The sequence below is a fragment of the Phaseolus vulgaris genome, chromosome 11 (genome assembly GCF_000499845.2).
Source record: "Phaseolus vulgaris cultivar G19833 chromosome 11, P. vulgaris v2.0, whole genome shotgun sequence".
Taxonomy (NCBI): domain Eukaryota; kingdom Viridiplantae; phylum Streptophyta; class Magnoliopsida; order Fabales; family Fabaceae; genus Phaseolus; species Phaseolus vulgaris.
Genome location: NC_023749.2, coordinates 44943810 through 45005202, shown reverse-complemented (window position 1 = coordinate 45005202; position 61393 = coordinate 44943810). Strand labels below are relative to the sequence as shown.

Genomic DNA, 61393 nt, shown 5'->3' with positions numbered 1-61393 from the left:
AACAATGTTTGCTCCTGGTGGTAAAGGAGTTAAAGTCCAGGTTCTATTTTCAATCAGAGAACGATATTCATCTTGCATGGCTTGATTCCATTAAGGAGATTGGAGTGCAGCTTTGAAATTGACAGGTTCATAAGGCATAGAAACATGAGATGCAGTATATAATTTGGGCTTGGAAATACCAGACTTACCTGAGTAGTCATAGGATGAACATTTTGATTAAATAAAGGAACCAAACAATCAGTAGTGGTGACAACAGGTGAGGATGTGTGATTGTGTAAAGGTGATGTGGGCAAGGTAATGGAATCAGAAATAGGAATGGAAGAAGGAGAGGAAGGGATCACAATTAAAACAGGAGGTGTAATTTTAGACACAAGGGCAACATCAGTGTTAGGTAAAAAACCATACTTTGGAATAGAATATGGAAAAATATCTTCATTAAAAACTACATGCCTAGAGATATATATTCTACCATCAGGTGAACGACAGATGTAGCCTTTATTACATTGACTATAGCCAAGAAATAAACAACAAGTAGACCTAAAATTTAATTTGTTAAGATTGTAGGAACGAAGGAGAGGATAACATGCACAACCAAAACTTTTAAAAGTAGTATAATCAGGTTTCTTGTGAAAAAGAAGTTCATGAGGAGTCTTACCTTGTATGACAGAAGATGGAAGAACATTGATATTCTGACTAGTAGTGAGAAAAGCTTCACCCTAAAAATTCATAGGAAGAGAAGCCGCATAGAGCATAAACAGGCCCATGTCAACTATATGACGATGCTTCCTTTCAATGGCACCATTTTGCTCGTGTGTATGTGGACAAGTGAAGCGGTGTCGTATACCAGATTCATTAATAAAAGATTTGAAACAGTGAAATTCTTTTGCATTATCAGTCTGAATAGTTTTGATTGTAAGACCAGTTTGATTTTCAGCCAATAATTTGAAGGTTTTGAAGGCAGCAAGCGCTTGTGATTTAGAGTGTAACAAATACAATCAAGTGAATTTGGAATAAGCATCTAAAAACGAAATATAATATTTTTCACCATTCGTAGCATGCATAGAAGCAGGACCACATAAATGTATATCAATTGTAAAGGAAAAGTATAAACAATTGCAGAAGAGGAAAAAGGAAGTTTATGAGCTTTCCCTTAAACACACGCATCACAGAAACCAGATTTAGAAGTACAAGCAATATTTCATTGATTTAAAATGTTCTTAACTACATTAAAACTACAATGACCAAGTCTGTTGTGCCACAACTGCAGAGCAGGTTTTTTAGATTTAAAGGATGTGTAATTAGCAGAGTAAGGAGTGGATCTTAGAGCAGGAAAAACATATAGACCATCTTTAGTGATGCCTTGAAACAAAAATTGTTTGGTTACCTGATGTTTAACATAACAAGAATCAGAGTAGAACTCAAAGAAAACATTATTATCTTTGGCAAATTTGGAAACGCTTAACAAGTTTTTATTGAGAGTAGGAACATGTAAAATGTTTTGTAAAGAAAGAATAGTGTTAGTAACAAGAGAAACACAAAATGCAGAACCAATATAAGAGATAGACATACATGTTCCATTACCAAGTTTAACATTTGCAGAGCCTTGATATTCTTGATTATCAGTAAATAGAGTTGAGTCATGTGTGATGTGGTGAAAGGCCCCACTGTCCGGATACCATAGCGGGTCTTCAATAGTGGAAGGTGTGCCGAGAATCGATGGTTCACCATCATCAAGAGATAGAGTAGAAAACTGGGATGTGTTGGCAGTGACCTTGGAAGAAGATGGCTTACTAGTCCAATGTCAACATTGAAGCGCATGATGACCAAATTTTGAACACAATTGATAGCGAACCCGATTAGGTTTCCAGGATCCAGAAGGAGAGGTAGTCCAAGAATCACGGTGAAAAGGCGCGAGGTCCATTAGATCGAGAATACCTGCTTGAGGGTTTATGCGAAAAATGACCACCACGGGAGTATTGATTGAACGATGGAGGAAAGGATGGGATTTGATGATACTGAGAATGAACAAAAGTAGCATTAGCTTGAAAAGAGGAGTGAGTAAGCTTATACCTCTGAAACCGTTCTTCTTGAGCAAGTAAGAGGGATTCAATCTCATTGATTGAGTAAGGATTTGTGCGTGACGTAACAACAACAATGAATGCATTGTATTCTTCTGGTAACCCTTCAAGAATACTTTCAATGTGATCTTCTGTAGTAATTGGGGAGCCGATTGCAGCAAGCATGTTGACAACCTTTTTAGTGTCATGAAGGTAAACAAAAATCGTTTTGTCATTCTTGGGAGTCTTGAGCAACAACTTCATCTTATGAATTTGAGCACACATATGAGAGGCAAATTGTTCTTGAAGACATTTCCAGATTTGCGTCGAAGAATCCAAACCATGACTTTTGTAAGAATCGATGTAGTCATTGAAGCAAGAAACCAGGCGATGATAAGTTGATCTTGCTGTTGATATTGAAGAACTTCCTCTGATGGTTGAGAAGGAGAAGATGAAGGGGACGAAGAAGGAACTTGATCTCCTTCAAGAAACTTCAAGAGTTTGAGACCACGTATAATGGCAAGAACTTGATGACGCCAGAGAACAAAGTTGTCTTCATCAAGTTTGAGGTTTATGGGAGTGGTGAATTTCTGAACAGAGGCCATCGGAGAAGAAGATGAAAGGAAAACAGAAGAGAAAGAAAATGAGATTGGGGATAAAGACACGTGTCAAAAAAATAGGCTCATGATACCTTGTTAACAGGAGAGAGAATGAGTGGAGGCATAGAGAGATAAAAGAGTAAAATATTCATATATTCACTTATGTATAAATTGATACAAAGGTATGAAGTATATAGGCAAAGAAACACTTGGAAACTAACTGAAACTAACTTAATTAATTTGCTTAACACAACACCAACACTTTGCAACTTTTCTTTTTCACTCTTCCTAAGATTATTAATTATTATTACAATTTTATAAGAACAAATTAACTGCACTGATCATTAATTATCACTTATATAAGTTTTCAAATACTTCACTTATAATTAAATATTAATATAAATTTGTTTTATATTCCCGCTAGTAAACCTATTTATTCAAGAAAAAGAGATATTCGTCCATCAAACTTTTATTTGGAACCAATTTTTATTTCAATTAAGACCTGTTAGGTTACTTACCATGCACGTATCAATGAAACAATGTACAAGAAAAATTCTCTAAAATATTATTTATTAAGATGGATTAAAACGTGTTACATAACAAAAATATGTGTTTCAAGATAAAAGGAGAGGGGAATGTAATTTTAAAACCTCTTAAGAAATATCGATGTAATTTATTATTTCTCCTTTTTACCTTGATTTTATTTTTAAAATTTAAATTAAATCCTTTTCACATCAATAAATTTACTAAAACCGCGAACAAACAGGATTTAGAAGATGAGATGAATGAACATGAATTATTTTTTGTGTGGAAGAACTTCCCTCCTTAAAAACGAAATGTTGACTTTTTTCTATTTATGAAAATACTTTTATTATATTCTCAAGAAAATAAAATATTATTTGCATATATTTATTATAATGTCACTTATATATGCTATCTCTTTAATATAATACTTTATTTTATTTTTTATGAATAAGATGATCATAACTATGTGCAACTCTCTCATATCATTTTCACTTATGTCGTTCACATGAATGTACGAAATTGAAAACTTAAAAAAAAAATCTAGAACATAATTGATTTAAAAAAAATCACTTGATCAAATTCACTATTAATCCTGAATGTGGACCAAAATATTAAACTTTCACTAGATATTTATTTAGTTGAAAGAAGTATTACGAAAGAGTGGACTTTAAGCCTAACTCACTCCCATAAAACCGTGCGTGAGACTATATATTATGGGTGGTCCGATAGCGGCCCGATAGCGGGTGGCACGATAGGCCCAACACAAACCCTCGCTAGGATAGACTCGAAATGACTCTGATACCATATTACGAAGTGGACTTTAAGCCTAACTCAACCTCATAAAACCGGCTCATAGGGTTGAGGTTTGCACCCACTTATATACAATGAAAGGCTCTAATCTCTAGTCGATCTCCAACAAGAAGAAAAATACAATAAACTTAAAAATAAAACATAACAAAACATGTTATAAATAAAGTAAAGAAATAAAAGTACTTATTAAAAAAAATAGAAACTGAAAAAAAAAATACTTTCATTATAAAATGAAAAATAAATAAAAAAGAATGAAATATTTTCATTATAAAAGTTGGTGTAGCCTCTCATGTTTTTTTATTCTTTCTTTTTTATTTTAATAAATTTTTCATATTTAGATATACGATTAGTAAATGTTAAAGTATCAGCCTAGTTAGATTCCAATATTTATAGTTTTTTTTGTCGGCATTCCAATATTTATAGTAATGTCTATCATAAAATTATATATATATATAAAAAAAAACTAGACAAGATTTTTCGGTCCAAAAAAAAAAAAAACTAATCATCTTAAAAAAGTAGTAATATTTTAGATTACTTTCATCATAATTGACGCGAAATATATATTTTAATTGTTTGGTCAAAATTTTATTTTTCATTAAAAAAAATAGCAGCAGTTGTATTTTATTCTTAAATAATGACTTTATTAAAGAACAAAAATGTTAATAAGTCAAGTTCAGAAAAAAAAATCACAGTGAGTCGATTTTGATTGGAAATGATCTAAGTTTAAGGAATGAACTTGAATTTTAAAATTAAGGAGTTGTGATCTAATAATATAATCTTAAGAGAGATAAATATATATTTTCCCTACAAATTAAATAATTTTGATCGATTATAAATATGTTATTAATTTTTATTCTTTTATGTAAATATTAATAACAATGTTTTTTATTTAATATTAATAAGATGTTAATAATAAAATTTAACATGAACTTTAGCTTAAAGCACGTTAATGTATTTATATAATTGAAAAATAAATCGGGTTATTAAATTTGTTTATAGAGAATAAAGTAAAATAAAATAAAAACGAATTTAAGTATTGAGTAGTGAAATTGCAAAAGTGAAAGTGTTGCAAATGCGAGAACATGATTTTTAACGGTAAGACAAGACATATAGATGTATCGTTAGATCTGAAGTTGAGTGCCCAAAATTAAGCAAAGTCACTCACTTTCTAAATTCTTCTCTTTGTTTGGGTCATGGCACCATGCTCATCGTCTTCTTCTTCTTCTTCTACGGCGTCGTTTGGTTCTTCGACCACCGCAAAGACGTGGATTGTCCATGGAATTGTGGCGGGAGTGGCCATTGCAGCGGCGGTGGGTGCACGCGCTTACATGACCCGATTCAGCAAGTTTCGGAGCCGGGTCGTTGGTATTATACCCGCCCGGTATGCCTCTTCGAGGTTTCAGGGAAAGCCTCTCGTTCAAATCCTGGGCAAGCCCATGATCCAGGTCCACCCCTCTACTCTCTCTCCTTGATTTTCTTTTAACTTTTTTACTTAAAAAATATTTTAAATTGACAATGCATGCATCGTTTACTCTTGTATCAATGAATAAAATCTGAAAATGTTTAAGGGTCAATTTTGTTTAATATTAACGTAGTGTGTACTCTGGATCTTCGAAGAAAGCACGTAATCCGATAATTTGAGTCTCATAAGGATTAAGGTAAACTACTTGGCTAGCTAATTAAGTCTCAAGTTTCTAGTGTTTTTAGTTGGACTCTGCTCTTGTAAATGGTGAGTAAAGCTGTAAAAGAGAAAAGGGTTACTACTACTGGGTCAATGTGGATAGAGTGAAAGTCACTATGAACATCGGCTCTTAAAAAGATGCGAAAATATTAGGAATAGTGAGAAACTCGTTGAGAAACTCGTGGAGAAACAGGCTTATAGTTTATTAAAAAATTTCAGTTGGCTTCTTGGCGTTATAGTAAACTATTTCCAGCTCCTATTTCTCTTCATTGGTCAAATTATGATGTATTTTACCTAATTTGGTTTTTTCAGAGAACATGGGAAAGGGCAAAGCTGGCGGTTACATTGGATCATCTTGGTAGGTCTATCTATACCCATGATCTTTATCGACTGTGGCATTAATAGCTTAATATATAACTTCGACTCAAGTTAATCTTTAAAATTGGTATGTTAAAGTATATGCCTCTATGTGAAGCTTAAGTGATAGGGACTTGGGTATTATGTGTGTTTAAGTCTCACATCAAGTAGTACAAAGAGGTGAAGTAATTAAGCTTTTTGCTCTCCTTTTCTGCTCAGTGGAGGGTTCTGAATAGTGAAGAAGCTGTGCGAAGTTTAAATTTCTTTTTCATGTGTGTCCAATATGTGTTGCTTTTGAGAGGGCGTTTCACAGACACAACAACTTATGTTCAAACACATCCTAGGAATGGACATGTAAATGATATTATATTTCTTTTCAGTTTTTACTGTTTCTGCATTTGTTCATGCATTTAAAATCTCTTATTGGTCTTTTGAAGGTAACAAATTTTAAATGTCTCCAACATCTACCTGTGTTCCATTGCTTTACTTTATGAATATCTAGGAAAAATGACCAAAGAATACCATGATTTAGTCTGGATTGTAATTTAGGCAGATTTTTGTGCACTACTTGCGCACTTTGTCTGGTGCTTCATATTCAAAAAAGTCTAGTTGAGAGTTTTACAATTTGGTAGATGTATGCATGTGCACATCTTGCTAGCTTCTTGATAACTTTCTCTTGTTCTAGTTGTGGCAACTGATGATGAAAAGATTGCTGACTGCTGTCGACAATTTGGAGCTGATGTTATTATGACTTCAGAATCTTGCAAAAATGGTAAGCAAATCAGTTTCTTTTGTATTGTAGCCATTCAAACCTTTTTCCTCACAATGTTTCATACTCTTTATTGTGCATGATAGGTACTGAGCGCTGCAATGAAGCTCTACAGAAGCTTGGGAAAAATTATGATATTGTTGTCAACATTCAGGGTGATGAACCACTTATTGAACCTGAGATAATAGACGGTGTTGTGAAAACTTTGCAGGTAAGATTTTTTTTATCTTAAATTTGTTATTTTTCATACCATTTAAAATGTAAATAATGTTCCATTGCTAAAAAAATAGATGACAGCCTGCTTTAGCTGTGATCCTTTTGTGTTTTTTATTCTGAATAAAAATGGTAAATCAATTGGTCCAAAACACTGTTTTAGCATCATGTTATCTTGAAAATCTTCCCATTTAAGTATTGTAACTCTATGGCTAAAAGGAAATATTTTTATATATCTGTGATTGTTTATAATTTTATATTATTCCTTTGTACTATCTATGCTGAATCCTGACCCTTAAAGGCAGCTCCAGATGCAGTGTTCAGCACTGCAGTCACATCTTTAAAGCCTGAAGATGCTCATGATCCAAATAGAGTAAAATGTGTTGTAGATAATAGTGGTTATGCCATCTATTTTTCACGAGGATTAATCCCATTCAACAAGTAAGTTACTAATAATTTAAGTTCAGATTTCCCATCTTAATTGTTAATTCATTCATAAAACATGTGAAATTGTTATACATATTTTTGTAAAACTGGATAAATGCTTGCATATGTACTGTAGGTCAGGGAAGGTCAATCCAAAGTTCCCGTATTTGCTTCATCTTGGGATTCAGGTACTACTATCATTAAATTCTTTCTAATTTTCTGTAATAACAATCATTGTTCGTTGTCTATTTGTCTTTAGACTGTTACCATTATTTGCTTCATTGTGAGTTAATAGTTTTTTCTGTCTATGAATCTACTAGAGCTATGATGCAAAGTTTCTAAGGATATACCCTGATCTTCAACCAACTCCTTTGCAACTAGAGGAGGATTTGGAGCAGCTTAAAGTGCTTGAGAATGGCTACAAGATGAAGGTACCTAAGCTATTTATATAGGCCCTTGTTTTAACTTTATTCTCCCACTAAGGTGCAAGTATTTTACTTGATTATTCTATTTCTCTATTGATCGTGTGTAATATACTAATGATATTCAAAGAGCCTTTCAAATCCATGTATAACTGTCTGGTTGTCAATTTGCCATCAGATGTGATGTGAGTTGTCCAACCATCGTATTTCGGGTTCTCCAATGAAGTTGTCTGACTATTGAACTCTGAACACTCGGTGAAAGCCATAGTAAGAGGGTCCATGAGTCTATGATATGAGGGATAAGGGAATATGTGATCAAGCACCTGAGTTGTATTGTAGTAGTATATAACAAAAAGTATGTTTTAGAATCAACAATTATAAATTGAAAGGGGGTAGAGTAGGGTGTTGATATTGGGAGGCCTTAGGTCTCTCAAAATACCTGCAGAAAAGAACAAAATGAATCCTCTAAATAATTCGAGAAACCTGATTCCTTCTACTAACAACTTGACCAATCTGATACCTTTCTCTTGCCCCCTATCTATTTATATTTGTTTACTTTACACTAACATAAATAGGCTTTATATTATAATGTTATAATGCCCCAGGGTCTTGATCCCTCCTGTTCCCCATTTTCTCTTCAACATAAACTATCTTGTTCTGGGGTTTTCCAACAGATTTTTTTATTATTAGTCATTTTCCTCTGCACTGCAGTAATCTTGAAATCCTTCTCAAGTGAAAAAGTTTTCTGATTATACCATCCAAAACTTGCATTTGAGGTGTACTTCGATGTTCTATACCACTGCTGGAACTAGTTGAGTCGAACACAACTCAATTTGAGTCCATAAGAATTCATATAATTTGAAGTTTGAACTCAAGTTGAACTTTATATGAACTATTTTTTTTCTAAAGATTAACTACAGGTTCACAAATTACAATTATAAATTGAAAGAGGGGCGAGGAGGGTTCATATTGAAAAGGCTTAGCTCTCTCCAATTACCTCCAGAAAAGGACAATTTCGAGAAACCTGGCCCTTCCCACTAATAACTTTGTTTTCTAGGTCTGCAACTCCCACTAACAACTTGACCTATCTGATACCTTTCTCTTGTTCTTCTTTCTGTTCATATTTGTTTACACTAGCTACCATAATAGTCTTTCTCTTATACGGGGCACAGGGCCCTGTTCTCCCCAATTTCTCCTTAACATAAATCCTCTTGACAAGGGGTTTCCTAACAGATGTTTTGGTTTATGGCTGTCATGTTCCTCTGCACTGCAGTAATTTATGGATATTAAAGATTATTTTAGTTAATTCTAATTTTGACCACCCATTTTAATTGAATGTACAAGATTTGTTCTTCCTACGTTCCATCTCACCATGCTTCAAGATAGTTCACGAGCAAAATAAATTGATTAGTTATGGGCTCATGCTCACCTTTTATATTTAACGAACTTATTTTTTTAAATCAAATTAACCTCATTCAGAATCAGAAATCAAGTGTTTATGAGGCTAATTAACTAGCTGAGTGTTTAATCAATCAAGTTCATCTGGTTCATTCTCTGCCCTTATACTCTTCAACAGTAATGGAGTTAAAGGCTAAGTGATCAGAATTCACATAAAAATTTGAAATAAAAGCCTCACAGCTTCAATTAAATTCATTATTATAAATTCCATGCAATAAAATAGCTACTTGTTAGTGTTTACAAAATGTTATTGTAAATTTAAGTGAATTTTATGTCAAGATAGTTAGTCTTTCTATTGATAGGTGATGTCACATAGACCCGAATTGGACATCTAATTGGTTCGATTTGAGTTATCCTTTCTTATCTATCTAGCAACCATGCTACTGAAATGTTTGTACACTCATACTCGTCAAGATTATATCATTGTTGTTCACATTATTAAAATGTTTGTTTTCATTTTCCTCTATAGGTGATAAAGGTTAATCATGAGGCTCATGGTGTTGACACTCCAGAAGATGTTGGAAAGCTAGAATCTCTAATGCGTGAGAGGAACTTGTCTTGAACTCAGATACCATATAGAAACTAAATACAAATTAATCATCAGCACACATAAGAGGTAGAAAATGACTTTTTTTTCCCCTTTTAGTATAAATCTTCTTGTTGCATTCAACAGAGTATACGTGTTATTATTTATGTTGTATGTTATTTTTTTTATCTATAGATAATAGACTTCTGTGATACACGGAATACATATTTATTACAATATTAGAGTGAAAAGATAAATGTAAAAGATTTTTTAATAATAGTATAAAATAATATAATTTCTGTGATGACAAATGATTGTTGGATTTTTTTGGGATGTCAACTCTAGTTGGGATGTGAGGATTCATAATGATGTATAACATAAGTCTTTTATTAAAAAAGAAAATTGAATATACTTTAACTACTTTAAATTCTAGTCTTTTTATAATCTCTGAATTAACACACTAATTTGTAAAACATAATAATATATAACTGTTCATGTGAAAAAAGTAAAATAAAATTTAATTGAAATTGTTGTAATTTGTTTACCATTAGGATTTTCAAATTTTCTCATTCTTGCATGATAGAATTAATTTAAAGAAATGGGGATATCCAGTGTTGAGTCCTGAGGTGTTAACTATTTTATGATGTACTTTGAATGTTTTGATAATAATAAATATAGTTAAGCAAATAAATTATACCGTATATTTACATTGTTTACCATAGAAATTGTTATACCGTATAGTTAATGATGCAAACTAATGTGCTTATACAATTGAATTAATAGGTAAAAAAAAACACAGTTGTAAATAAAGTGAAATTTTAGATCCTTCTAAAAATGAGCAATACACTAAACCGTATAACGTTTACCTATTAAAAGATAAATGATTTTTAACAAATGTGATCAACGTGTTTCCTATATTAAAACCAATCATTCAAGTAAAAACACATAACAAAAATTATATCAATCAATATCTTATAGGTGTTCAAGGCGCTATAAGAAAATAACTGACAGATAAATCATAACACTTACAACGCTATACTTTCACAAGATGTAAGCAAAGTTTACCGAGTCAATTAAAGTAATTTTGCAGAACAAAATATAAGGGATGCATTATTAGAATTTTGAAGACATCATCAATAAGAAGATTGTTAAACAATAATAATATTCGAGCAACTTTTTTATACAAAAGTGAAGACACCAACAAAATTAAATACACAACTTCAATTATATTACTTTTGCCAAAAGAATCATTTAATTATATTACTTTTGCGAAAAGAATCATTTGTGTTAGGAAGCTTTGTTGATTCAATCTTTGATTTTGTAGTCAAAATTGAAAGTTACAAAAATGTGGAGTTCTTTATCTTACAGGAAGAATCATGAGGGATTGTTAGGATTGACTTGCGTACTCATGTTAGTTAGGAGTGACTTCTGTACTTGTTCTATAATCATTATTTGATTAAAGAAACCTCTTAAGAGAGTTACTTAAGTGTGAACTAATATAAAAACACTTTGTAATTTTTGGATTCTGCAATCTACATTATTAGACAGTCATATATTTTCATGAAAAATTCTTGTACTCTAGTTAATCGTCTTTTAGAACTACCTATACCTTTAGTTAGTTCAGAGCTAATCTCTTAGTTCTTGGAAAAACTAAATGTTGTAGGTGTAGTTGGTTCTAGAAGGGGGAGGGAGTTGTGTAGAACGTGGAAGCTTTGATGATCCAAGTATGTGTTGAAAGCTTGATACTTTGATGCTCTGATTGGAGCTTAGCTTAATCCTATGCACAAGCTGAACCAATTTGCTTTAAAAGAGAAAAATGTTTTTCTAAGCAAAGAGAAAAACAACCAGTTGAAACCATGATATAATCGATTGTTTTACACTTAGCTTATGTGAAGGTTTTCAAAACTGTTTTTGACTTGGTTGACTAACTGTCAAAGCCAATTCAACCAGTTAAAATGACATTTCAACCGATTGATTGTCACATTTCCGAACAACTTTTCAAAAACTTGTTAAATTTGTTTTCAGTTGAATTAAAACTGATTTGGCTCGTGATTAACTGCCTAGAATGGCTAGTTATAAGAGCTATAAATATGGTTTCTCTTTGTATTCTAAAACATACAAAAAGTGAGATTGAAATTGTTTTTGAGAAGAGATTTGATTCAAAAGTTTTGCAAGATTGCTAAGTAGTTGTACATTGGTTCAAGATCTGATCTTAAGAGCTATGTGATTCCTGAAATACCAGGTGTAATGTGTTCCTTTCTGATTATTGTAATTGCCCTTTTCTATACTTGTAAAAGGTATGTAAACCTGTAAGGTCAGAGGGTGACTGTTCTTGTGGTATCAAGATCACCTCTTTGTGGTGCTGTATTTTGTAATATGTGATTGATTGCTAGTGGAATACCTAGTGGTTGTTCTGAGGACTGGATGTAGCTCAGGGTTGAGTGAAACAGTATAAATTGGTTATGTAATCTCTCTCTCTCACACACTCATTATAATCTGTTTGATTTGATTTTTGTACCTGCTGCTATAAACAACCAGTTAAAACGAAGTTTCAACCGATTCATTTTCTGCAAACAATTTTAATTGCTTTGATTGTTTGGCTTCCTTGATTGCTTCTTCTTCGATTGTTGATAAAAATTCATTCCTATCCAATCTTTGTGAAAATCTTTTGTCAAACAATTCACCCCCCTCTTGTTTAGGCCATTAATTCTAACAATTGGCATCAAGAGCTATGTTCTTGAAAAATATTCAAGTTTTGTTTTTTTCACTGTTTTAATGGCTAGCAAGTTTTCTTTTGGGGAAAGTGCTTCTTTAAATAGACCACCTCTGTTTTGTGGTGAAAACTATCAACCATGGTGTATAAGAATGAAAGACTCATTAGATAAAATAATCTAGGATGTCATTACAAACAATGTTTTCATACATTTGCTTGAAAATAATGTTGCCTTACCTGAAAATGAAAGTGATCATCTTGATTGTGTAGCTAAGAACATCATTGTTTCTGCCCTTGATTCTGATGAACTTCTCAAAGTTTCACAGTGTATCTCAGCTAAAGAAATGTGAGATACTATTGAGAAAATTCACAAAGGTTCAAGATCAAGAAGTACTTGGCTGGACAGTGATAAGTCCCCTGCTAGATTATCCTTTGTAGATTCCAAGATGGATGTTTGTCTGATGGCAAGAGAAGAGTCTGCATCAAACCATGTAAGTACATCTTCCTCTACCAAATGTGATAGTTATTATCAATTTCTTAAGGTTTTTAAAGAGACTCATGAATAAGCTAATAGATTAACCCTTTCAAACAATCGGTTGAAAAGTAAAAACAACTGGTTGAAAGAAAGAGTCAAAGTTCTGGAAGAAGATTTGAAAAATTCAAAAACTGATTTTGAAAACCTTGAAATGATTTATCAAAACTCTTCTTGCAAGTGTGAATCCAGTTCTTGCAAAAACTATGAATCTCTTCAAAATAAAATTTTGTATCTTGTGAAAATAGTTGACACAATTTCAAAAGGTAAATCCAATCTTGAGAATGTTTTAGCATCTCAAAGGTGTGTCTTTGGAAAATCTGGTTTGGGTTTTAATCCACAAAGCAAGAACAACGGTTGTTTAAAACCTTTTTCAACCATTACAAAAACTCAACTGATTGAAAAGTCAAAACAACTGGTTGTTTGTTATTTCTACTGCATGAGAAAGGGTCACTCTATCAGATTTTGTAAGATTCGCAAATCTCTTGTTCCTAAAGGTATCTTTAAATGGATTTCAAGAAATTTTGATGGTTTTAAAGATAAATCTAACATGAAAGGTCCCAAGTTCTTTAAGGGATCAAATCTTGTGATTTGACAAGCTTTCTTTTGCAGAATTTTGCCTCCACATAAAGGATCTGTAGGATCAGGATCTCATGGATGCAAATAATCAAGACAATGCCTTGTTATGAAATTGTGTACTGCTTCATATATGTACTACAAAACTTGAAGAATAACTCTTTGTTATTCCTATACTTGAACATTCCATTTTGAATCCAATTATGTATTTCTTCTCTTAAGGTTCTGGATTATTTTGTTTTGTATTCCTTTTGTTTCTATACAAAACTATGTGCCTTAAACCTGAATCCTTGTATGTTCAATTTCTGTTAAAAGTATTTGGTTTTTCAATTTTTTCACCTGTTGCAGAAATTCAAACGATTGTTTCTTCGAAACAACCGATTGTTTCAACTCTGTCAGCATTGGTCAAATCTATTTTTAATTCACTGTGCTTTGATTTGATTTGATTTCCTGTTCAAACCCAGTGATGTTTGTGGTCAACAACACTTTAATTACAACACTTTAACTGCTCTTCATGAAATAGATTCCTCTAAGCGTTGGAAATTAAAACTGCTTTTAAGTTTGGTCAAATCAACATGTGTTTTCTGTTAGGTCTGGCAGAACTGCTTTATTGTTCTGATTTGATTCCTTTTTCAGTTTGGATTCAACCCACTAAATGCCAACTTTGACTGACTTTCTGGTTATATATGTGAGGCTATTAGTTGCAATTGTTCACAAGAAACAATCTGTTTTTCTTCTCTCTACACTAAATATGTTTCAACAGTTTGCGCCCATCCTCTCTCCCTAACCAAACCATGGCATCAACACCTCCTTCATCTAAGAGGATGAAAACAAGGGTAGTAAGGAGTGCAGGAAAGCTGGAAAGCTGGTTTTCAGGAGAATCTGAACTTATTGAGAAGTTCCTTCATGAAACAAGGAGCAAAGGTTGAAGAAATTCCTTGAGATGTCTGGAAACATCTATCCAGATTTGGTGAAGGTATTTTACACAAACCTTCAATTCAATGGTGACATTCTCATCTCTCATGTGAAGGGAGTAGACATTCAAATCACCAATGATGTTTGGACTGCCATCACTGGGCTGAAATTCTCTAGATTAAGAATCAACAAAAGTAACATTGGAGTGATAAAAGAGTTCAACAAAATTCAATTCTACAAGAATTGTCTAAAGAATCCCCTCTCAAAGGTAAGAAACTTTCCTGTTGGAGGGTTGAAGCTTGATGAAAGACTCATTGCCTTCATTATGTCCTGGATTGTCACACCAAGGGGGAGCAATCATTCTACCCTTTCTGAAGAGGATTTTCTTTTAATCTACTGCATCATGAACAAGGTGAATCTCAACTGGATTCACATCTTCAAAGACCATATGCAAAAGGCGACAAGGTTAAGTGACTTCCACTATCCCTATGCAATTTTGATTTCTAAAATTCTACATTATTTTGAAGTAGATATTGAAGACGAATTGGATGATATTGTAAAGCCTTCAAGTGAGATCAATAGTGGTTCCCTAAGCAAAATGGGGTTTATCAAGATTGGTGGAAGGTGGGTAAGCAAGGATGGAGACCAAGCTGGCCCAAGTGGAACTCATGCTGAAGAAGAGGCTGAAGCTGTAGCAAATACAAAAGAACAAGTTGCTGGAGCTCATGGAGCTGATCCAAGTACTGATCACATGGGAGGTAGGATGACTTCAATGTCTCCTTTTGAAAGGCTAATGGTAAGTAAAATGGATAGCTTTGCGGAGAACCAGAGAAATCTTCATGAGCTGTGTGAATAAAGGTTTCAGCATATGGATTCAATGTTCCAGACCTTGGATGAACAAATTGAGGAGGTTCAGAACCAACTACTTGATCTGCAATATGGAAGGAATGACTAAAGCAAAGTTTAAGGCTTTCATTTCAAATTTCTGGTTAACTTTTTTGAACAATTTATTTTCTTTTATGTTTATTTTTAATCCTTCTATTTTTCGATTTGTGGATACAAATAGATGGAGAAGTGAGCTTTGGGTTGTAATGTTTTAATATTTGCATCTGTTTTTGTTTTGCACATTTGATTGAACATTGCTATAACTGGTTTTTTATTTGATATAAAAATGTGATACATATTTTAACCGGTTATTCCTGCGAAATAACCGATATTTTTGCTAATATTGCACACCTATGCATGTTTAACTGATTTCTCACATTGATTTGACTGATGTTCCTCTTTGGAAATCATCTAGTGGAAACTAGTTTGTGATTCCTGAAATACCAGGTGTAATCTGTTCCTTTCTGATTCTTGTAATTGTCCTTTTCTATACTTGTAAAAGGTATGTAAACCTATAAGGTCAAAGGGTGTTCTGACTAAGGTTGTGTGATAGGCAAGGAGGTGAGTGTTCTTGTGGTATCAAGATCACCTCTTTGTAGTGTTGTATTTTGTAATCTGTGATTGATTGCTAGTGGAATACCCAGTGGTTGTTCTGGGGACTAGATGTAGCTCAGGGTTGAGTGAACCAATATAAATTGGCTGTGTAATCTCTCTCTCTCTCTCTCTCTCACTCATTATAAACTGTTTGATTTGATTTTTGTACCAGCTGCTATAAACAGCCGGTTAAAATGAAGTTTCAACGATTGATTTTTTGCAAACAATTTTAATTGCTTTGATTGTTTGGCTTCCTTGATTTCTTCTTCTGTGATTGTTGATAAAACTTCATTCTTATCCAATCTTTGCGAAAATCTTTTGTCAAACAATTCACCCCCCCCCCTCTTGTTTAGGCCATTAATTCTAACAAGTTGAATGAAGCCTGAACTCAAATTGTGAATTTAAAGATAGTATAAAAGCATCTAACAAGCAAATAGAAGAAAGAAGTAGACACAATTTTGTACTGGTTCACCCGACCACTTGGGCTACGTCTAGATGATGTGCTTTAAACATCATATCATGTATGACGCAAGTGCTTCATCTAATAGATGATAAAACACATTACAGTCTCCGCTTCATCTGATAAGTGAAGCATTCATCCAACAATAAGCATATAAATTCTTTAAGCTTACATTGTACCTAACAAAAATATTCTTGAAGCTTAGTTTTGTGTTGTAGGGAATATCTTCGTATTTTGTTTGCCTAGATGATCCAACCAAGCACAAGTCTATATCAAGATCTCTTGGGATACTAGCGAAAGTTGTTTTCTTTCAACAAACTCCCTGACACAAGCTTATGTTAACTTCGGTCCAACTATCTACCTTGTACGGTCTTTCCTTTACTTTGTTTTTTAGTGAAAAAATCTCTAACCTAGTGTTGATGAGTACTACTAGCTATCAAGATGTTGTTTGAAGAATAAATTGGCAATGAATGTTGCATGGAACACATTTAATGCATGTCCACGTTCGCGCTTATCACACCTAGAAGATGTAGCTATCTGAGTTCAAATGCTCTCAAGGGTTAGAAAAGGACATGCCATGAGTATTTTTTTCAAGGTTTATATAAAGATATCCTTTGGGAATGAGTAGAAGACAACGGTTAAGTGTTGAAATGTTGTTAAAATCTTTTTGTGCCCATAAAAGCTTTGTAAAGAACATTGTTGTGTTCTTTTAGCAAGCAAAAAGATAGTTTATATCTTTGTATAGGTTGTAAATAATGCCCTGTGAGCAAATTCGTGTGATATTTTTTTATCCCATCTTCACACAAACCTTGTTTGTTTACCCATGGATGAATTCCAAACAATATTCTATCTTAGTCATGAGTAATTGTTTTCCAAACAATGCTCTGTCTTAGTTAGGAGTGACTACATTCCTAACGATACAAGTTATTTAGTTATGAGTGTCTGAGTTCCAAAAAATATTCAGGTTTTTACCCAAGAGTGGTTGTGTGTCCAAATAATATTTAAGTTTTAGTCATGAGTGGTTGTGTTCCAAATAATATTCAATTTATAACTTGTAGTAATAGTTTGCGTAATGAAACTCGATGAGTTGATTAAGAACTGAACATAACCTCCGCTATCAGAATGACCAATATAAAATAACAATGTAGATATTCATTTCCCTTTCTTCTATTTATTACATATTATCATTCTGCACTATCGAAAATGAGGAAAACTTTGTGAACCAAACTTTAGAAAAGATTTTGTTTAATCATCTAACTAGTAAAATTATAGTCTAAAAGTATATAATCAAATCCTATGTTTTGAAATTAAAAAAAAAAAATTAAAACACAATTCAGTTCTTCCTTATTATCCTTATTATGTTTTGACATGTTTTTACAAATTCTTTGATATTTTTTTAATAAAATTTATATATTGTCTAAATCTTAAATAATAATCTTAAAATTTAAATATTCTTCTTGTTCAAATACACTTTTAACTAATTTAATAAAACAAATAAATTTTATTGATATTATTAGTAGCATTAAATTATTAATAATTTGTATTATTTTTTAAACTTATCCTTAAATTATTGAAACTCATAATCTTACTTTATTCATTAATTATTTTGAATTAATTAATGTTTGCTATTAATTATTTTGAATTAATTAATGTTTGTATTACTTTTATTCATTAATTATTTTGAATTAATTAATGTTTGTTAGTTATCTTCTTCAATCTTTATAAGAGATAAATGAATCTATTTAATTTATCTAATTAATTTATAGCATTTATTTAAAGTGCTTTAGCAGATTTTGAAGTCTTATAAGAAATTGTTCTTATCAGTTGACTTCCTTGTCGGTTGACCTTGGCAACAAGCTCTAACCCCGCTCTGCCTCTTTTGGAAGTTGCTCTACGTCTTGTTATACTGGAACGCGGCTCCATTGAAACAGAGGGGGTCCTATCTGTTGATTACAATCTATCGATCAAGTCAGTAAGGGCTTACTAGAATTTAAGAAGTATTCAGTTTCAGTCTCAGAAATAACGTACCTTTACCTGAGGTGTCAAGCCCCTTTTATAACTATTCATTGTAACAACTTTCTCTCATGAAAATATAATCTCAACTGAAAGCATACCCAAAAGGAAAACATTTTGTTTATGGGCGCCTTCTCTTAAGGGGCTACAACAGAAAGGAATCTTATCTCTAAGGAAAGCATGAAATAATAACAGAACAACCACCTGCCAGCAGGGCACCATCTTAGGTGCCAACAATAGGGAGATATTCTGCTTACGTGGGCACCCTACTTATGGTGCAACGTTATCCTTTACCATACATGCAACTTAATCACTATGTGCCCTAGAACACACATACTTATGTTAAAAGAAACATTGACTTGACCTAGGCACCATATGTACTATACATACCCCTAGGTTCAAAAAATACCCTTTACTAGTAGCCTTATACTAATGTACAAAAGGGTTATTTAATTATGCCCCAATGGGCTTACCAATAAAACGAGGCCAAACTCATGACCCACACCCTGAACCCAATAGCCGAGCTGACCTACTCATCCCGTGCACCAAGCTCCAATTACTGAGCACCGAACACTCTGTCCAATACAAAAATAAATATAGAAAAAGTGTTTTATGTAAAATAAAAGGGTATATAATTACATTAAATATTCATTAAAAGGAATTTAATGATTATCTATATCTTTTTAATGATTACACTACGAAATTTTTACACTTCTACTAAAAAATAATTATTAGTATTATTTGTAAAATAATTAGTAGTATAATTTTAAAATATTTATCATAAGAGCAAAAACTTAGACATGATATTATAATGATTATTTTTAATCTCGTTTATAGTGTAATTTCCACAATATACAACATAAATTATACTTATTCCACAATATAATTTTAATCTGGTTAATGCATATTTTAAAATAAATATAGTATGAGTTACTGGCCTTTTGGGAAAATTCTCATGAATTTTGAATCATCTCTTAAAACAAATTTGTTTGACATGCAAAATAGTTGTAATAGCCTTTTGCAACATATCCTATTTTCGCACATTTTATTGGCGTTATGGTTAAGAAAGTAATTGATATTTTTTTGTTAAAAAAAAGCAAACAATTGAAAGAAAAAAAAACAGAAACAACAACTGATAAAAAATAAATAACAAAAAGAAACAAAGTCATTTTATTTTTATCAATTAATAGTTAGTAAAAAAATATTAAATATATACACGGCACCACCACATTTCCCAACACAATCTTCTTCTTCTTCCTCATTTAACTCCCCTCCATTGTTTCTGTCACATTCCAATTCTCTCTTACTACCCATAACGCTTTTTTTCTATTTCACTTTCTTTCCCTGCTACCCTTTTTTCTCCTCTTGTTTTTTTGATCCATTGGGTTCTTTATTGGCACTTTTTTCTTTTGTTGTAAAGGTACTTCTTTTCTTATCCATTGGTTTTTTGCTGCCCTTGTTGTTATATGTGATAATGTGAATTTCAGTTTTTCTTGGGGATTTTGGGCTCAAAATTGGATTCTTTCGGATAGGTATTGGCTTTTGTGTCTTTGATGTTTGCATGCTTTGGATTTTCATCTGGGGTAGTGCTTTTAAGGTTCCTTTCAATGTGCTCTGAAATTGAGGATTGAATCTGCATTATTTTTCTTTCTTTTCAATTTAGTGTAATGGGATGGGAAACCTGGAATTGATAATGGATAATCGTGGAATAAACCAAATTTACGTTGGGGTTTTTCTTTCTTAAATATATATTTTTTTTCATTTTCTTGAGGGAGATCAAGAGATTATTGTTGACTACAAAATGAGGGACTCTCTTTCAAGTTGTTGGCAAAGGATCTATGAGCACATGAATTTGATTTGTAGTTTACCATGATGAAATGTTGTTATTTAATTTGTAATGGATGAGGATATATGGAACTTTAGCATAGTTTTCAATCATGAAATGATAATTTCTTGAGCAATTTTATTTGATTTTGGGGAACCTTTGGTTTTTGGGTGTGAATAGATACATGGCATGTGATTTGTGATCCTCAGTTATTACTTCAAATTCATAATTTATAGGTTAAAAGAAAATATTTAAGGTGCCTGCTAATGATAAATAGCTTTTGTGGCATGTTCATTGGGGTAAATTATCATGTTTGTTTTAGTTTTAGTTGTCATTTGGATCTCTGATCTGACTTGATATACTTCTGGATATGGTTTCTTTAACAAAATTACTGCTTTCTAACGCTTTTCAAATATTTTAATAGATTGTATATTCTGGAAGAAATTCCATGGAATCTAAATACTTCGACACCATTGGGGAAGTCTCCCTAAAGCAAAAATCAAAATCGATTTCAGCAGAGCCAACAATCTCTACTAGTGAAAATGATTGCTTTGATTGCAATATTTGTTTGGAATCAGCACATGACCCTGTGGTTACACTCTGTGGTCACCTTTACTGTTGGCCATGCATATACAAGTGGCTTGATGTTCAAAACTCCTCTGTTGAACCAGACCATCAGAAGACATGCCCAGTTTGCAAATCTCAGATCTCTCACACCTCTGTAGTCCCCCTCTATGGCCGTGGAACATCAAATCCAGAATCAAAAGCCAAAAAACTCCAGATGAGTCTAGGAATACCTCACAGGCCACCTCCTTACAGCCTGAATGACATGTTAACTTCTGCTCGTGCACCAGCACAATCTGGCCAGCAACTTCGTTCAAGTTATTTCCAGTCACAGGCAAGACCAATTCATTATCAGCAGTACTTCCCTGACCTCTATGGAAGCTATGGCACCAATGGGTTGCCTTATCTTGGAGGTGCTGCTATGACTAGCTTCTTTAATCCTATGATTGGTATGTTTGGGGAGATGGTCTTGACAAGAATTTTTGGGGTCTCAGATGCAAACTTGTTTTCATACCCTCATAATGGAAATGGAAGTCCTAGAATGAGAAGGCAAGAAATGCAGATTGACAGGTCTCTGAACAGACTATCCATCTTTCTCCTATGTTGTATCATTTTGTGTCTTCTCTTATTTTGAAGACATTTTACTGCACAGACTGTACTATAGGTTGTTCCATCATGTGGATAGTAGATTTTAGAATATATTGTGATTATGATATCGATCTTGTTATTTTATGATCAAGTATGACATGCATATGTAACTAGATGGAAGTTTATGTTCCTGCTCTGAAGCCAAATGACCTACAAGCCAGATGGAGCAGTTAGTAAGAGGTATGGTGAAGAAGAATTCTTTGAGTCAAGAGGCTTCAAACGTGACCATGAAAATATGTTCTCTCCCCTCCCTCCTTTATGTTGAATCAATTTGTATTGGAACTTGTTTATTCTTAACTACTAATGTGGTTTTGATTTTGATGTGTTAAATCAAAGTATTGATGTAACTCCGAAATATTCATTTGCTATAAAAAAGGCTATGAGGTTTGTCAACCTGTTATTGCCATTGGGATGTTGGTCATAAACTACTTTAACCACTCTTCTTCATTGCAATAAGACTACTGTTATTGTGTAAAAATAATATATTTGAAAGTTTGCCACTAAATTTCTTGAAATAGGTTTAAAATTACAGTTTTGATAACATTTTAATTAAAAATTTGCAGGAACAAATGAATTCTAGAGAGGTTGAATACAAGACTTCTTTTTTAGAATTTTAGACTGTCTAGTGGAGATTGTCTAAGGAATAAGAATAACATGCAGTGAGGTCGTCTAACAAATAAGAATAACATGCAGGATTATATTGGTGCATCCTAAAACACTTTAGTTACTAAAGAGTTCAAAAAATTAAAAAATAATACACAAATAACTTCTGACTATCCTAATAACTCAAAGTATTTTTAACCACTACTTAATTACAAATAACAATGAATAAGGTAAACCAAAGAAATAACTAGAAGATATGCAATAAAAGCTTCCTTAAAAGGTTGTCACTTTTCAAAGTGAAGAATATTACAAGGTTTCTTTCCTTGACTATTCAAAATGTGTGTGAAAAAATAGGGTTGAGTTGTGTTTTAGGAAATTATAAAAACTTGTTGCAAAGCTTGGTCTGATGAACACAAATATATGAATATTACTCTTGACATATGCATTGTTAAATAGTTTCCTTAAGAGATTGTGTATGATGAGGAATGTCAAACAAAACTTCAAGTGTGACATACGAAAAGTTTAAATGCGCTTTTCAAAAAACTTGTTTTTCATGAAACACTCTTTCTTATATTAGTTCCAGATAAATAACATGCAATATAAAAGGATAAAAAATAAAAAAGATTTATAAAGTATTTTTATATTGATTCTTCTGATAACTCAAACTATGTCAGTTCTTGATCAACACGAACAAGGTTCTACTGTGGCAAACTAATGTTGGAAGATACAAAGCAAGTATTATTTGGACCACATTTATGGCTAAATACAAGTATTATTTGGAATGCAGTCCTTCCTAGCTAAGACAAAGTATTGTTTGGAATGCAACCACTCTTGGTTAAATTTGAGTATTGTTTGGAACATAACCACTCTTGACTGAACCCAAATATTGTTTGGAATGCAACCACTCCTAACTAATCCTAAGTATTCTCTGGACAATAATTACTTCTGACTAAAACCAAAATATTTACAAAGAAAGTGATTTAATAGATCATAGGACTACTCACTAAAAGAAGGTAACATTTCAAAATGGATACAAGGGTTATGAATTCTTCTAAATAGATACGAATATGAAGAATGTTATTTCTTACAACAACAAGACTAAGGATTGCTTAGAATTACAAGAGTTTTCTCTCGTTCTTGTTGCAAGACTTTCGTCAACCTTCATTCTTCATAGGGATATTCTTTATATAGATCTTGAGAAGAAAATAGTCGTTGCAAATCTTTTGGAGTCGATGTGAGGGTCTACTTCTACTACTACTACTTCTTGCATCTGACAATGCTTAAATCTTTAAGAAACATTAAATGCTCTTGACTAAGCATTACATGTGTGGCTACTTTGGCAACACCTTTGGAACACGATAGAGCTTCACAGGCCTAGCAAATAGCTTCCTTCCACTTTTTGAGCAAAGCACGGGGCCTGATACAGTTGGTTGACTTTGCATAATTGACATCTGGCCTTCTCTAGAAAAGTTTTTTGCATGGAGTAACTTTCAACATGTTCTTCAAGAGATGTTTTATGTTGACAAAACGTTGTGAGATCCTCTTGAGAGAATGAAGAAACGATTATTATTTACAAGCATAAAATAAACATTTATTAATTTGACATGTACATGAAATGCTTAAAGCTTGCAACTATAAGATGAAGTATACTTATAGTTTATCTAAACAAAAGCTTAAAGTATATGTGTTTGTTTTTGTTCAAACAAAAATTTATATGACAAAAAGAATGAATAAAGCGCTTATGTTTGTTAGAAACAAATAACGTTTGCATCTTTTTAGCCACATGACTTGCATCCATTTGGGTAAACCGAACACTTGTACTTGACATGATCTTATGTTTAAAAGAATTATGTTTTAACACTTTGTTTAAGCTCAAAATTAAAAATAATTAAAGGGTCTCTTGAACTTTAATCTAACAATGTCTCCCTTTTTATGGTGCTTAAAACAATAAAGTTTAAACATATATTTTCCAAAACAATTTCATCATATCAATTTTACAAGAAAAGTGGTAATGAATAATAAAGTAGAAGAAATAAAGGGATTTAAAGATTTCTTCTTAGAAGCTCCACCTCCAAACATTGATTGCTAATCTCTATGGAATCTTTCGGTAAACTCCCCCTTAACTTAAGCTTATCTTCCTTCTCTATTTTCTTATATCTACTCTCCCTTTCTCATCAATAAAGGGTTGCAACCTTTTCTATCTCTTCGCTCCCCCTTAAAACTTTATCTTTCCAATATCCTTAAATTTTAGGTATAATTACCTTTTTGATCCTTACATTAACTGTCAATAGTCAATTTGTTTTAGTGGTTTTTTAAAAATCATTTTTGTCCTAAGTCTTTTTTAAAAGTATGCAATTTGGTCCATTCTGTTAAATTGACATGAACGACATTAACCTGTGATTATGTGGCACATAGAATGGTAGTTTTATTTATACATGTCTCCACGTGTCTAACACCCTTCTCTTTCCTCACTCCATTCTCCCCCATTAGAACCTTAGTCCTTCTCAATCTTGTTCCTTTGAGTCTTTCCTATTGTTCAATGACTACCTCCCTGAGCTCTTCGAACTTGAAGTAATAATGCCTCAATGATGATATCGAAGGTTTGGAGTCAAATTCAAAAAAGGGAAATTGAATTTCATTGGGATCCTCGTTGGAGGAAGGTGTTGCAATCGTTGCACTTAAAGTTGAATTCCACACCAAAACCAAAACACACTCACTTTGAAACTAAACTATTTTAACCTAAACTTCTCAATTTCTTCGTCTAATCCCCAAATCCTCATTATCAATTTTGTAACATTTTTATTTTAATCTTTCTCTTTACAAAACTTTATTCACTTTAATTTACATATTTTAAAAAAATAAAATAAATAATTTTTTCATAAATTTACGACCTCGACCTAATCTCCGGTTGACTAAGCTCGACCTAGGCCCAGGTCGATTCAGCTTGACCTAGGCCCAGGTCGATTCAGCTTGACCTAGGCCCAGGCTGACTCAACTCAACCTTGGCTCAGGACAACTCAGCTTGACCTAGGCCCAAACCGCCTCGACACGACTTGGGCCCGATTCCACATGAATCGATCTTTGCCAAGGTCTATGTGGCTCGACCTAGACCATAACAGACTTGGCTCGATAGGGGCCTGAGCCGACTCAGCTCGACCTCGACCTGAGAAAACTTGGTTTGACTTTGACTCAATACAACTTGGACCCAGACCGAGTCGGCTTGACCTGGACCTAGCATGACTAAGTTGGACTTGGGCCATATTCGACTAGGCTCGAACTTGGCCTGGACGAACTTAGCTCGATATGGGCCCGAGCAAACTCAACTCGATTTGGCCCGGGCGAATCGGGGCCCGGGTTGACTCGAATCCACCTAATCTGGACCTGGGTCGACTTGGTTGGACATGGAGCTGGGGCGACTGGGCTAGGCCCGGGTCGATTTGGGTTGACCTGGGCTTAAGCCAAGTAGGCTTGACCTCAGCACGCGTTGACTCGACTACACTTGAGTCGGCTCAACTCAGCTCGACTTAGGCATGGGTCGACTCATCTCTACTTGTGTTCGACCGACTTTGCTCGACCTAAGTCTCGACCTAGGTCCAGGCCGACTCTGCTCGACTTAGGTTCAGGCCGACTCACTCGACCTAGGTCCAGGCCGACTCGGATCGACCTGGGCTCGGGTCGACTCGACTCAATCTGGGCTCAGGATTACTCAGCTTGACCTTAACATGTGTATGAAAATGTTGTTTACTTTGTACCTTTCGTAAGGAACTCACCACTCTTCCTTACCGTTTTAATTGAGTCCATATTAAAAAAATTCGTTTTAATGATTTCCTAAATATGTTTTATTTTGTTGTAAGTACTCTACCATTTTGATTTGGTCATCAATGGAATGAAAAATGACGTGGACATTACTTTTCTTTTCTCATTTTAAACTTGTCAATCAACTTGTTCCTTTCTTCTCCAATTTTATAACTTATTGATCAACTCGCTTTAAGAGAGGCTAAAAACGAGCCAACGAATGAGTTAAAAGAGACTGATTGTTAAAATCATGATCTTGAACCATGGGATAACTTTCTCCTTTCCCCCCTTCAAATTCGAGCTAACTTTCTTCTTTAGGGTTTGATGATATTTTGATAGACTTTAACTGCACAGACTCAATACAACAATTAGTACTACACAAACAATTATATCTTCTGGTCAGATAGCATAAACAAAATACATCGTATCTAAACCAATTACTAAAATTAATAAAACAATAAAATTTAACCTACTTTACTGTGCACTTGTTCCTTTGTGTTTGACCCTTTTTTAACAATTGATGACTTTTTTTATGTTTGTTTATATATAGGCATGCAAAAAAGAAAAATTTATAGATCTAATAGTTTCCTACCAATTTGTTCTTCTCAAGGTTATCTTGCTTTCGTCAAGTTGCTTTAGATCTTGGAATATATACTTATTTGTATATATTTCGTCAACTTGCTTTCATCCATGATTTTGGCAAGCATCCACGGATGATGATCAATCTTATTTGTAACGTTTTCTTGTTTAACACACTTACAATAAGAATTATGAACTCTTTTGTTATTCACATTTTCATAGATCCTTTCTTGTTAGTTAGGGATGATTTTCCTTTTGTCTTTACACCTAACACTAGGGTTTCTAGACTTACTACAATGATGACAAACAACTTTAACATGCATATGAAAATGCTTTTTACTTTGTATCTTTGGTAAGGAACTTACCACTCTTCCTTACCATTTTTCCATTTTCATTTTCCATTTGCACCTTCATATATTGTCTTTTTCCATTCCATTTCTTGTATTTTTTTTTTTTTGTGTAATCTTGCTAAGCCTCCACCATAATAACCTCACCACCTCCTATAGCTATCAAGATACATCCTAAAACATAAATACGTATTCGACAATCATCTTCACTTAACCATCCTTACCAAAAGCACCAAAGAAACTATCCAAGAATACCTTTAATCGCCACTGCCCTACCATTCAACCAAACCTCCTTTCTACCTTCAAATCACCTTCATTTTTCACCCAACCTAGATACGTTTCCTCCCCAACCAAAAAGAAAGCCAAAAAGACCTAAAGTACCAACCAAAACTCACATTCTTGAAAGCTTGGTCTCCTTTCTTGTATGTTGTGATCTTTTAGAGATTTTAGAATGCACTTTCAATGGCATCTTGGGACTCATTTGAGACCCTCATCAGCTAATGAAATCAAATTTCCATCAGCATTTAGCATAAAAAAGCCACAATTTCAAATTCTAAAAAAAAAAAGACTTAATTAACTTTTAAATACCTTATAAATTTTTATATTTTTAATTGAGTCCATATTAAAAATTTCAGTTTAATGAGTTCCTATATACTTTTTTACTTTGTTCTAAGAACTCAACCATTTTGATTTGGTCATCAATGGGATGACAAATGACGTGGGCATTACTTTTCTTTTTTCGTTTTCAACTTGTCGATCAACTTGTTCTTTTCTTTTCTAATTTTATAACTTATTGATCAACTCGCTTTTAGAGAGATTAAAAACAAGTTAACCAATGAGTTATAAGAGACTGAAGAGAGAATGAGTGAATTAATAAAAAATTGGAGATATGTAGATGAAAATAATAATTATGTCATCCGTTCACAACAAAATTCAAATCGAAAGTTCTTAAAAAAATAAAAAATATTTTAAATATTTTCAATAGAATAAAATTTTTGATAAAAAATAAGTAAAAAATACCTAAATTTAAAAATTTGTAATTTACTTGAAAATTGAATAAAGAAAACAAAATATAAAGATAGTATTTATTTGTTGTGCTGCTTGGTACTCTTTTGTCTGTATTGAAAAATAAAACTCAATCATTTGGACACTAGTCTACGAGCTATCCTCATCCATACAACACAGCCCTACACTTCACTCCTCTTCTCTCAACCCATATCTCAGCTTCCCTTCCACCATGGCCACACTCTTCGACTCTCTCGCCGTCGTTCGCCTCCCTTCCGCCGCCATCTCCCCCGTCGCCGCTCGCCCCACCTCCGCCAAGCTCCCGCAGTGCATCGGCCTCAGACTCAGACCAACCGCCGCGCGATTCGTGGCAGCCTCGGCTCCCAGAATCGCTACGCACGCCGTGCGCGTTGTGTGCAAGGCTCAGGATACCGCCGTCGATGGTCAGTTTTTCTTCTTCTTTCGTTTGCTTCAGTAAATATTTTTTAATTTTGAAATCGTAATTTAAAAACATATACGTTCCTTTCTAACAGCGAATAGATGCATGCTATTTTCTTAAAAAAATAAGAATAAAATGAAATTGATCTATTTTCAGACATTGAAACTGAAAGAACTTTAACGGTTTTTTCGCAGTGGCTCATGTGTTCGCTGTAATATATAAAATAACATAAAAAAAATGTGGGATTTTGTTGCTTAATCGTTGGAATTTTGATGTCGAAATTAAAATCCAAGAATAATTTTTCTAGAGTTAAAATTGTTTTCTTATTCAGAATTTAAAATCGGTTGTGGAATTGAAAAATAATCTTGTAAAGAAGTCAGAAAATTTTACGAATGAACTCATGCATAAGATAATTTTAGACTTTGAGATGATTTTAGACTTGGGGTTTGAACTAACACCATCCGAGAACTTGACGTAGAAAGTAGTTTTGAAAGTTTACTAATGGTTGAAATATAATAACTATTTTTCGTTTAATTTTCATTGGAGTAATCGATCTGAACTTTCAGTCTTTTTGGGAATTTTCATTGCAGTAATCGATCTGAACTTTCAGTCTTTTTGGAAATTTTCCTTTGCATTGATTGAAGAAACCTAATATTTGCTTTTGTTTATGTATGTTTTTTTAATTATTAATCAAATAAGTATCAAATACAAGTACAGAAAAAAAAATAAAAATTTATAAAATCGATTTATAAGAGGAACTTTTAAATTTATATTATTATATTATTATAAATAATCGATAAGATATAATAACAGAATTAAACTCTGTCCTATGATTTCATAACTAGTTTCAAGCCCAGTCAACGAGAGAGTTGTATTATGCCCTCGTTAACCAACCTAAAACTTGTCAATTCCCGAGCATGGATCACATGGCTGGTTAATCAACAAATATAAGCTTAGATAGTTTTGTTTCGACTTGTGTTTTCTATTGGTCTGTCTGTGGATTTTTTTTATCTGGTTTTCATGTTCTCCATTTCAGCACAGTATCACTACAATGCAATCAAATTCTTATGGATACAATACAACCTGTTTCTGTCCACTCCAAGAGAAATTTTTGCATATTTGAGAAAATAGCAATTGAAAGTTTTGCCTGGTTGATAGAAATACTAATTGGAATGAAATAATTTCTGTTATTGTAAATTACAGTGGCTCCTATAACTGATGCAAATTGGCAATCCCTTGTCCTTGAATCTGATTCTGCTGTTCTGGTTGAATTCTGGGCTCCATGGTGTGGTCCCTGCCGAATGATTCACCCTATAATTGATGAGCTTGCAAAGCAATATGCTGGAAAGCTCAAATGTTACAAACTCAACACTGATGAGAGCCCTTCAACTGCAACTCGGTATGGAATTCGAAGCATTCCCACTGTTATGATCTTCAAGAATGGCGAGAAGAAAGATACAGTTATTGGTGCTGTGCCCAAGTCAACGTTGACCACAAGCATAGAAAATTTCGTTTGAGGTGGTAAGTATTGGAAGCCATTGCTAGAACTACAGCAGTTTTTTTCCCATAAGCTCCTTGTTCTTAGCCTCTTGTCCCAAGTTTCGACAATTTGTTTACTCAAATACTCATTTACGCTCCTGTACAGTTATTGGATGCAACCTTATTTTCTGTGTTTTAGATTATTCGAGTTACACCAATATGCTTAGTAAATTTGCCATTGAATCATGGCACGTTTTAAATTGAATTTTCATTAGATAATTTATATTAAAATTGTTATATCCATGATCAACAAAACTCAAATGTAGTTAATTAGGTTTTTGTTGTTGTTATTCTTTAAGCATAATTAGAATTTCACCTTGATATACCAAAAATGTTCAAGGAAAAGAAAGAATAGGGTAAATCCCTTATGTATATTGAACACATAGGGTATGTTTATATAGGAAAAGAACATATGGGCTAAGCCCATTACATAAATATGAAATATCTCACAATATCTACAATATCTCATAATATCTAATAATATCTAACACTTCCCCTCAAGCTGGTGCATATAGATTGTATGTACCTCAGCTTGTTATAAATGTAATAAATCCTATGCCCCCATGGTGAACACCAAATGTTTTTACTGAAAAGGAGTGTGGTTCTCCCGAGGTGGATAGAGTGGTATTCCTATAAATTCGAGCTTCCTGAGGTGGAAATAGTGGAGATTCAGGGGGATCCACCCGCACAAGATTCTCTAATGCTAAAGTCAGTAAGAAAAAAAGAGATTATAAGTATATAAATGAGTATGTGAATTGAGTATATGATTAATATGTATTTATAGATGAATTGGGATGGATTTAAAATCCTTTTCTCGACAAGCGGACTAAGTCAATTGTAGTACATTTGAAGGTTATCGTATCCACAAAGAATTAATGTTTATCATAATAGATATATCTTTCAAGATGAAGTGATGCGAAAATAAGGATTGATTTCATATATTTTATAAATAACTAACTATAATAAAACTACTATAATATTTAGATCGAGAGGTGAAACTTTGACAAAAACTGAAATAAAGGAATAACAATATAGCACAAATATTGGGATTGAAAGAGCTTTGTGAATCTCCCTTGTTATTATTATTTATAAATGCTATGTTTATTCGAACTCCCCATTCCATATGGCCAAACCAAGTCGATTCCTCGCACGAGGTTATCTAGAACCATAAACTATCACAATCAATTCCTTGCATTGTTATAAATTATTTTTGCATTAAAATGGAATAGTTCACCATAGTCTCAACTCTGCACTTTGCGACCATTGAGAATTATGACTGGTTGGTTAGGGTTCAGATACACAAACTCGTCTTATTCATTCTCTAAGGACAATCAATGAATGTTCCTCATCATTGGGAATTAAGCATACTACCAAACCCAGAGAATTTGAATTTCAATATAAAAACAAGTATTCATAAACAACAATAACTTTAGAAATATCACATTGCTTTTCAATCTCAACAGGGTAAGTTTAATAACTCATAATAACATCTTACAATGAATACTCAATATGAGAAGCTAAAGAACAACAAATGGATCCTTTGAATGTTGTTGGCGAACTTAGACTCTTGATCCCTTCCTCCATAGTCTTGGCTAGACTTTTGCCTTGAGGCTTTCTTATTATATCTATCTTATACCTCTTAGTGCCTCTCTTACTCTTAATGATTCTACCTCTCGATGGTTTTGAATGAGACACTAAGGTATATGTTTTTATAGAATTTTAGAAAGCAGCTTCAATAGATTCAACATATTGGATCTTTCGCTCAGCACAAGCCAATATGCTTAGCGGATTGAATTTCTTCATGCTGAGGTAATCTTTGGGCTTCAAGCTTCTTTTTGGGCTCCATCAAATTCCGAGATTCTTAGTTTTGTAGGGATTCGTTTCAAGCCATGTCTAGTGAAATCCTTCCTTAATCATGAAGTCTTCACAGGCTTGGTATTGGCTTCAAGCCAAGCCTATGCGAATTTGAAAACTTTTTTACTTAGCAAGTAGATCAAGTCAACTATAGTACAACTGAAGGTTGTTGTATCCACATGGAATTAATGATATCAAAGTATAATTGTTTTTTAAGATGAAGTGATATGTGATTTGGAGATGATTTGCATGTAGTATTTATAAATAGAAACTATAAATAATAATAATAATAATAATAATAATAATAATAATAATAATAATAATAATAATATTACTAAATATTTAGATCGAGATGTGAAGTGTTAGACAAATCAATGAAGCAAGGAAGTAACAATATAGCACAGATGTTGGGAATGAAATAACTTTGTGAATTTCCTTTATTTCTTGTTGTTTATAAATACGATGTATTATTCAAAAATCCTTATTCCTATTTTGATCAAACCAAGTTGATTCCTTTCACAAGGTTATCTAGAGCAATAAGTCATTGTTATGACTTATCTCTGCATTAGGATGGAACAATTTACCATAGTCTTATGGTTGCTAAATACGGTCCAAAAATATGAAATCGCCTTCCAACCTGATTCATGCCCTATGGAAAATCAATGTAGTTCCTCACCATTGAGCATTAAGTATACTACCAGACTCAAGAAATTTGAATATGAAAGAGAAACATGCATCCATAAATAACAATAACCTCAAAATATGAAATATTCTCTAGATTGTCTTCATTTCTTTTGAGGTATTGGCCTTGTAGCCTGATTGATTATGAAGTTCTAGACTGTTCGAGTCTAATCCAACAGAATCTCTGTATATAAACCTCTTTCCAAATCTCATTTGATCCTTTTAACCTTTGTGTTTCTTTATCTATTGAAATATCTCTATACTTATTGATACTTCTTGATGCCTCTCAATGCTTTGAATGTTACCCCAAATGTCCCTATTTATAGATTTTATAAATTGGATTCATAGGGATTCAAGAAATATGTATTGATACCTCTTGTGATTTGGGCTTTCTTCATGGTTAAGGACTCTCATTCACGCAACCCTTTGATTTTCGCTCAACCTTTTGGTCTTTGGAATCCGGTGATTGTATTGGCTTCAATTCGCTCCGCTTATTCAAATGTGGTTAACATTTTGATTATTTTCAATCTGCTGAGCCATTCTTCATACGTCGGACAAATTGGCTTTATCCTTGTTTGCTTACTTTTCTGCACAAATATTTTATTTTTCTTCTTTTATTCATCTTCTTCATGTGTGGTTGTGGTTGGAGTGTTTTGACATTCTTCTTACTGATATTTGTACACATTTTTCCTGAATTACATGCCTTTTTACCCATGAAATTTACTACAATTAGGCGTTTATCACCAAGTCCAAGCAAATTTGGGTTTCCTTAACCTTGAAGAAACCTTTTTTGTTCCAAGCCAAGCCCAAGCCAATTGGGTTTTCTTCATCATGAAGGAATCTTTTGGCTCAACCCCTTTGGATTTGCTTATCCATCTAAATCCCCAAAATTATTTAAATCTTCTGACCTTAATCTGTTGAACGTATGACAGAAGTCCTCAATGCTTGAATGGTTTCTTGGAGTTAACTATCTGGACTCAATCTGCTTAACCATTCTGCATGCGTTGGGTGGATTGACCTTTCCTGATCTTCCTTTATTTGTTGTTTTTGTACCCTTTCTCTAAGATTTTTGCAATTTCTTCTTCTTTTTCTTCTTCTCTTTTTCTCTTAGTCCAACTTGCTTTGTGGGGGCTTTGACATGCTTTTCTACTCATTCTTCCAAACATTTTATGCAAATGCATGACTAATGCACTTTGAATTTTACAACATTTTGACCCTTATCAATAGACATTTTTTTAGCTTGGAATGAGGTATTCAAAATATATTTGAAATATATAGGCGATATGAATTAGATTGGATTGGACTAGATTTTATATTATTGTGCATATCTTATTTACAAGTAGATAAAATAACTAGAATAAATTATAAAGGAATAAAAAGTATCACTGCTTTGACAACATAAGAAAAAATAAAAACAAATGTGATTGTGTTATATGTACACAATGGCATAAATATTATATAACCCTTAAGATTTACCTCTCATATTTGAATGACATTGTTGGCAAACTTCTCATGAGATTATGTTTTAGTAGCTTAAATATTAACCTCAAGCTAGCGTGGCCATACTTCGTGTGCCATAGTCAATTATTTTCTCTTTCAGACATGAGGCAAGAGACCCTTTGATATGATAACTCATCCATATCAATTTTATAAAGGTTTCCCGTTTACTAACATATCATAATTTGGTTCCATCGTCTTGATAGACTGTGCATTACTATTTATAAAAAACAACATTGTTCCCACTGTCACATAATTGACTAATGATCAATAGATTGTGTTTAAGACATTTTACTAATAAGAAATTACTAATACCACCACCAATCACTTGGTCGTGTTGATTTCTTCAAAGATGAACTTTTCCTCTTTCTTCAATTTTAGGTCTTGGAATATATTCCATTTCTCCCGTCAGTTGTTTTAAGATCACACATATTTTCACAGGTTTCACTTGCTTTAGAAGTTGATTTGACAGTTATAGTGACAACTCATTGAAGATCACATTGGACACGAACTTAACCAAGTGGTTAAATAAGTGTGAAGATTCTTTTCAAAGAGAAAAGGGAAAAATACACACACACACTAGTAGATTATATGTAATAGAATGAAAAAGATAACACAATTAAAAGACAATGAACAAAGGAGATTAACGACACTACAATTAGAAGAGAGAAAGGAACTTAGATTGATGAAGATGATTTGGTGAAGATGATTTGGTGAAGATGAATCATGGAGGAATTCACGCCACTTGGAGTAGGATTCCAATATAAGTGAAGGAGTAGTCACCACTTGAAAGCATCCAAGATAAGACTCAGACGAAATATGAACACTCAGGTTCTCACTCAAGCGAAGTAACTTTACTAAATTCAATGTGGAATACAAGAGGTGGTGGCCACTTATTTATAGTGATAGGTTCCATATGATTAGGAGAAGGAAGGAAATTTGAAATTCAAACTAATCCAACTTAGCTCCTAAAAACGATACATTAATTGTGGATCTAGAAGTGGTCACACTTTACACATTTAAGCATGTGTTAATGTGGGAAGTGTGACTACGTGTGCACCTGTAGCTATGGTTTCTAGAAGCCTGTGCTAGGTTATTCTTGTTGGGCCAATGTGAGGCCAATTTATTACAATTAAACTTTGTCTTACAAAAAGACTAAAAGAAAGAACAACTGGTATCCTGCCCATGTTATGGTGCTCTGCTCCTGATGATCCTCTGAGGAATGGTGGAGCCTTTTGACTTAGCCTTGAATCCTGTTTCTTGGTCCTGGTCATCCTTTTTAAGGTTGGGCTAGCTTAGATGGTGGTGATCCATTCATGGTTACATCACCTTTCTCCCGTCATGTGACATGAGCAACCATTGTCCAGGTACTATGACAAGGTTTTCTTGTTGGCACTAAGGACATCTGCAAGAGGTACTAGTTTCTCTTTAGGTACCCATTCAATTCTAGGTCCTTTCTTGTTAGTTTTCTTAAGTCCACCCTTAGATGGACCACTAGATGATACAAATTGATGACTATTTTACGACAAGTGTATCGTGTCAGAAGCAATAATTTGTCCCTAAGGACGAATATCGAACCCACAAGGAACAGTTGAATTCTTAAGTAAAATATTCACTAAATAGAAAACAATAAGTAAAAATTTGTTAGATGTGTGTTGTATGTGAGATTGCTAGAATGTAAATAAAGCAAAGTAAAAAGTTGTTGATTCAATTGGGAAAATTGGGATTGAGATTCGTCCTTCCTACTCTTTTGTATTTTGAAAAACATAATAATATTCTATCATTCATAAATATGGATGCTCATATAAAATTCATTTATATCGATTCATCGCATATAAAATTATTAAGATAGTCTCTTAATATTGATTCTTCGCACATTTATAAAAACTCCTTATCATTACAAGAATATGTTGATAGCAATTATTTTTTCAAATTTATTCCTAGTATTCATATATGTTAAGCATTATCATTTAGGTCAGATGTTTAAAAGTGTTTTTCAGTCAAATCTAAGGATCAAAATCATAATAAAACAAGCATTAAGAATAAAATGACAATACCAATCATCAATCAAGAACAAAATATTATGTTTAAATATCACCTTAATACATAAGAGTTTTGTTGACCCTAAGTTCAAGAGGGGTTTGATTTAGACTTAGGCTAATTTTCGCAAATATCAAAATATATAATCCTGACGGAGAATTAACATATTGTTTTATGAAATAACTAGGTAAAATTTTCTTAACAGAGACTATTATAAGAAAAAAAAAAGATTGTTTATAAAAACAACATATTAATATTTTCTCTTAAGCAAAATCAAAATGAGTTTCAAAATATTCACATAAATTTTTTTTATCAGATTTTTCTAGAAAAACTACAGATCTTGATTTCAATTCTAATTACCCAGGTTTAACAGATTAAAGCTCAAAAGAACAGATTGAAATTTTGATTCAAGTTCCAGTCAAGAAAATTTAATAGTAAGTTTTTTCTTTTAAAAGATTAATATTTTTATAACAAAACCAACCAATGAAAAAACAATTGATTGATTTGTAAAACAATAGATTAAAAACTTTCACACAGATTGCACAGTTATGTAGAACACGAAAGCAGTGAGTAAGAAAGTTTTAAAGCACTCAAAGATTTTTATTGGTTCACTCAAAGCTGAGCTACATCAAGTCCCATCTCACACTAAGATGAATTTCACTAAACCAAAAGATTTTTCAAGAATAGCTCTTAAATTGTACAAGAACTAAAAGCACATCCTGTAAAACACTATTACAACAATGTTATGCTTCAAGAAACACTATCTTAGAAGGAAATCAAAAGAACTTTACAAAGTAGAAGAAATATGAAACGAATACACCTCTCTTACAGACTTGGAAGACACAAACAGGGACCTTCTAAACTATAGCACCTTTATGAATCCTTTGACCTCAAGCTAGTGATGAAAATGACAACACAAAGAACTCGCAAAAGACTCAAAGAACTCTCAAAAAACCAAATTCACTCAAAATACTTTCAAGCTTTTAAAACCAGTAAGACTATATGTATTGAAAACAATTTTGAAAACTGCTAAGAAAACAACAGGTTCAAACAGGATAACAGGTTAATTTTTTGAAAAACACTTACACAGATTTAAAACAGATTTTGAGAAGTTAAAACTGAAAATGGAAACAAAACTAACTCAAAAACAATTTTAAGAAATAAAATCCATCAAAAAAAAATTAAAAGATTATTTCTTCTAATAATCAATTGAAAAAATGTGTTCTTAAAGCAAGAGAAATGTAACCCAATTGAAAACAATTTTAATCAATTGAAAAGCCTACAAAGTTTCTAAAATAGAATTTTTTAATCAGTTAAAAACACTTTTAATTGATTGAAAAAACTTTTAGTTAAGTAAATACAATTTAACTCTTTTGAAAAGGTTTTGTGGTTTGACTCTTCATCATGTGCTTGAGATAGAAGATAATTCAAGATACCAAACACTAGTCTAATCTACCTAGACACTTTATGAGGCACCAAGACATTCTCTTCAAGGCCCATGACATCATCAAACATATTTAGTTGGGTAGCTTGAGATATCCAACAAGTTTGAACATATTACTTCCAATTCCAAAGGGTAGAATTAGCCACTCATGTTGGTCATTACAAGTATGAAAAGCAAGAAAAGAAGATCTAGGATGTTTCTGATAGTTGCCTCCTCTAGAGTTTTCTATCACCTTCTATTCCCCCAATCATGTTTAAGCTTATGCCTTATGTCTTATATTTAACCTAGTTGGGCTTGGGCTAAGTGACTTCTCGCTTAGGCATGATTGGGTTTGCATGGGCAAGTTGGACGAGAAAAAGCCCAACTTTTCTAGAGTGATCTCGCTTGAGCGAGATCAGACTCACTTGGGCTCAACAAACTCAAGTTGATTCCATAGAATGTCAAAGAATCATCTCTATTTGGCTAGTGGAATCATATCACTTGGGCTCGTTACTCTAGAGTGCTTCTAGCTTAGGCGAGTTTGGACAAGTTGAACCATACTCAAATTTTCCCTTTTTATCTTGTCTATTCTCCTTTTGCCCTTTCATTCCATTTTCTCCTAGAATCCTGAAATTAACACAAATTTGAGAATAAATTGTTCTTATTCATATTATAATCACACAATATGTAAAAAACTTTAAATTTATAAATTAAGGATTAAATAATAATTATTTTATCAATAAATATTCATAAGTGTCTGTCTTTTAATATGAAATATTATTAAAATATGACAGTTATCACAAATGCTAAATGAAAGACAATATATGCATACAAATGCATTGTGTTTTCTTTTCTTCATATCCTATACTAGTTCTATCACGTGAACCTCGGGAATTTTTAATTAGAAGATCTAAAGGTTTACCACACATTTTAGATTGTGCTAGGACTTTCTCGAGAGAAGAGTTTTCTATTCTAAGATCTTCTAATGTTTTTTCATTTATAGATTCATCAATTCTTTTTCCTTGCTTTTCTTTAACTAGAATTAGTTCTTTATGAGTCTTTGTTATACCAGTTTTGGGTTTCTAAGGTTTGACTTAGATTCCTATTCTCAACACACAAACTATTTTTAACTTGTGAAAGTTCATAATTTTCTTTAGTTAGATTTTCTACTTTAGAGCTGATAGTCTTATATTTCTTTTAAAGGATTTTATACTCAGATATTCCAAAAATTAAATGTATATGATATTACCCATTGGATTTAGTGAGGATTATTACTGATTATGAATTTCAAATTAAGATTACCTCTGGATAAAGCCTACATCACAACACATTGCATTAATCCCTTGGATAACATGGAAGGACTTGCACCCACCCCATGAAGTTTTGGTAATGACTCAGACCATCAAGAATGAACTGACTCATATCCAGCAACAATTGGTTGCTAACCACAAGGCTTACACTACACTTTTTAATGTGATCTACTCAATGATGGAAAAAACGCACGCGGAAGCACCACATACAATCACAAATCAACTGCAGAAAATAAACAACACATGATTTAACGTGGTTCGGTCGCCAACTGCAACCTACATCCACACGGGCAACTATTAGGCTTTCATTCTATTCGGTTGCACACCAATTACAAGTACAATGATCTCTTTAAATAGAGATTATAAAAGGGACACAATGATTAAGCCCACCCACTAAACATGGTGCCTAGTTAGCCCAACCCAATTGGTCCTGACTTCATACCCAATAATCTCCCACTTGAAGCCACGGAACAATGTTCACCTACGCTTCAACTGTGTACATGGTGTCTTGTCAGCCCAACCCAATTGGTCTTTGTTGAACCTTGTGGTGTTCAAGTTTTGAAGAATCCAAATCCTTTGAAGGATGTTGAAGCCTCTGCTATGCTTGATGTTGCTATGCTGGTTTAAGCTTTGTTCTGGGGTAGTTTATATGTTGTAATCCATCATGTGATTAAATCTAAAGCATTAACATTCTCAATCTTTGTGAAAGTAAAATGTTTTCAAACTAAGTTAAAACAACCGATTGTTTTGTCGAAACAACCGATTGTTTATACTTATGTGTTTTGAGAAAAAGATTGAAAACTGTTTTGAATGGTTGAACTGTTAATGTACCAAAACAACCGATTGATTCGAGGAAACAACCGATTGTTTGTTTTGGGACCATAACAGAAAAACTGTTTTCTCTTTGATTGAGCTTTAAATGTTTTAGCTGCTTACGCTCCAGTCATTAAATGCTTTGACCAATCTTTTAATGCAATTTAAGAGTTTGTTAAGATTTGATAACAAACTACATCTTTGAATAAATTCAGAAAAACAGATTTGACAATTAAGAATCTTTGACAAAGTTTTTCCAAAGAGTTTTTTTTTAAAGTGCTGAGATTGCTAAGAGTTTGTGATTGATCAAAGTGTTGGAATAGGATTCTGCTTGTATTGATTTCAGATTATCTTCTGTAACAAGTGTAATCCTTGTACTCTGTTGAACAATTTTGTTTCTGTGTTTGCTGAGATTGGCTGTGTGTTCTTGAGGTGTTCAAGATCAGCAATCTTAGTGTTGGCCAAGGAGAGTGTGTTTCTTAAGGTGTTCAAGGTCATTCTCTTGGTTGTGGTGTAAGTGATCAAGTTGTGATTGCTTAGTGGATTTCCTCAGGGTTCTGAGAAGACTGGATGTAGCTCTGGATTTGGAGTGAACCAGTATAAACAACTGTGTACAATTTCTCTATCCCTATCTCTTTAAATTCAGTTTTTGTCAATTAATAACTGGTATAAACAACCGATTGTTTCGGTAAAACAACCGATTGTTTTGGTAAAACAACCGATTGTTTTTCCAGTATTGTGCTTTTGCTTTATGTTTTGAAAAACTGAATTCTTAATCAAGGTTTTCTTGAAGTATTTTTCATTCTAAGCTTAAAAGTTTACTAAAATCTTTCTTAAACAATTCAGCCCCCCTCTCGTTTAAGGCCATAAATTCTAAAAATTGGCATCAAGAGCTTGGTTCTTGAAAGTTATTCAAGTTGATCAAATATATTTTTTATGGCTGGAAAACTATGTTTTGAGGAAGGTGCTTCAATCTACCAACTACCTTTATTCTTTGGATTGAATTATAAGTTTTGGGGGAGCAAGAACGAAAATCTTTATTGAATCTATTGATCAAGGAATTTGGGATTCAATTGAGAATGGTCCTTACAATCTCCCACTTGAAGTCACGGAACAATGTTCACCTGCGCTTCAACTGTGTACATGTACTTCTGTAATCTGTTGACGAAACTCAATGTTCCACCTCTAGTTGCCACCAGCCTTCTTAATCATTTTGAAGACTTCGTTAAAGCTAGGAATTTGAGTTTCAACACGTCATTCACTGACCCGTTCTTTGTTCCTACCGACTCCCACTTACAGGAACTGCCAGATCCTGGAATAACCTGAGAACAAACACTCTCCATATTCAACAAGAAATTTTCTGGAGAAGTTTCAACCGCTGGAATACTGGTTCTCCTAACCCACTGTCATCTAGGAACCTCAGCTGAAGCACAACCCGTGGTCTGACTACCACAAGTACCTCTAACTGGTCTACCTGAACCTTTCCATGCTCGTTCATCCTGAATCTGAGCTGTGGCTCTAGGTTTCTCTCTTGTAAAGACAACCCTCTTATGCCCATGAGATTCTGTGAACCGGACTTTGTTTATCTTCTGAACTGGGATGGTCACTCCCTCAGACACGGTAATCTGACTATATACAACGAACCTCTCTTTCTTCCGCAAGCCATGACAAGATTTCCCTTGACGACCTTCCAATGCTAATTTTCGAACTTCACTTCATGTCCCTGTCCGTCCAACTGCCTAACAGAAATCAGACTTTTCCTCAAGCTTAGAACAACTCTGACATCCTTCAAAGTCCAAAAACCAACTGGTGTCTTCAACACTATGTCACCCATGCCCGTAACATCTATAGTTCTGTTTTCCACTAGTCTTACCTTTCCAAAGTCTCTAATAACTAGATTCTGAAATGCTTCAGAATCCATGACCCAGGAATCCACACTGCTATCCGCGCAACAGACTAAAATGTCCTCGTCCGCGAAGTCTTCTGCAATGTTGACTTATTTATCATTTAGGCATTGATTCCTGAAATGCCCCACCTCCTTACAGTTCCAACATGTTACACTTGAGCAATCCCGAGTCTTTGACTGACTCCTTCTTTTGTTCTTGCTCCCACTATCTCTGATATTTTTCTTACCTCTGATGACATATAGCGACTCACTAGATAATTCCCCAGAACTCCTTCTTCTGACGTCCTCACCAAGAACGAGATCACGAATCTTCTCAAAAGTAAATCCATTAGATCCCGCTGAACTGATAACTACTGTAACCGTTCCGGACCAACTGTCAGGCAAAGATAATAGCAGTAGTAAAGCTTGAACTTCATCATCGAACTTAATGCCCACTGACGTAAGTCTAGCTAAGATCAAATATTGATGTGCTCAATAACTAAACTCGCAAATCCTCAATTTGCATTTTCCACCAATTGAAATTTGTACCATCTAATTTTCAATTCGGAACTTCCCTTCTTCTGCCATCTCAAATGACTAGACAAGATACTCGGTACAACTAATTTCAGATCTTGGCAATCTTTTTTTTTTTAAATCAAGAACACAAAAATTGCACCACCCAAAATCATTCACCAACAGACCTGGTCGCAGTCTCCACTGCATTGGTGCTCCGCACCACCACCGTCGCTGGTCACCGCTGTTGTGAAGCAGATCTGGGAGACTCCTCCTTGCACCGCTGTGAAACCATAAGCCTTGGGACGCTGCTGCAGCCCCCGCGAAACCCTAGCTTTGGAACGCTGCTGCCGCCTCTGCGAAACCCTAGCTTTGAGACACTGCTGCCGCCTCTGCAAAACCCTAACTTTGGGACGCTACTGCAACCGCAATTTTTATGTCTCATCGATTAATTTCTACTGATCAGATCTCTAGAGTGTAAACGAACCTAAGGCTCTTGATACCACTTGATGGAAAAAACGCACGCGGAAGCAACACACAGAATCACAAATAAACAACACATAATTTAACGTGGTTCGGTCGCCAACTGCAACCTACATCCATACGGGTAACTATTAGGTTTTCATTCTATCATGTTGCACACCTATTACAATTACAATGATCTCTTTAAATAGAGATTATAAAAGGGACACAATGATTAAGCCCACCTACTAAACATGGTGCCTAGTCAGCCCAACCCAATTGGTCCTGGTTTCATACCCAACACTCAATTCATCAACACCAAAACCAGCATCCAGGGCATTTTGTTCTCATCATGATACCCACTAAGTTAAAAAATATTGTAGCTTGTCTAGCAGATGAGTTGAATACTGAGGGTGGCACTGTTTAAGAAAACACTGAATTTATGCAACACCATGAGGCTGATCAGCAAGCCACCCCTGAAGTTGTGTAAACTGATCAACAAATAGAATCAATGCAGTAAGACAAGCCCACATCCTCAAAATTAGAAATTGAGACAGAATCTGACACATCAGAGGATGAAACTACAGTCCCTGAACCAGAGAAGTTTCACCACAAGATGAGTCTTCCAAGGATGGAGTATAATCTAAAAGAACAAAAAGCTCAGGTGAAGAAACTGAAAAATATAATGAGGAATCTCAGGAAGAGGAAGACAGCCTGGAGGAAGCTGTAGAGCTGAAACAAGCTTAAAATTCATCTAAGCAGAAGATGCTTTTAATGTAACTACAGCTAAGGAGAAGAAAAATGAAGAAATACCTACAATTGAGGAGAATGAGGCTGAAGAAAGCAAAGGAACTGATGTATGTTGGATTATGCCCTTAATTTTATGTTTTGTTCAACAATAATGTATGAAATATATAAATGTAGTAGAATAGGTTCTTACATGATTGTCATGAGTTACTACACTAACATACTCCAAAGAGGAGAACATTGAAGTACATAACACTGCAGGAGACTCATTCACAAATCCAAGGCATTGTATCTCAAAGAGTACCTACCTAGAAAGTTGTGAGAGCCACAAAGTAAGGAAGCAAATCAGGTAAGTGATTTCAGCTAAGCTCACCAGGCATCAAACAAACGAAGCCTCGGTTCGTCCCTTGAATTGTTCTCATCAACCCTTAAAATTTGTTAGATAGTGAAGATTTTGAAGAATCGAAAGAATATGAAGATTTGTGCACCATACAGACGATGAGACATCAAATGTACGAAGAAGGGCTCCAAAGATACCTAGTACCCAAGAAGAATCAATATTATCTGAAAAGCAATTGTTTTGCTTTTGGCTTGATGCATCGTTGCATCACTCCTTCTACCTCTTATAAGCATGCAGTAGATTTCCCTCAAACGCAAGTACCCTTCCTTCACTATAAAGGTAAAGAGGTTTTGTCAAACAAAGACGAAGATCTATATCGTTTGACTAAATAGTCTCCAAATCGACCAACTCTCAAGATGTTGGCATCTCTAAGGCTGTGTTTGTTTCCAATCGCAGAAAAACGAACAATTATTGTTGCCATTGAAAAGTGAAGAAAAACACGTAATAAAAACAAAATAGCACGCTAATCGAAAAAAAGTTTCTACGCAAAATTTCTTCGCAACAATGCGAAGAAAGTTATATATATATATATATATATATTAATTAATTAATTAATTTTCATTTACTTTTTTACCCTTTTATTTTAAACTTAAATTTTTATTATTTTTATTTAAAATATAATTATTATTTAAATATAAAAAATATAAAACATTATAAAAAAATAATTAATCATATTATATATAATAAATTATAAATATAAATAATAATAAAAATAATTATATTTTTAATAATTAAAAAATAAATTTATATAATAATTATATTAATTAAAAAAAGTAAAGATAAAAATAATAATTTTATTTAATATAAAAATTATTTTTTATCAAATATTTATAATTATAAATATTTAAATAATATTTTAATTAAAAAATATATAATTTATTAATAAATATATAAAATTAATTTTTAATCATTTATAAATATAAGGATAAATTTGTAAACTTACATTTTTATCAATTAAAAAATATATAATTTCAATCACATCCATCATATCATTCACAAACTTTTATAAACTTTCCCCACACTTTCCACTCTATTTACCTTAATTCAAACACCCTAACTTTTTTTAAACTTTCCCTTCAAATCATCACAAATCCACTCTCTCATTTCCACTCCCTAATCCAAACAAAGCCTAATGGAGAAAGACTTAGATATTTGGACATGTCATGAATTGTATATGTTCAATGGATACAAGTTCTATGCATACTATACAAATGTCTAGAACCGAAAAAGAAGTCTCTCCAATTTGTCAACACCCTTTCCTCCTTTCCTTTTGTTGACATAAACTTTTCTCCATCCAGTGCTCAAATATGCACAATGCAAACGAAATACTACTATCCTTTACTCAAATCAAAGACCATTATTTTTGTACTACCCATTTATTGTATGGTGTTCTACCCACGAGACACAACCCATTTAGTAGTGATGATTAAAAAGGGGAAGCTCAAAGGAAAATTAACTCAAGAAGAGAAGACAAATGAAGATAAAGCAAGGCGAACCCATACTCAAAATAAGATGAAGACATCATGAGAAGATGTCAATTTGAAGGGGTGCCTTTAAGAAGAAGAAACTGTTATCAAAGAGAAGCCTCCAAGAAGAGAAAAGAAAAATACCAAGATCATGAATCTTTAAAAATGAGCAAGATACATAAGCCAAGGGGGAGTACCCACTGTCTAGCCATGATGTGTTGAGAATATCTCATTGTTTTAACCACCATAAAAAAGGGGGAGATTGCTAGCGCAAAAATACAACACCATGTAGTTTTAATTAAGTGCTTAAACCAATCAAGCATGAAGTTGTGTCCAATGGACATCGAAGAAAGAAGAACAAGGTCATGCAAGTGCTTTGTCTGATAAGATGGCGATGATTAAACGATAAAAGCAACATGTTGACCAAACAGAGCGTATGATTGCTGAAATGTGAAGATCAAACAATAAGTATAGTCAAAGGCCAAGCTAACACATTCGTGGATAATATTCTTGAAGCTCAAACCTATGAAGATCCATGCCAAACAACAACGTTCAAATATCTCTTGAGATGTGAGCAAAAACTATAATAACCATCAACTCTCTTAACACAACTATTTTAAACTTTGGCTTAGTTATATATCTTGTACAATATGAATTTTTAACCATGTTTGGTGTAAATATTTTTGCTACCAAGGAAGATAATTATTTTCAGCTATCAAAGAGTTTGCATGAACAAGGGAAGAGAAATTAATGTTGCATGCCATACATTTAATATTTCTCAATATAAGAGCTCATCAAATGATAATATTAGAAGAAGAAGATAATGAAGAGAGCTTAAAGCTATTCAACAGCCAAAAAAGGGAATACAACGAATAATTTTTACAAGCCTATAAGAATACATGCCTTTACAAGAATAATATAGAAGTCAACCATAATTTATGAGTGTTGAAACTTTGCCAAAATATTTTGTCCCCCAAAGCTTTGTAAAGAACATTATTTGTGTTTATTTCAAGGAACTAGTGAAACAGTCCAACCTTGTACACATTAAAAGATGTTACCCTCTCTAGTGAGCTAAGCATATGATATGTTGATGACCCAAACCTTGTGTTTGTAAAAGCTAGGAGTGGCTTATCAAAAGAATACTTAGTTGAACATAAAATGGCTAGGAGTTTAAAGAATACTTAGGTTAAGTGAATAATTGCTTGTTGAAATAATACTTGTTTTAGTAAAAATTGGCTTGGGTAAGAATACATGTATGTACTTCACAGTGTGAGTTTGCATTGTGGAACTTAACTGGTTGGTCAAGAACTGGACAAAATCTATGTGATCAGATGAATTAGTATAAAAATATTGAGTATCTTTTATTTCTTTAAACTTTTTCATTGCATGCTATATATCTATTTAACTAACTAAAGAATAAAGGACAAGTTAAAGCTAACCTTGCGAATTTTTTTATTATTGTTGGTATATTCAACTTTCTATTGTTTAATAGTACTTGAGCAGACGATATCAATGAAAAATTGCAATTTTCGAAAAATCCAACCATCCTTTTTTGTGTTATTTCCAATTTTTCTTAAATGTGAACTTTTACCATATTTTGGTGTAAAAGAATGTGAAACATAAGGAGATAAGTATTGCCAACTATCAAGGTTGCATGAAAAAAGAGAAGAGAAATTAATATTGTCCGAGAGCTTTCAATGTTTTTTCAACGATCAAGCTCATTAGATGATAGAAGAAAGTTGAAGATAGTCAAATAAGTTCAAAGCTACTCAACAACCAGAAAAAGGTTTGCAACGGTTACATTTTGCAAGTGCCTATATAAAAACATGCTTCGAAGAGAAGAACTAACAATATTTGCGATTGCTAAAATGTTGCCAAATTTTCTTTGTGCTTAAAAGCTTTGGAATAATATTGTTTGTGTTTATTAGTGAGCTATCAGAGAGTGTTTATCCTTGTAATTTTCAAAATACACAATCCCTCTCTAGTGAGGAAAACATGTGATTTGTTGATCACATTGTGAGACAATCATTTGTCTTAGTCAGGAGTGGTTGATGTCCAAACAATACTCATCTTAATCAGGACTGACTGCAATCCAAACAATACTCACTTTACCCATGGTCCAAACAATACTTAGTATTAGATAGGAAGTGAATTTGTTTCAAAGAATACTTTGTTTTAGCCAGGGAATGTTGGATTCCAAATAATACTCAGTTTTCCAGTCATGAGTGACTGAATGTCAAAGATACTTGAGACTTTGACTAATAGTAATAGTACCCGTTTTGTACTTCACAACATTAGTTTACTTAGTGAAACTTGACTACTTGTTCAAGAAGCGAACGTAGTCTACATTATGAGACAAATAATTATAAAAATACTGAGTAGTCCTTCTTTCCTTCATCTATTACACTCCATGTTATTTTTTCTATCAATTAAAGAAAGATAACACTTTCAAAAGGATTTCAAAAGCTCATTGGGAGATCATTTATGAAACACACTATCGTCTAGTTACCATCTAAAAAACAATACATTATGAAAAGGTCTTAAGAAGATATATTAAAAACATGATTCAATCCTTATTGTGTTTCACCTTTTTTTTTTCTACAGCCTACTCAAAGCGTCTTGTTTTACCTCATTAGTGTTAAGATCAACATCCCACGAACTTGTGAATGTAGCATATTCTCCTCTAACTCTATCGTGAACCCATACTCAGTTGGCTTGGTCATTGTCGAAACAAATTGTAGACTTGGTGGTTCCAGTAGTTTCCCAGAGAGAGAAAACTTCACTCAACCTCCCAATCCGAACATTTTGTCCATTGGAAAGTCTGTCAAAGATGAAGTATTGCTCTTGAAACGTGAACAACACTTCAACAACAGTGGATACTATCAAAAGGTGTCATTGCTTTTTGTAAAGCAAAGATCTTAGTGAACACAAAGAATAAAGAATAATTAAAATTTTAATATTTTACATTTTGCTATATTGAGTTTCATATAAAGTAAAAGTAACATATATGTCACATATATGTCATGTTTTACATTAATTAATGTAGTGGTCATAATATGTTGAAGTACAATGTCATGTTAAATAGTAGAATGGTTAAAATGAAAAAATGTAATACAAGTGTATTTAGAAATAATAGATTAAAAAATGAAACTCATTACATAATTTAAAGGAATATAATGACAAAACATTTTAAGTATTGTAAATAGTTAAATGACTGTTATTATCAACCTTTAAACAATAAATGCATAAAAAAACTAAGCTACTAAAACACTTATTTACCAAACTTCATACCTGTGATTTTCCAATGGAAACACTAAAAACAAATACTGATTCAATTTCCTACAAAAAAACCTTGAGTGGACTGTCTTCCACTTTGAAATTCCTATTTCAAAATATAAAATTACATTTGGGAAAATTAATTCCCAAATACCCATCAAATAGTTATTCACTGCCACATTTCATATGCTGATACCCCAAAGTACAAGGCAATAAATAGGCAACGAAAAAAACTTAAGCCAGAATAAAACAAAGAAGGATATCTTATGACATTCTAGGGAACAATATTCCAGAATTCTTTTCAGTCATTGTTAGAATCTATAATGAGTTCGATATAACATAAACCATACACGCTATCATCTATATTAAGTAATAGGAAAAATGTAATATATTCTAAGACTTCATATCTCAAATTTTAATCAGGAATTACAGCAGCCTCAGGCGTTTCAACCAACGGAATTTTCTCCTCTCTCGGTGGAAAGATTTTGTCACAGTCCTTAGCTCCAATTTTCGTGAACTCTGTAATAAGTATGTCCACACACGTAGATAAATATGTCCTAAACTCGTTTGAGCAGCTCTTGTGACCTAGATCAACATCCTGCACCCCACCTTTGGCCAAACAACCTACTTGAGCACCATCCATGTATGCTTTGCATGCCACCAGAATATCATGAGCTCGACTGCAGAATTGTCCAGCGACGAAGTCCTCAAAATTCTGAAACAAAAAATAACCTCAATAGTCCAATTTTTTAACCCAAAAGAAGTTACAACTAAGACATAATTTACAGAACATACACATAAATACATTCAGACGCAAATCTATTTATACACGCATATGCGCGCACACACATATATATATAAAGAAACTCCTTAGTTCTAATTACTATTCATATATTTCCAAGGATCTGCATATTCTAATACGGGAGAAGGATCAATGAGATGTTCAGAGAAAGCAAAACAGAATTGAAAGAAGAAACTTAAGCTACTGGGTGACACACACGAGCGGCAGTCCTTCAACCAGACAGGAGGCTTTTTCTCTCTAATGGACCTTACAACCTTTGACAGATTTGTCCCAGCTGTACACTGTCAGATGTGCAATCTTGGGTTTTACGCAAAGAAGCATGAAATAACTCATTTGTAGTCCCCTGGAAGGTACATGGGGCATTGGTAAGCCGAAAAGGCATTGCTAAGAATTCAAAATGGATCCACTGTCCAAAAGGTTGTTTAGAAAGTGTCCTCCGGGGTCCAGTCTGATTTGATGATAACTGGAGCACAGGTGAATCTTGGAAAATAAGCCGGCTCTGTGTAGTTCATCTAATGATTCATCCACCATGGGAATGAGAAACTTATCTTTGATTGTTAGTGCATTAAGTGAGTGATAATCTTACACAAAATCACCATGTCTCATCCTTCTTTTTCACCAATAACATTAGAGAAGAAAATGGACTAGTGCTCATTATAACAATACCCTCAGGTAACATTTCTTGCAACATAGAGTTCAAATGTCTTTCTGGCATTGCCTGTAACAATATAGCCAAACATTAAGAGGGCAGTGTTTGGAAGGATGTGGATGTGATGATCATGGTTACGAAGAGGGGGTAGGCCATGAGTTATTTGCAATATGTTAGAAGCGGAAATTAGAATGGCCATCAGGTCTGGGTTAAAAAGGGAGGGATCAAAATAGAAAGGTGAAGTTGGGATCAAGGTTTTAGTGGAAATGGAAGAGGAATGGGAGTATGAAGTAATGGTGAAAGCATGAAATGAATCAATAGCATTAGTTGGCCACAAATCAAAAAAACTGAGCATAGAAAGCACTAGTGAGGTGTGGATCAGGTGGACCCCGTGAGGGTCAATTGGTGACCTTGACACATGAATTGCAACTGACTAAAATGAAAACTCAGAAAGACATGGGTCTAACATCTGTAAGTAACTACTGAACACTCAGCACCAAATGCACACTGTGTATCAAAAGGATATAGAAAGGAACATGAAAAAGACATGATCCACAAATTTCAAGGGTACTTGATGGTAAACACCAGAATATCGAATTGCCTCAGCATTACCCACAGAAACATTGAATGAATGGAATAGCCACCACAGGTAATCCCAAAAATTGTCATACGAGGTTACATAATGTTATGCAAACTGCCTAAATCAATGTGCCAAACACACATAGGGTACAATGAGAAGGTGATCACACAAGAGGGCCAAAGGCAGATGAAATTGGGCCATACCCAATGTGGTTGGTTCCAAATCATTAACCAATTCAATAGGAACTGCAATGTGGTCCCCCACCATGGGCTTCACCATAATGGGCACATCAAGAGGGTCATTCAAATGCTGAATGAATAAAAATTGGCAATCCTCAAATCTATGATTGCGTGCATGCTTCTCGTCACAATTAAAACACAACCTGTGTGCTGCAATTTTGAATATATGCTTGAATGAGGCGTTTTTTCCTTGGGATTGAGGGGAGACCTATGGTGCGTGGGGAAGAAGGCCCAGGAAATAAAAGGGTTACATCTGAGCTCAAAGTTTGTGGTGGGTTGGTCAATTGTCACAGGAAATCGGTGTATAACAAAGAGGTGCCGCAATGTAATAACAATTGTAGTGACAGTTGTCAAAACATAATTTAATAATTCTGTTTAGTTCAAAAAACAGAATTATATATATTGTTTTGTTGCATGTTTTGGAGGAATAATGAGAAGTTCTCCAGTTTTATAAATCCTTTACAAACTTCTTTGAAGTTGTGAGTGTTGGTGTGCTGGTTGGTGTGTTTCAAGTGTGTAGAGTGAGGTGTTCAATCCAGTAGAATCCGTGAGGGTATTATACCAACAAATAATTAAGCGCTTACCGTTATGTGTGAGAGGCCACTGAAGGAGTGTGTCGGTTTTAGTGGTGCTGTATTTCTGGCACAGTGTGGTGTGTGCAAAGAGAGAGAGATAAGAAATTGGGTGACGTGTGGCATTGAGAAAAACAATTATAACAATTAGTATCAATTTGCTAGGTGATAATGGTGGCCACAAAAGAATTGGAATCTAGGATTGATTCTTATGAAAAGAACCTATCCGATCATCAAGAATATGTTCAACATTCTTTGGAGTCGGTGCAAAAGTCCACTAAAGGCCCAACGATAGCATTTGCAGCCTCAACGCATCTTTACCACATGATATGAATGTTGAATAAGCTGAAACGGTTGTTTCAACATTGGAAAGGGCACAAGTTCCATTTCCTTCACTTGATGGATCAAATTTTCAAGAATGGAAGGCCAAAGCGGAACAATTTTTTGAATTAGAGGGAACCCCTAAGTCACAGAGAAGTTGTTTATTGCTTCTTTCCATGGATTGTAAAGCTTTTTCTTGGAAAAGGCATTACATGTAAAATGTTAATAATGAAGGGAAATCTTGGCAACAAATTCTTAAAAGATGCGGGTTGCAGATTTGATTCCAGCGATGTTGATGATCTTATAGTTGATTTTGCAAGACTGAGGCAAGATGGGACCTTGCTTGATTATCTTGAAAGATTTGATACATTATTGGCTCGGGTAGCGATTTCGAAAGAGTTGGCTTTAAAGTTTTTCCTTTCTCGACTAACCGTGTAATTAGAAAAATTAGTCAGGGTGCATACTTCGGGTTCTATGCATGAGGCAATTCGTATTGCTAGTTTACAAGATAAGTTCTTCAAGTTATGACACAAGTTTTCTTTGGGTAAGTCATTTCCTTCAGAATTTGGGGAGAGAAATGTTGTTTGGGGGTTTGTTATTTCTTCTAGTACTCGAAATTATTCTATTACTACTTTAAATCACACTCAAAGTCCGCATCCCTCTTTTGCATCATCCTTGAGTGAACGTATTGCTAAAGGACTTTGTTGATTTTGTTTTGAAAAGTAGAATAATGATCATAAGCAAAAGTGTCAAGTTTGGGGCAAGATGAATGCTATTTTCAATGCTTAAGAACATATAGCCAAGGACTCTACATCCCATTCAGAGGGGAGACATACACTGATATTATGGATTAGAGTCTTGCTTTAATCAAGGATGAAGATGTTCGTATTTCATTGAATGCTTTACAAAGAGTAGCTGGAGGTAACAACTCTGTAGTTGAAAGGATGGATTAAGAGCAAGTTGTTACGTTTTTAAATGGATACAGGTAGTACTCACAATTTTATAAGTACTAATTGGGTTAAAGAACTTGGACTAAAATATTGTAGTATACATACTTTTCCAGTGATGGTTGCTTTTGATAAGGAATTATTTGTATCTAAAAGTTGTCCTTTAGTGCAGTCAAGGTTCCATGATCATGTTTTCAAAGCTGATTTTTTGGTGTTACCTAGCAACACTTTTGGGGTTATTCTCGTATGCAATGGTTCAAAACATTGGGTGAAATTAGATGGAATTGAATTGTGGTCAGTTAACTATGAAATTTGAGCATGAAGGAAAACTAGTTTGCTTACAGGGGACATTCCTCCCTAGATTTGTGTGAACTCGCTCGAAAAATTAAATCATCCAAATATTAAGATGTATTATTGTCTCTACAAGCATCAATGTGCTATAATGTTACAACAGATCAACCTTTAACCACTTTATCTTACGATCAAGATTCAGATTTACAATAGTTGTTAGGATCATTTCCTCGATTATTCAAGGAACCTACGTCTTTACCACCTAAAAGGCGATACGATCACCACATTTTTTCGGTTGATGACAAACCATTTTGTCTTAAACCTTATCGGTATCCACGAGTCTAGAAAGAAGAAATCAAGAGGCAAATGAAGGCTTTGTTAACCACATGTTTCATTTGGGAAAGTGGCAATTGTTATGCTTCTCCTTTGGTGTTGATTAAGAAAAATGATTATTCTTGGAGATGTTGCATTGGTTTTAGGAAATTAAATGCCTTGACTATCAAAAAAATGTTCCCTATACCCTTCATTGAAGATTTATTGGATGAACTAAGTGGTGCAAGTTATTTCTCTAAACTGGACTTGAGGAGCGGGAATAATCAGGTTAGATGGCAGAGGTTGATATTCATAAAAAGTCACCCAATAGCTTAAATTAGTAAAGCCATGGGTCACAAATATCAATTACTTTCATCCTATGAAAAGGAGTTTTATGCCATATTGTTTGCAGTGAAGAAGTGGAAACATTTTTTTTGGGTCAACATTTTATAATCAAAACTGAATAAAAAGCCTTGAAACACTTATTGGAGCAAGCTCCAACAACTTTAATCCAGAATTGGGAATTGGAGAAGCTAGTGGGGTTGGATTTTAGAATTGAATATAAGGGTAAGGATTTTAGCATTAGATACTACAATTTTTCATGTTGCTTCAAGCTTACTTTTGGAGGCTCAAGACTCGTGGAAACATGATCCTAAACTACAAAAATTTTGGATTAGGTTCAGTCACGCCGCAGACCTTACAAACATTACACTTTTGATGGATTGATTCTTTGGAGGAAAAGGAGAGATAGTTGTTGGACCATATTTTGTAATAAGAAGAAAAGTTTGGGAAGGTTACTTACGTTGTGTTATCAAGGACTTACCAAACTAATGGGTTGATCATTTGTCTTCAGCTGAATTATGTACTACCAAATTTCACATAGCAACTAGAATGACACCATTCGAGGCATAATATGGTTATCCTCCTTCAATATCCAATATCACTTTGGAAGGATATTCTCTAGTCAAAGCGGTTGATTACACTATAAAAACTAGAGAGTAGATCACTAAAATCTTGCACCTCAATTTACAAAAAGCTCAAATCATAATGAAACTAATTGAGAATTGTTTATATAAGGAATTTCATGTGGGAGATTTGGTCTACTTAAGATATAGCTTTATAACCAAATGGAATTAGCCAACACACCATTCCATAAGTTGGCTACAAGATATTATGGACCTTTTCCAATCTCAGAAAGAATTGGTACAGTACACTATAAACTTGAACTACTTACTAGAACTAAAATTCATATTGTTATTCATGTTTCTTTATTAAAAAATTATCACGGTGATCACATTGTTAACAAGGATCTTCCAGCCTATACTGAGGATGGGGACATTCAACTTAAACCATTGGTTGTATTGGACAAAAGAATGAAGAAAGCAAATAACCCTATTACTAAGGTTTTAATTCAATGGAAGTAATCCTCGTGATGCAGTTTGGCATGAACTACACCAATTGCAGCAGCAATTTCTAGATTTTGATTAGGCTGTTCCAAGGCCTTCTGGTCAAGTCCCTTCAATAAGGGGGATAATTGTAATAACATTTATAGCGACAACTGTCAATACAGAATTTAATAATTATGTTTAGTTCAAAAACAGAATTATATGTGTTTTGTAGCATGCTTTTAGGGAATAATGAGAAGTTCTCCATTTTTTGTATCCTTTTACAATCTTCTTCGAAGTTGTGAGTGAGTGTTAGTATGTTGTTTGATGTGTGTATTTCAAGTAGGCAAAGTGAGGTGTTCAGTCCAATAGAATCCGTGAGGGTATTATACCAACAAAAAAATGAGTGTTTATCGTTGTGTGAGAGGCCACCGAAGGAGTTTGTCGATTTAGCGATGCTAGATTTTTGACACATAGTGCGGTGTGTGCAGAAAGAGAGAGAGAGATAAGGAATTGGGTGATGTGTGGCATTGAGAGAAACAATTATAACACACAAACTTGTCCATAATTAAAAGTAGCTAACCCAATGGCTTGGGCAAGTTTGGGAGAACAAAGCACGACCAACTCACGATGTTTGTCATAAAAAAAACTACATAAAAGACAATTCAAGAGAACCTCCATATATAAACCTTGCACTCAATTGGCTAAGGTTACTCGGATTGAAAATCGAAAACCTATCTGATTTGATGGAGCTTGAACACGGAAAATCAATTATTTCGAAGGACAAGGGACCAAAACCGATGTAGACAATTCTAGGAGAAGGAATTATTCAAGGAATTGAAAGAACTAGGGATTCCAAGGGAAGAATTGATTCCAAACTGTATTGAATTAGGAGAGATTTAGCAATTTTACAAACGAATCTGAATTAATAATTCAGATCATCATCACTTCATATTTAAGGATAACTATCCATACATTAACAAAATCCTTGTCCTCAAGGATTAAAATATGGATACTTCCTTTGGAGATCATAGAAGAACTCCCAAGTAGCTTCGTTGGGCAATTGATGCTTCCACTGAACTAGGACCTTGGTAACTGCTTTGTTGCTTCTCTTCAAGTCATTTAATCAAGAATTTATTATGACACTAGTATCATCCATAGGAATAGAACTTGATGTCACATCCCACAAGTCTTTTGAGTTGAGAAACATGAAACACTTCATGAACTTTAGAATGAGCAGGAAGCTGCAACTTATATTGCCATTGATCCAATTTTATCTTCAATAAAGAATGGACCAAAATACTTTGGAGCTAGCTTAGCATTTTTTCGAAAAGCCACAAAGTCACAATATCAAATGTTTGATTACTTATGTGTTTATCAGCTTGTTATTTCATCCTGTTTTGTGCTCTTCTCATGTGGAACTTAATCAGTTTCAATGTTTCTTCTCTCTTCTGCAAACTTCTATCAACTAGTTTTATTCTTAAGTCCCCCGATAAACAAGGAAGATAAGCTAAAGGGTTTTAGGCTAGCCATAAACTACTTCATAAGGACTAGCTTTCATGATACTGTGATAAGTTTATTATACCACCACCTAGCCAAAGCTAACCACTTTGAACAATCCTAAGGAACATCTTCGCACATGCATCTTAAGAAGGTTCCAAACACTTATTAACGTCACTTTGTCTATCTGTTTGAGGGTGATAGACAATATAAAGTTGGACCTAAACACCTTGAAAACCCATTAAATATGTTGGATACCACTAATGTAGACAATTCTAGCAGGAATTACTGAAAGAATTGAAATAACTAGGGATTCCAAGGGAAGAATGGATTCTGAACTAAATTCAATAAGGAGAGATTTTGGAAAATTTACAAATGAATCTGAATTAATAACTATCACTTATATATTTAAAGATAAACTATTAACGACATGGTTATAAAAATCGCGATTTAACTTGTTCACTTGTCTGAGTTTACATTCCCACTCACCCCGAGCGAGTTAAATCGAAACCAAACACGGTTTTGGGGTAAACTCGGTAGACTCGCGGTGAACTTAGTTTAACTCGTGAGTCTGTCTCCGAGTTGGTGAGGCCAAAGGGTTTTTCATTTAAACCCAAAATGTTGTCGTTTGAAACAAAAAATCAAATAAACTGACCTTTTTCACTGGCATTGAAGCTCGTGCATTTGAGGTTTAGTTTCGTTGTTCATTGCCTTTGTCGTGCTCGCTAGCTCGCCTTGTTCTCTGTTTGTACGGTGGTGGCTTTTGCGGTCGCATTCAATGGTGGTGTTCATGGTCAGGTGCAGTAGTGGTGTTCGAAGCAGCGTTTGTGGTCGCGCGCGATGGTTGCTTTTGTCGTCATGCGGTGGTGTCATTCGTCATCGTGCAAGTCTATGATGGTGATTTGATATCAGGTTAGAGTCGTTCATCTGAGTTGCTTTGTTGCAAGGTTTTCTTTTTAAGTGGGAGAAAACGTGGTGCAGAACAGAAACTTTAAAAAAATTAATTTGGGTGCATCTGTAGATTGGGAGAAACTTATAACTTATAGTTGAGATTTTTTTTTTCATTTGGCAGATTGGAACAATGCATCACATTGTGAACATTTTTATTTTTATTTTTCAAATGAATTTTGTTTCTAATTTAAAAATATTTCATTTTTCAAATTCATCGTCTTTTAAGGAATATCTGGGACTGGATCAAATTCAACTAGGGGCAATCCAAGTGCATATTCATCTATTAAAAGTAAAAGTAGAAATGCTCCAGGAAATAGATCAGACATTGGATGGAAGCATGTGATAGATGTTAATGGGAATGGAAAAAAAAAAGTAAATTGTAACTATTGTTCAAAGATTGTGAGTGGAGGAATATTCACATTCAAGCATCATCTTGTTGGAACTAGGGAGGATTATGAACCTTGTGATTCTATTTCAAAAGAAATTAAAAAAATTGGTGAAAAAAGTTGTCGCAGAAAAGAAAATGAGGGGGTTGAAGAAAGACAAAGTATATTTGGTTCTAAGGGAAAAGAAAGAGTTGGTGGCAGTAGGGGGGAATTCAAGCTACCATAAATCAAATGATGAAAAAAGGTTATAAAGAAGAAGTCGATGCTCAAGTTGCTGAATTATTTTACAGAAGTGTATTCCATTTAATATAATTAAAATCCCACTTTTGCAAAGATGTGTGAAATGATTGGGAAATATGGAGTGGGCTATGAACCCCCATCTTATCATGATATTAGAGAGAAGTTCTTGAAGCAAGCAGTCAACAAAATTGATTTAATACTTCAAGAATACAAGGATGAGTGGAAGAGAATAGGTTGCACAATTATGTTTGATGGGGTGAACAAATAAAAAAATGACATTCTATTTGTAACATCTTGGTGAATAGTCCTAAAGGAACTATTTCTCTTCATCCATTGGACACCTCATACATATAAAAAATAGCATATAAAGTATTTAAGATGTTGGATGACATCGTTAAATTTGTTGGAGAAGAAAATGTAGTGCAAGTGGTGACTGATAATGTTGCAAATTTCAAGGTAGCTAGAGAGTTGTTGATGCAAAAAAGGGAGCATTTGTATTGGACCCCAAGTGTTTCACATTGCATTCATTTGATTTTTGAAGATTTTGAAAAGAATTTGAAGGTCCATCAAATTACTATCAAGAAAGGAAGAAAGATCATCACTTACATTTATGGCAGATCAATGTTAATTAGCATGTTGAAGAAGTTCACAAAAGGAAGAGACTATAAGGCTGGGTGTGACTAGATTTGCCATGGCTTATTTGACTCTAGCTTGTCTTCATGAATTGAAAGCATAATCGTTGACCATGTTCAGCTCTAAAGAATGGAAAACAAGCAACTTTGGAATTTCACAAGAGGGGCAAAAAGTGGAAAATGTGATATTAGATAGTAGGTTTTGGAAGGATGTCTCCACGTGCCTCAAAGTGGTGGACTCAGATATGAAGCCTGCAATGGGTTTCATATATGAAGTGATGGATTGTGCAAAAGGAGAAGATTAAGTGCAACTTTAATCATACTTAGAAAAGGTAAAAACTCTATAGCTTCTCTCTTCCAAAATTTAATTACTTATTTGTGAAATTATTTCTAATATATGATAGTTGGTATTGAATGTAGCCAAGATGTTTGGAAAATAATTGATGCAAGATGAGATAATCAACTTCATAGGCCTTTGCATGCAGCTTCATATTATCTCAATCCCCACTTCCATTATGAACCTGAGTTTAGAGTTGATGATTATGAGGTGAAAGAAGGGTTGTATACGTCCATGAAAAGATTGGTTAAGGATGTTGCAGAAAGAAGACAAATTAATTACAACTTGTTGATTTTCATTATGCTAGAGAACTTTTTGCAATGGATGATGCAAAGGAATGTAGGAAAGCACTACTTCCTGGAGAATGGTGGGAGATGTTTAGGAATGAAATTCCAAAGTTGAAGAGGTTTGTTATCCGAGTTCTAAGCTTGACTTATATCTTTTCTAGATGTGAGCGTAATTGGAGCTCATATGAAATGGTAATTTAAGTTATTTATAATTCCTTTATTTAGATTATATATTCACTAAATTTCCTATTTAATTATAGGTTCATACAAAGAGAAGAAACCATTTGCATCAGAAAAAAGATGAATGATTTGGTTTATGTCATGTGTAAATTGAAGTTGAAAAATAAGCAAATTAGAAAAACGATTGCTCTTCCCTTTGATGATATTCAATCATATGAAGAATGGATAACTGAGAAGGAGGGAGATGATATTGATGAGATTGAGTAAGTTCAAGGTGCATATGATGGTCAAAATGTTCAATTAGATGGAGCAACAAGAGATCCAATTCTAGATGCACTTGATCTTTGATAATATAACTTTTGATGCCAATGTGCATGTACAATTTTCATCAGGGGAAGATGATGATTGTGATGAAGATGATGATGATGGAGGAGAGGATGATATCATTAGAGGATTGGACATAGAAACTTGATATTTGTCCATTTCTAGTTATTTAATTTATATGACTTTAACAATTTAACTTTTGTAATATTTGTATGAACTTATTTATTTGAGGTACTTGAAAGTTATATAATTCCATTCCCTACTAAATGTAGTTATTTTAGTGTTGTGGACTTAACTACTTTGATTAATTATGTTACTAAAATATTTGTTTAATATAAAATAAACTCTACGTAGACTCTCAAGTTTGACAACCTTGATTAACGGTTTCTAACTACAATAGAAAAAACAGAGCTCCACGGAGTAGAAAAAGGCATCCCTAGTCATGATTTGAAGATTAGGAAACACTCATTAATACCATGCAAGAGCTTGTCTCTACATAGAGAAGGGAAGAAATGCAATTTGTTCATCAAGAGAAGTGTGCGTCAAAGCCAAATACTATTCAGCTTGAAAAATGCAAGCAAGTGGTTCATAGGCATAAACGGTTGGAAGGTGGATCTTCATTGGACTCGGGGTGTGTAGTAGTTGAGGACCACCCTTGTTGGAAGATTGTTGAAGAATCTAATCATGATCACCATCTCCATTTGAACACTTCCTTGAATTGTGTTTGCATTAGAACATCTGGCCATACATTACTTACTGAAGTAGTTCATCATTTTTTGGAGGCATAAGACATCAATAAAGAACCAATAGATATTGATGAAGGATAAATGAGAAAACCTTTATCGAGCAAAGGAAGGTCCAAACAGAAAATTCAACAAATTCTTCACTCCGCAAGCAATTGCCCAATGCACCAAATATACTCTAGTGGTTAACCATCCACATGGTTCACAGCAAAACAGAATTAAGGGAAATTTAACATCAACAGTAGTCCTTCAACTAGACGGGGAGCCTTTTTGTCTCTAATTGACCTAACATCCTATGACAGATTAGGCCCAGCTTTATACTGATCAGCGTGGCCCATATCTACTTTATTAATAACAGCAGTGAGCATATCTTAAGTGACTATGGGTTTGCTGTTGAACTGGTAAATCATACATTAATGCACCAGTTGGTCCCAAACAACTATACAATGAAGTGTGCAATGCATGAAATTGGGTGTGAATGCATGAAATTTGGATTCACTACATGATAAGACATTCCATCAATGTGCAATTTAGTATGAGTGAACATGACAAGTACACTTTTTCAAATGATACAAATTATTTAATATATAAAAAAATGAAAGGAGATATTTCAAGAATAAAAACCTTTGGAGGTCTTCTCATGATATACACCATTGTCCTCAATGATAAGATGAATGTGTTCTCATTGTAATGCAAGGAATTAAATGTACCCTCTCTAGAACCTATGAGACGGCCATATCCAGGCTCGTTATAGTATGGCTCTGAATTCAAGATTAGACCCTGTATAGAGACCAGAACCTGTAAAATTGTTGAAACATCTGGAATCCACTTCTCATACTTATTGCCAGTCCAGGTGTTAAGTAGACTAAGGCAAACTTTTCCACAACTATATAAATTTGGGTTGAGCCGAAGCCCACAAGAGTGGTAGTGGACTTGCTGCATTGAAAAATGCCCTTGATTAGACTTGAAAAGAGAAAAAAGTGAACATAAAAAAATGTGCAATTCAGATACAGTATCCTCAACCACAGACCGGGGGTACAGTGGGATAGGTACTTGGGAAGAAAACATCAAAAAAGAAAAGGCCATCATGATAAGGCGTTCCCTCTGCTCCAATAATTACTGCCCTCAAAAGATCTATTCTTGATTCATAGACTCTGACAAATATTGAATCTGATCAAGATAAAATATAGTGTCAAAGAAACAGCAAGGGAATGCCCGAAAAGCATGTAGCACATTGCTCATAATCATTCCAAACATGATATACAGCCATATTAACTTCTAGTTTCAGACCAATTATATCTGGACTCCATGAAGGAAAACAATGATAACCACTGTTTCATAAGTATATATATAATGAAGCTATGCAAATGGTCTTTTTATATGACAATAAGTATCCTTATCATATTAATAACAATCACATGATAAGATCCATCAGCTCAAAAAGAAAACAATTTAATAAAATACAGAGTGTGA

General features: G+C 33.8%; 4 protein-coding genes across 4 annotated transcripts in view; 3 read left to right on the top strand and 1 right to left on the bottom strand.

Annotated features, from left to right (window-relative positions):
• Positions 1-5016: 5016 nt before the first annotated feature.
• Positions 5017-10154, top strand: LOC137826713 (3-deoxy-manno-octulosonate cytidylyltransferase, mitochondrial). Its single transcript, XM_068632805.1, has 8 exons — positions 5017-5436; positions 5985-6030; positions 6715-6801; positions 6885-7009; positions 7313-7452; positions 7574-7625; positions 7758-7868; positions 9787-10154. The coding sequence occupies exons 1-8, from the start codon at positions 5185-5187 to the stop codon at positions 9877-9879; spliced, it is 906 nt and encodes a 301-aa protein (XP_068488906.1). The 5' UTR covers positions 5017-5184; the 3' UTR covers positions 9880-10154.
• A 9619-nt stretch (positions 10155-19773) lies between these two features.
• LOC137829670 (E3 ubiquitin-protein ligase RMA3-like) lies at positions 19774-21961 on the top strand. The gene is made up of 2 exons (XM_068636537.1): positions 19774-19951; positions 20781-21961. Exon 2 carries the CDS (start codon positions 20805-20807, stop codon positions 21552-21554), a length of 750 nt encoding a protein of 249 aa, XP_068492638.1. The 5' UTR covers positions 19774-19951; positions 20781-20804; the 3' UTR covers positions 21555-21961.
• A 6033-nt stretch (positions 21962-27994) lies between these two features.
• Positions 27995-30075, top strand: LOC137819385 (uncharacterized). Its single transcript, XM_068623221.1, has 2 exons — positions 27995-28340; positions 29540-30075. The coding sequence occupies exons 1-2, from the start codon at positions 28130-28132 to the stop codon at positions 29851-29853; spliced, it is 525 nt and encodes a 174-aa protein (XP_068479322.1). The 5' UTR covers positions 27995-28129; the 3' UTR covers positions 29854-30075.
• An 18412-nt stretch (positions 30076-48487) lies between these two features.
• Positions 48488-61393, bottom strand: part of LOC137823288 (probable ubiquitin-conjugating enzyme E2 26) — a 16116-nt gene continuing 3210 nt past the window's right edge. Inside the window, exons 5-7 of the mRNA XM_068628389.1 lie at positions 60951-61090; positions 60545-60856; positions 48488-48957 (exon numbers count right to left, since the gene is read on the bottom strand). Coding sequence (XP_068484490.1) covers positions 48658-48957; positions 60545-60856; positions 60951-61090 — 752 coding nt within the window. The 3' untranslated portion in view covers positions 48488-48657. The remainder of the gene's footprint in view (positions 48958-60544; positions 60857-60950; positions 61091-61393) is intronic.

Excerpts from the sequence above, each read along its gene's own strand:
- LOC137826713 (XM_068632805.1), top strand. The coding sequence starts at position 5,185 with ATGGCACCATGCTCATCGTCTTCTTCTTCTTCTTCTACGGCGTCGTTT. Across the intron at positions 6,031-6,714 it reads GGTTACATTGGATCATCTTG|TTGTGGCAACTGATGATGAA; the intron begins GTAGGTCTATCT and ends CTCTTGTTCTAG. Across the intron at positions 7,010-7,312 it reads GTGTTGTGAAAACTTTGCAG|GCAGCTCCAGATGCAGTGTT; the intron begins GTAAGATTTTTT and ends TGACCCTTAAAG.
- LOC137829670 (XM_068636537.1), top strand. The coding sequence starts at position 20,805 with ATGGAATCTAAATACTTCGACACCATTGGGGAAGTCTCCCTAAAGCAA.
- LOC137819385 (XM_068623221.1), top strand. The coding sequence starts at position 28,130 with ATGGCCACACTCTTCGACTCTCTCGCCGTCGTTCGCCTCCCTTCCGCC. Across the intron at positions 28,341-29,539 it reads TCAGGATACCGCCGTCGATG|TGGCTCCTATAACTGATGCA; the intron begins GTCAGTTTTTCT and ends TGTAAATTACAG.